Raw genomic sequence first — 72,089 nt, 5'->3', positions numbered from 1 at the left:
TAATTATATATATCAGAGACTGACTGACTATCATCTTAACATAACCCCTCGGCAGTATGTTAACAATGGATGGGATCATTCATCAATAGGTGTAAATCAAAGTCTTCTTTTCCAAGGTCTTTAAGGCTTTAAAGAAATTAACTTGTTTATGATATTGGATGTTTGCCTCTAATTCCAATCTTCTTTCTTCACTGAGATCTGTAGCCTTCACATTCATCTGCCTCGTTGGTGAAGTCAAATCACAACTTTATGTACAAGATAAGGGCCTTCAAAGTTAATTTCACGTCCTATTCTTTCAGGAGACTTGTTTTCTTGATAATCCTTCTGGCCTATTTGCTTTTTTCCCCCACATGCTTTGATTCCGTAACTTTTCATCAATCGCGCACTCAACAATGAGAGTATATCCACTTTGTAGAGAAAACAGACAATGCTGTGCTCTGTAGGGAGATGCAAAGGAAAGAGGACAGAGGCAGTCATACAATGAGGGCCTTTACTTTACTCAGAAACAACAAAAACATTTCCTTCCTTTATGTCATTTTCTTCTTTTTTACCAGGCCTATTCATCCTCATTTGTTTTAAGAAGCAAAAGGAAACCCCAGAGAACAGTTGTTTTTCTCTCTTTGACTGTGAGGAATTTTCAGACCTAAAACAATATTAAGCAACTTAGGATAAGACGTGAAGAAGATTGTCCCCTCTCTGTGTGAAGGAAAGTGAATGAATCTTGCTAGGTCTGAAGATAACTCACTGGAGAACATAAAAGCCTAAAAGTTCAGAGCAGAGTTATAGTTTAACTCTTTTACTGCCTTATTTTCAAAGCAAACGTTTAATTAAAGAAACTTCTTGAGAGGTAGTATGGTATAATGGAAAGAACAGTGACCTTGAAGAAAACTACAGGTTCAAATCCCAGCTGAGCTACCTACACTACCTGGGTGACTTTAAGCAAACCGCCTCCGTTTACTTCTTTGCAAAATGAAGGGGTTGAACTAGGTGAATTCCCATCTGTTTTTTGTAACTCTTCTACTAGGAAAGGCTGGTATCCTGGAAGATATACAGTACTAGGGTTCTCGCACCATTTCTGCCATTATCTGGTAGTATGACTTTAGCCAAATCACCTCATCTCGGTGGGCTTCAGTTTCTTCCTCTGTATAAGGAGTGGGTTTAAACTAGATGTCCTCTGATTTCCCTTCCAAGTTTGACATGCTGTGATTCCATTTTTACAGTCCCTTCCAGTTCTGGATCCTCATGAAATAGCCATTGTTGGACCCCTTGGAGAAAAGGCAAAGATATTGAATGTGGTACTAAAGGGGGTGACCTATGACAAGAGTAAAATCAGATCTGAAAACCTCTTTGCTTTCAGACCACACTTCTGTCAACAAGTTTAAACTAACACAGTTGAATATGACATGAATGCAACATAGAAGCAGTATTACATAATGGAAAGATCACATATTTAGAGCTGGAAGGGGCCTGGGAGGCCTCTAGTTCAACCATGTCATTTCACAGAGGAGGAAACTGAGTAAGAACCAGGAAGGTTAAGTGATCTACCCAAGGGCAAAGGTAGTAAGCATCAGAGGCAGGATTCAAACCCAGGTCCTTTGACTCCAAAGTCAGTGCTCTTTCTATCAAATAACAAAGTTGGACTTGGAGTCAGGAAGGAAAATAATTAGGTTCACACCCTGCCTCTGACACTTACTGGCTGTGTGACCCTGGGCAAAAGAATTAATCTCCTTATTCTAAGCAGAAGTATGTGGATCAAGATTAGACAAATAGTTCTCTAATCTATGCATACAACACACTTTTCCATTTGATCTGCCTTATTAACATTTTCACCATCACTTTCTTACGTCTAGATAATCAACAAAACAGTAGATCAAGCCCTGATTTGTAGAGCTTGATGATTTTTTTTAAGTATAAATTCCTACACCAGAAATTTAACAATCAGCTGTCTGAGCTTTCCTGCACACCCTTGAGTCTACAAGCAATTCCCTAGGACTTATCTAAGGCATAGATAGGATGTGAAAGGAGTTCACCAAACTGACAATATCACATATTCTTCCTATATTTGTATATGAAGATACAGAATGTTATTTGATCAACTGTTTCTTCCTTCCCATTAAAGACTTCTTTAAGAAAGCTAATGTACCTGGCATGTAAGAATTCTACAACTTTTGTTTTCACTTGCCATAAGAAAAACTATAATGTTAACTCCTCTACTTTTTCAACAAATAAAACCATAACTTAGCTCTCTGCCCTGAGCATTTTCTCCAAAGGTCATCCAGAACACAAAAGAAAGACAAGAAGGAATAGACAGGGTCTATTGATTTGACCAGCTGGTCATGTTCTCCTGGAGTCTTTATCATTCACTAAATGTTCCCCTTTCCCTCTCTCTGCCAGCCTGGTCAATCAGCTTCATAAGCCAAAGATAACTGGGTTTGTGGTTTGTTTGTTTTTTTACTCATAAGCAAGTAGTCTAGGATACGTGACTAAAAACCATGCAAGTCAGACTGAGTCAAAATAAATTGTGTTGAAAAACTATGTTACTTTTATCTGCCAAAAAGAAAACTATATGAACAGTGAGAAAATTCTGGTAAAAAGTCAAAAAAGGATGTTCATTATGATGTCTCAACCATGAGTTTTCCTCTGTGGTGTGGAAAATTTTAAGTTGGTTACTGTTGCTACATAACCTTGCTCTACCTCTGACACATCCCAAAGATAGCCTCATTAACACAAATTTTATTCCCTATTACTAGACTTTTATAAACTCCTTTTATGTGCTATGGCTAGACATATATGCTGACCCAACAGGATCTTCATTTCTCACCCTTTCTGTAGCATTCATTCCATTAATATGAGCTCTGGGACTTGAATACACTTCAAAAACCATATAAATGATCCAGGTTCAATAAAAGCCTGCTTTAATTCAAGTCCTGGGCTTTTTTTGAGTCCTTTATTATATTAGCAAGTTATTTAAGGACATTTCCATGCCAACATTTTCATATCAGGAACTAGCACTCTAATTCCCTCTGTGGTCTCAGAGCAGGCGGAAGATGGAAAATAGAATGCCACCTTGGCTCTAATATAATATCAGAGAAGGATGTGGGCTATATTGTTGTCATACATCTCCATTAACATATGCCTCTCTCTGTAGCCCCTCCCCTGCCAGTTTAAGCATATACTTTCACATCCAGCATTGTGAAATGCTGGAAATGTCAAATACAAACATTGCTTAGGCTATAATTTCCCTAATATTATATATTATCCAATAAGCTACTACTGGTGATAATGATAATAATGATTACAATAATTCATGGTGTGGCAAAAAGAGCCTTGGAATGTGGAGAAAAGAGATACGAGTTCAGATGACAGTTCTGATACATATTGACTGTGTGTGGCCATGGACAAGTCATTTCATCCTTCTAGGTCTTAGTTTCTTTATCTGAAAAATTAGAGGATTATATTCAAGTGGTTCTCTAATGACTCTTCCAGCTCTAAACACTGTGATCCTTAAACTTTTGCTTCTTTTTACTTCTTTGAACCTATGACCCCATCTGAAAAATGTAGGTAAAAATAGCTGCAATATTCACCACAAAGGATTTCAAGGAAGGTGTTATACATGTTTAGACATATGCCTAAAAGCTGGTAAACTGTACATGCCCTTTGATCCAGTAACACAGCTTCTAGGTTGATAACCCGAAGAGATAAAAGAAAAAGGAAAAGGACTCATATGTACAAAAATATTTGTGGTGGCAAAGAATTGAGAATTGAAGGATGTCCCCCTCCTTCAATTAGGGAGTGGTTGAACAAGTTATGGCATATCAGTACCAGTAAATACTAGTGTGCTATAAGAAATGATGAAGGCAATGATTTCAGAGAAACCTGGGAAGATCTGTACAAACTGATAAAAAGTGAGCAGAGTCAAGGGAATAATTCATACAATGACAATGATATTGTAAATACAAACAACTTTGAAAGACTTAGAAACTCTGATCAACACAAGGACTCATGATGAAACATGCTGCCCACTGTAATGATAATGGGAATTTAAAGATCTTCCCTGCCCTTTAATAAGCCTAAGGGAATTTGAAGATCTTCCCTGCTCCCTAACAGGCCAAATGTAACCACATGGAACCTGTGGTGGGAGGAGTTTGTTGAGGGATGGAGCAGAGCCCACAGGAAACTGGGAGTCAGAGCAGTTAGAGCTGGAGGAAGGAAAGAACGAATCAAAGGAGACAGCTAGGCTTATGAGTGTTTGTTTGCCCCTGCTGTTACCACTAGGTTTTTGAGTGTTTGTGGGAAGGCTAAATAATGGTGCAGCTCACTGCTGTGCTATGGTGTATTAATTTCTTTGTTACTAAGATGCATCTGGTTTCTTGGTGTTGAGATTTGCTTTCTGGTATCTGAATAAATGTTTTGCTTCTGTCTTCTATGTGAAGATTCGGTTATATTTTGCAATTGAGAACTGTGCTGACATATACATAGTCACCATCAGTGCTATGAATATTGTGTTGGCACTACACCCACCTCCAAGATAGAAAAGTGATAGGCTCAGAGTACAGACTGAGGCAACAGAAGAAGGTGGAAAGCACATGGCTAATGCAGGAATTTGTTTTGCTTAACTATACATATTTTTTAACAAGAGTTTTGTTTCTCTTGCTTTCTCTATAGGTAGGACAGGGAGAATTGGGTTAAAAATGAAATATAATTGAGGGTTTTTTTCAAACGCTATGTAAATTTGAATGATTATTCTGATGGATAGTATATAACCCAAATGTTAAGAGAGGCTCTAAAACCTAGATTCTACCTAAGAGATTCTCAATATTTCATCTATTTTGTTCATGTTCCTACTCAGAATCTCTCATCGGAAAAAACAGTCATCATAATCATCAAAATCTATCTCATTTTAACTTGACTCTTGGACTATGCAATGTCCTCCACTTCTATAAACTATTTAAGGTTTCCAGAGTTTTTAAGCATAGGATATTTATTTAAAACAATCATAGATATCTTTCCCTACCATTTTTTGGATCTCTTTGCTCTTCTCTTTTTCTCCCTCTCCTCTCTTTACCCTTCCCTTCCCTTTCCTCATTACTCCTCTCTTTTCTTTTCCTTTCTCTCCCCCTTTCCTTCTCTCTCTCCTTCAATTTCCTTCATTCTTTCTTTTTCTTTGCCTTCCTCCTCCCTTTCCTTCCCCCTTCTCCCTCTCTTTCCTTCTCTTCCCCCTATCTATCCTTTCCTCATCCTTCTTTCCCTAGCCTAGACAATGCCAGTGGTAGTGGTGGAGATAATAGGAGGCCACAGAACCCACTGAGGTGGACATCAAGGGGCTGTTCCAGGACACATCCACCAAAAAAAAAAAATACACTTACTGGATCAGTGAACTGACAGGCACCAGTGAGTGAACATTAAAAAATTCTGGAAAATATGAACAAACTGACCAGTTTGTAGTATCTCAAAGTGAAAGATGTTGCAGTAAACATTAGTAGAAATCTGAAAAATTTAAACCAGATGTATGCAGCACTTTAGCCTAATCTGGATCAGATCACTTTAACTGAGGATCACACAGCAGCTCTTGAGTAGGTAGCCTACAAGTTGGAAGCATATCAGAAAAAAAAAAAGAAGCAAAGTATAAGAAGCTAGGGAAGCAATGAAAGAATTAATTCTGTAGCACAAAAACTTTACCTACAAGAGTGTTTCATAAAAGCTAAAATGTGCCAGATGGAACATATTAAAATTCCATGCTTCAGTTCCATAAAAAGAAGCAATGCTACTGATCCGAGGAGAATCCCAACCCCTGAGATTTGGTTGGATATTATGATTTTGGCTGCCCTTTGTTGTTTTTCTCAAACTGTACCCCTCTGAACTTCATAAAAATTCCCTGATTTCCTCTTACTGTGCTTCAAGTCCTGCCTTGGACAAAGGCTCAGAATTCAGGTCTGATCCCCTCTGGAGTAGACACAGACAGAGGAATCTGGTCTTCCTGTCTCTTACAGTACTCGTAAACTCCTTTCTCCCCCACCCCTTCCTTATGAGTCAATCTTTGTCTCTTTTTAAAGTTTATTGTTCTTACTGCTGCTGATGTGTTGTTACCCTGTTCTTGAACTTAAAATACCATAAATAACCATTTTTAAAAGGTATCAATATCCAAAGCAAAGCCACTTTAAAGCATGTACAGTTCATAAAAGAGATTAGCATCCCTCCCCACTCCTCACCTAAATGAATGCAATAGGCATTAGTGACTAGTTACTAGCTCTAATAAGCACTATTTCTTAACATATTCCTGGCAAAATGGTTAGTACTCAGTCCCAGAAAACTCTCATCATCCATAGAGAAAGTCTACAACAGGGGTGGGAAAACTGTGGCCTTCTAGGTCCTCAAGTGCAGCTCTTTGACTAAATCCAAACTTCATAGAATAAATCAGCTTAATAAATGGATTTTTTCTGTAAAATTTGGACTCAGACAAAAAGCCACACCCAAGTACCTAGAAGGCCACATGTGGCCTTGAGGTCACAGGTTCCCCACCTGTCATCTAGAGGAACTACTAACAGCATAAGTATACTGTGATGGCTAGTCCTGCAGTGAGTCTAGGGTATTGCATCCTATCTGCCAACCACTCAATGAATTTCTTGTTTTGGCCTTCCCATAGAGGTCATCATTTCTCTCAATTGGTGTTTTTCTTGATGACCATAGCTACTGTCTGCTGCTGCTTTGATCACACAGTTCCATAGCACCAGTATTAGTGAGACTTCTTTGCTTCTAGGTTGGCAACATAACTCTGAAACTCTTCTTTCTCCCATCTCCATGGTTCTTTTTCTTATTCTTTCTCAAGCTTCTTTTCCCAAAAGTCTCTACTTTCCTGACAGCCTCTGCTTGATTATTTCTGCCATGAATCTTTCAAGCACAACATTCTTGGAAAGCAATTTTACTCAATCAATGTCATTTCTTCTCTAAAATACATATACTTCTTGATTCCTTCCATACTTGCCTTGCAACATAACTCAAACAGAATTTCAATAAAAATTTAAGAAAAAAAATTTTTTAAGAAAAATTTTTGTCAGGGTAGCTGGATAGCAAAGTGGATAGAGCACTGACTGTAGAGTCAGGAGAACCTGAGTTCAAATTCTCAGACACTTACTAGCTGTGTGACCCTGGGCAAGTCTCCTAACCCTGATTGCCTCCAACAAAAAAGAAAGAAAAAAGAAAAGTTCTTGTCCCTATTACAAAACAAACAAAAAAGAATAATTATTTGTAGTAGATAGGCAAGAGAATCGTCCCTTTCTTCGTTCTTATCACCCAGGTTTGTGGTCACAGAATCACAGAATTTTTGAGTTGGAAGTAACCTCAGAGGCCATCTACTTCGATTTATACTTTAAATGCCCTTCTACCATATACTCAGTAAGTGGTCATCTATCTAGCCTCTATCTCAGACCTCTAAAGAACCTACCACATTCTAAGGCAGTCCATCCTCAGAGTCATCCTATACTCTTTCCACTCCTTCATTCCCCAAATTGTATCAATTGCCAAATCTTATTGATCCTACACCCACAGGATTCTCCTGGCTATCCCTTTTTCTTCATTCCCATGGCCACTCCCTTACTAAAGGATTTCATCAACTCTTACCTAGATTATTTAATAGCTTCCTATTCCTATGGTCCCTCTTCTTCTATCATCTCTTATCTCTTCCACATAACAACATTTTAAAAGCACAATTCTAACCCTGTTTGTCCCATACTTTAAAACTGCTGGTGGTTCCCATGCAGTGATTTTACTACATACTGCTGTTTCCTTTAACTGAGATGTTTATAGTATACAATTGAAATTCCTCAGCCTGGCATTATAAATCTTTCTAAAATCTGGCTCCCACATATCTTTCCAGATTTATTTCATATTACTTGTCACATATTACCTCTCAACAATTCTTTATTTCAGCCACACTGACCTACTATTACCCAACTCAGTATGCTATCTCCCATATCATTGCCTTGCTTTGCAAAGACTATCCTTTATACCTGGAATGCACTAGCTCCTCACTTCTACCTGTTAGAATCTCGAGCTTTTTACAAAGCTTATCTTACATTATACCTTCTCCATGAAGCTTTTCCTGATTCCTCTAGTTGTTGGTGTTCTCTCTCTCCTAAAATTGCTTTGTATTTAGTTAGGTCTGTATTGTATGCCTCCTCCCTATCATGCCCACCCTCAGGACAATGAAAGCTCTTTTAAGTCAGGTTTTTTTAATCATTATGTATCTTCCAATTAGCCAGATGCCTTGAACACAGTAAGTGCTTAATGTTTGCTGAATAATAATAATATAATATGTATGTTCCGTGCAGGAGACTAGAATTCAGGTTTTTCCCTGTGCCTGCTTCTTGGTTCCAATATATTTATGGAAACTAGCATGACATGTAAAAATTCAATGACTTGTTTAAAAGTTAGAGCTCAATTCATGGCCAATAGAATCCAATCAAAGAAGTATTTATCAAATGAGCCAAGTAGGTATCAATCTATCAATTAACAATCAACAGGTATAATTAAATACCATGCATTGTACATAAGTATTAAGTGCTAAGTACTGCAGATATAAGTACAAAGAATGAAATAACTCCTGCGCTCAATGAACATTCATTTTAAAGAGAAAGACCTATGTTTGCAAGGCACTGTGCTGTTTCCTGGGGATACAAAGACAATCCCTGCTCTCAAAAAGCTTACATTATAGTGTGGGGATTAGTAAAGGCTTGAAGCATTGAATTGGACTGCATTTGGATTTTATTCATTGAAATCAGTTCTTGATATGTTTTTATATTTTGATAACTACATTTCAATATAATTGGTTTCCTTTGTAATCCTGTTTTATTTTATGCATTTAAAAATAATTATTCTGAGGCCAAGATGGTGGAATAAAAGCAGGAATTTGCCTGAGCTCTCCCCTAAACCTCTCCTAATAACTGTAAAAAAAAGTGACTCAACAAATTCTAGAGCAACAGAACTCACGAAATGACAGAGTGGAAAAAAAAAAAAAACTTAAGGCAGTAGAAACAGGACTTCTGCGGGGCTCCTGCTTCCACCTCCTCCAATTCATGTGAAAGGTGACTCTGAACAAACTTTGGAGCTACAGAACCCACAAAATGACACAGAGAAGCTACCCTTCCACTGAAGACAGCCCGGCAGGAAGCAGCCAGCACAGCATGTTGGGAGCCGAGCCCAGCCCCATGAGCCCGAGGTTTTAGCCTCAGGGTGGCCACAACCAGCTGCTGGCTGGAGGGACTTCACATCACCAACATCTGTGACAGTTTCCAGAATTATCAACCCACAGATGCTAAGGACAAAGTGAGAGGTGATTGAAGTGCAGACTTTGTGAACTAGGAGTTCGGGAGTGTGGTCAGGCCTTTACCCCCTAAAGGAAGAAGTGGCTGAGGCATGGCAACTGAGTTGCCGCCATATGGCTGCTTCAGAGCTCCTGGCCTGCAGATTGTAGGGGGACCAAGCAACAAGTCTGAGGGGTAATCATTCTTGTTTTAACCTGCTTGGATCTGGATTGCAGTCTAGGATAGAGGTGCTAGAGTGCTTGACCAATTTGCCAGAGTGCGGGGAGGCTTTAGAGAAGACACCCTACTAATAGTTCCAGCATCTGAGAAAACCCCAGCGATTGGGACAAAGATCCCCCCTCTGGTGGCAGAGTTTTACTGTGGCAAAAAGCTCAAAAGTCAAGTAATTGAGTGGCAACAAGAGCAAACAAGGAAAGCAAGGCAAGCACAGTGGTCCAACTCTGGATTACTTTTTAGGGGACAAAAGGGACCAAAGCACAGAAGAGGAGGAAGACAGCAAAGTCAGAACTCAAGCTGCTTACAAACCATAGAGGAGCTTAAGAAGGATTTTGAAAATCAAATAAGAGAAGTAGAGGAAAAATTGGGAAGAGAAATGAGAATGATAAAAGAAAATTATAAAATGAGAGTCAACAACCTGACTGAAGGAAATCATACCTTAAAAAATAGACTAACTCAAATGGCAAAAGAGGCTCAAAAAGCCAATGAGAAGAATGCCTTAAAAAACTGAATTTTCCAGATGGAAAAAGAATCTCAAAAGCTCACTGAAGAGACTCATTCCTTCAGAATTAGATTGGAGCAAATGAAAGCTAATGACTTTATAAGAAATCAAGATACTATTAAAGAGATACAAACAAATGAAAAAACAGAAGGCAATGAGAACTGTCTCATTGGGAAAACCCTGACCTAGAAAATAGATCCAGGAGAGATAATTTAAAAATTATTGGACTACCTGAAAGCCATGACCAAAAAAAGAACCTAGAAATCATCCTTCAAGAAATTCTCAAGGAAAATTGCCCTGATGTTTTAGAACCAGAGGGCAAAATAGAGGTTGAAAGAATCTACTGATTACCTCTTGAAAAAGATCCCCCCAAAAAACTCCTAGGAATATTATAGCCAGGTTCCAGAGTTCCCAGATCAAAGAGAAAGTATTACAAGCAGCCAGGAAGAAATAATGAATATTATGGAAACACAATCAGGATAACACAGGATCTGACAGCTTCTACACTGAGGGATTGAAGTGCATGGAATAGCTGGGATTAAAACCAAGAATCAACCACCCAGTAAAAGTGAGGATCGTGTTTCAGGGGATAATATGGTCAGTCAGTGGAATAGAGGACTTTCAAGCATACTTGATGAAAAAAACAGAGTTGAATAGAAAATTTGACATTCAGATACAAGAAGCAAGAGAAGCATGAGAAAGTAAACAGGGAAAAGAAATCATAAGGAACTTATCAAGTTGAACTACTTACATTCAAACATGGAAAAACGATAATTGTAACTTATGAAACTTTACTCAGTATGAGAATAGTTGAAGGGAATATAAATGTATATATATACATACATACATATGTCTATATAGGAGGTTATATGGGTATATGAATACATATGTAAGTATGTGTATATATGGATACAGGTATACATAGACAGAGGGCACAAGACCAGTTGAATAGGAAGGGATGATACTTAAAAGGTGAAATTAAGAGGTGAGAGAGAAATATAATGAGAGGAGATGGGGAGAGACAGAATGGGGTAAATTATCTCATATAGAAGAGGCAAGGGAAAATGGTTACAATGGAGGGGAAGAACAGGAAGGCAAAAGGGAATGGGTCAACCTTATTCTCAATGAATTTGGCTTAGGGAGGGAATGACATACACACTAAATAGGGTATCTCACCCTAAAACAGAGTAGGGGGGAAGAGGATGAGAGTGGGGATGATGGAAGGGAGGGCAGGCGGGGGGCGGGGGAGGGAAGTTGGAAGCACCTACTTTTGAAAAGGGATAGGATCAAAGTAGAGAATACAACAAGTGGGGGTTGGGATAGGAGGGAGGAAAATATAGTCAGTCTTTCACAATATATCCACTATGGAAATGTTTTGCATAGCTACACATGTACAACCTATATTGAATTGCTTATCTTCCCAGTAAGGGTGGGTGACAAGGGAGGTAGGGAAAGAATCTGGAATTCAAAGGTTAAAAATCAAATGTTTAAATATATGTATATTATTATTATTTTACATGTAATTGGGAAATAAGATATACAGGCACTGGGGCATAAAGATCCACCATGCCCTACTAGAATGTCGGAAGGGGGATGGGGGAAGATATGGAGAGAGAAGATTGGGGCAGGGAATATTCAGTGAGATCACTACTTTGGAGTGGTGGGTAGGGGAAAAATGGGTAGAAAATTTGTAACTCAAAATCTTGTGGAAATGAATGATGTAAAACTGAAAAAATAAAATAAACTTTAAAAATGACAGAGTGAAACAAATTTCCAGTCCAAGATAACTTGGAAGGTGACAGGAAAGGTCTCTTGTACCAATCTGAGAGAACAGTACAGTCCAGCATGGTCCACTCTGGCACAGACATGGCCAGAGCAAGCCTAAGGGGACTGAATCACTGGCAGCTGTGGCAAGTTTCCAGACTTCCCAACCCACAAACACCAAAGACAACTTAGAAAGTCAATAGGAAAGGTCTGTTGGACTTGAGTGAGAGAGGAACAAGGTCCAAACCCAGTCCTAAGACAGTGGCTGTGGAGGCAGCTGCTACTTCTAGAGCTCTTGGCCCACAGACAGTAGGGGGATCAAGTGGTCCAATCACAGGGGGATTGAAGGGATCATTTTGCTGGCACTGACACAGGATTTTCTTGCTTTGCCCATGCCTGGATCTGGGCTGCACCTCTGGATGGTGGTACTGGGGTAAGAAGGAGCATTAATGTGGCAGTTTGTGGACATATGGTAAAGAGGTAATCTTCCTCACAATTCCAAAGCATAAAAGAGTGCTTGTGGTCACTTACAGACCACAGCACAGGCCAGGACAGGAGTAAACACCTCTCCTTTGATCATACCACCTTGGAAGAGCTGAAAATTTATAGGTCCCTAGAAGCATTTCTTTTTTTTTTTTTACTTTTTTGTCCTTTTTTGGAGGGCAATTGGGGTTAAGTAACCTGCCCAAGGTTACACGGCTAGTTTTTTTGTGTGGGTGTTGTGTCTAAGGCCGGAACTGAACTCGGGTCCTCCCGACTCCAAGCCAGCACTTTTACTCACTGCACCACCTAGCCACCCACTAGAAGTATTTCTAAAAACAGCTGCACAAAACCCCTGAAGTTTGGGCAGTACACCCTCTATGCTGACAGCAGGGTCCTACCTTAACAAAGAGCTAAAAAAAAAGTGAAGTAATTAGATGGGAAAATGAGCAAACAGTGGGAAAAAAAAAATCAGACTACAGAATCTTACTTTGATGACAAGGAAGATCAAAACATACAACCAGAAGAAGAAAAAAAAGTCAAAGCTCCTACATAAAAAACTCTCCAAGAAAAATATGAATTGGTCACAGGCCATGGAAGAGCTCAAAAAAGATTTTGTAAGTCAAGTAAGAGAAGTAGAGGAAAAATTGGGAAGATAAATGAGAGTGATGCAAGAAAATCATGAAAAATGAGTCAACAGTTTGCTAACACAGACCCCCAAAAATGCTAAAGAAAATAATACCTTAAAAAATAGACTAACTCAAATGGCAAAAGAGGTCCTAAAAGCTAATAAGGAGAAGAATTCCTTAAAAAGCAGAATTTGTCAAATGGAAAAGGAGGTTCAAAAGTTCACTAAAGAGAATAATTCCTTCAAAATTAGAATGGAGCAAACAGAAGCTAATGACTTCATGAGAAATCAAGAAATTATAAAACAAAACCAAAAGAATGAAAAAATACAAGACAATGTGAAATACCTCATTAGAAAAACAACTTACCTGGAAAACAGATCCATGAGAAATAATTTTAAAATTATTGGACTACCTGAAAGCCATGATCAAAATTAGCCTAGACATCATCTTTCAAGAAATTATCAAGGAAAACTGCCCTGATATTCTAGAACCAGAGGGTAAAATAGAAATTGAAAGAACCCACCAAACACTTCCTGAAAGAGATCCCAAAATGAAAACTCCCAGGAATATTATAACCAAATACCAGAGTTCCCAGGTCAAGGAGAAAATATCTCAAGCAGTCAGAAATAATTCAAGTATTATAGAAACACAATCAGGATAACACAGTATTTAGCAGCTTCTACTTTAAGGAAGAGCTTGAAATATGATATCGATTAAAACCAATAATCACCTAGCAAAACTGAGTATAATACTTCAGTGGAATAAATGGATATTCAATGAAATAGAGGACTTTCAAGCATTTTTGATGAAAAGACAAGAGTTGAATAGAAAATTTGTCTTTCAAATACAAGAATCAAGAGAAGCATGAAAAGGTAAACAGGAAAGAGAAATCATAAGGGACTTATGAATATAAGACAATGAATATGAACTGTTTACATTCCTATATGGAAAGATGATAATTGTAACTCATGAGATCTTTCTCAGTATTAGGGTAGTTGGAGGGAATATATTTTTTTAAACTTATGGAATTGATCTAAAGTAGTCCTTATATTAAAATTTATATCTTTAAATATTATTTAATTTATTTAATATTATTGAAATATTATTAAATAAGTGCTTTCACCAACAAAAGAAGGAAGAAATCAGTAAAGTAATCTGGCAACTAAAAAACTAGAAAGGCAAGAAATCAAAAACTCCCAACTAAACACTGAAGTAATTTTTCTAAAAATTAAAGAAGAGACGAACAAAATTAAAAGCAAAAAAACAGCAACAACATTGAATTTATATATACAAATAGCATCTGGGTTTTTTTTTTAATAATAAAATGTATATGGGGCAGCTAAGTGGCACAATGAATAGAGCACTGGCTCCGAAGTCAGGAGGGCCTGAGTTCAAATTTGGTATCAGACACTTGACACTTAACTAATTGGTCAAGTCACTTAACCCCAATTGTCTTTCCTTCCCCCCTCCAAAATAATAATAATAATAAAATATATAAACAGTAGTTATTTAGTCTGATTTTTTAAATAGGACACCAAACTGTTTATATCGAAAAAAAAAAAGAATTCACAATAATTGAAGATGAAATAAAGGAAACTATTTTGCTCAATTTTATGCCAACAAGGCTGATAATTTATATATAATGCATTAATACTTACAAAAAATACAGAATACCCAGATTAACATAAGAAGAAATAGATTATTTAAGTAATCCAACCTCAGAAGAAAAAAACTGAACAAGATATAAATAAGTTCTCAAAATATAAAAACTACAGGATCAGATGGATTTTCAAGGGGATGCTATTAAACATTCAAGAACAATTAATAATAATATCTCAAAAAATCTTTGCAAAAATAAGAAAATAAGGGACCCTTCCAAATTCTTTCTATGATACAAATATAGTCTTGATACCTGAATCAGGGAGAAACAATGCAGAGAAAGAAAACTAACAACCACTATATTCAATGAACATTGATGCAAAAATATTAGCCAAGAAACGCCAACAACATATTTAAAAGATTATATACAATGACCAGATCTGTTTTCTACCTGAAAGGTAGGTTTGGTTCAATATTAGGAAAACTATAAACACAATAGGTTATATTAATAACAAAAATCATGAAAACCACATTATGATGTCAACAAATGATAAAAAAGGGCTTTTGATAAAATATAATACTTGGCTCTGTTAAAAAAAATAAAAAGGAAAAAGAACCAGAGAGTTGGGAAATAAATGAATTTTTCTTTATCTATAACCAAGTGCAAACATTATGTTTAATGGAGAAATATTAGAGGCCTTTCCAATAAGATCAAGGTTAAAGTAAGGATGTCCATTATCATTATTACTATATGATATAGTGCTAGAAATGCTAGCTCTAACAAAAAAAGACACAAAAAACTATCACTTTTGCAGACTATATAAATTTATCTAGAGAAATTTAAAGATTCAACTAAGATATTAATTGAAACTACATATTCAGCAAAGTTGTACAACATAAAATGAATCCAAATAAATCACCATAATTTCTGTATCTTATCTTGGCAAAAAGAGATGAAAAGAAAAACCCCACTGAAAATAACTATATAAAAATGTATAAATACTTGGAATTCTACCACACAACTCTACACACAAGGGAACAATATGAATCCAACTAAAAAAAACATTATTTACAAAAATAAAGAAGTAAATAATTGGAGAAAACAATTGATAGTGGATAGACAAAGCCAATATAACAAAAATAACATTACCTAAATTAGTTTACTTACTCAGTTCTATAAACAATTAAACAGTGAAAGATCACATGATAGCGCTAGAAAAATAACAGTAAAATTCATGTGAAAGAACAGAAATTTAAGAATCTCAAGAAAACAAATTTTAAGGGGGCCTGGTATTACTAAATCTCAAATTAAACTATAATACAGCTATCATAAAAAAGTGATTTGGTACTGGCTGAAAAATAGAGAGCTAAAATTGAAGAATATTTTTCCTCTTTCTTTTTTTCAGAACATGAGGAATTTTGTTTTACATGATTTCATATTTGTAATGAGTTTTGCATTTTTTGCCTTCTCAGTGGATGAGGGAAGGGTGAGAGGCAGGAGAAAATCTGAAACTTAAAATAAAATGAAATTTGATAGTGCTTTTTTTTGAAAGAAAGAAAAAATAGAAAGCTTGATCAATAGAACATATAAGTCACAAACAAACCTTGTAACCTAGTGAATGAACTCCCTATTTGACACAAACTGCTGGGAAAACTGGAAATCAGTCTTACAAAAAATTAGTGTACACCAACATTTCACACTATACATCAAAATAAGCTCTAAACATATACATGATTTAGATATAAAGGACGAATCATAACAAATTAGAGGGGCAAATGGGGATTAACACATAAGGGGAAAGTTCATAAACAAAGGATGGAGAGGATCACAGAATAAAATATGGAAAATTTTTATCACGTAAAATTTAAAGGGGGGTTTTTTGCACAAGCACAATTAATGTTATTAAATTAGATGAGAAACAAGTAAATTAAAATTTAAAAATTCCTTGAAGTAAATTTCTCTGATAATCTGAGTTTTGAGATATATAATAAACTAATAAAGTTTAAATAAATAAGAAACTAATAAAATTTATAAGCATGATATATATGCCAATATATGTGATCAAAGGATAAAAGCAGATAGGTTTAAAAGGAAGCAATCTTTTAACAAATGGGAGGGGTAGCTCTAAATTACTAATAATTACAAAAATGCAAAATGAAAAGCAACTCTAAGGTTCTACCTCACACCTATAAGATTGTCAAAGATGACATAAAAAGAAAATAACAATTGGTGGGGGAGGGGGGTGTAATGTTAATGAGAGTTAATAAGCCTCATATGGAGCCCAACAAGAGAAGCTTGATTAGGGGAGGCTTCTTTTCAGGAAGGCCCACACTTTTTGTTACTTTATAATTAGGCAGTGGGTCACAAGGGTTGTGATGCCCTCTAACCCTGAAGAAGTGTATATATACTCTGAGGTTAGCATTTTGCTTTGGGGCATACTCATGGGAAGAGTTTTCAAGTGATACAGCCAGATGAGACTCTGGGTAGCTGTTAAGGAGCCCACAACTTTGAAACCCTAGATTATGGTGCTTCTCTCTATGGTAACTATGTATGTATGTAATGGTTGGACAGTTGTATCTATCTGTTGATCTGTGATGTATGTATTATTTGGTCAGATGGTTAGAAGCCCAGTCTGTTGATCTTTATGCTATTATTTCTGCTTGTAATTCCTGTTTGTATTTTCTCTAAAGTTCAGGGTGCTAATTTTTTCCCCTTAACTAAGTAACTGAAATATATGTTTGATTAAAGTAAGATTGTTAACCCTTGGGGCAGAGTCAAGATGGTGGAGTAGAAGCAGGACCTCCAAGCAGCTCTGGCTTCCACCTTCCCCAATCAATGTAAAAAGGGGACTCTGAACAAACTTTGGAGCTGCAGAACCCACAAAATGACACAGAGAAGCTAACCTCCCACTGAGGACAGCCCGGCAGGCCTGCAGGAATTGGCCAGTGCAGCACTCTGCAAGCCAAGCCCAGGCATCCGTGAGCTGGAGGTTTTAGCCCCAGCATGGTTCTGACCAGCCTCCGGTTGGAGGGACTCCAGATCAGCAGCAGCTGTGGCCATTTCCAGAATTATCAACACATAGATGCGAAAGACAAAGTGAGAGGTCAGTGCAGTCTGGACTTTGGGACCCAGTAAGTGAGAGTGTGCTGGCTTTTGCTCCCAGGGTGAGAAGCCACTGAGTTGCCTGGCACAGCCAGCCAGTGCCATGTGGCAGCTTCAGCTCCTGTACTGCAGAGTGTAAGGGGACCAAGCGACCAGTCTGAGGGGTAATCGCTCTTGCTTTAACCTGCTTGAATCTGGATTGCAGTCTAGGGTGGAGGTCCTGGGGTATGTGTCCAGCTTGCCAGAGCATGTGGAGGCCACAGAAAGGGCACCCATCTAACACCTCCAGCAGCTGAGAAAACCTCAGCGCTTGGGACGAAAGCTCCCCTGTCTGGTGGGCAGAGTCCTACTGTGGCAAAAAGCCCAGGGGTTAAGTGACTGAGGGGCGACATGACCAGGCAAAAGAAATAAAGCAAACAGAAGATTCCAACATGAGACTCCTATTTTGGGGACAAAAAGGAGCAAAGCATGGAACATGAGGAAGACAGTGAAGTCAGAACTCCAGCACCAAAAGCTTCAAAGGAAAATACGAGTTGGTTACAGTCCATAGAGGACCTTAAGAAGCAGATAAGAGAAGTGGAGGAAAAATTGGGAAGAGAAATGAGAACAATACAAGGAAATTACAAAACAAGAGTCAACAGTCTGACTGAGGAAAATCACACCTTAAAAAACAGACTAACTCAAATGGCAAAAAAGGCTCAAAAAGGCAATGAGGAGAAGAATGCCTTAAAAAGCTGAATTTGCCAGTGTAGCAGCAAGCACCCCAACCATCCTCAAGGTTTGCTGCCAACACAGGTTCTTGGATCTGCTTTGATAAAGGAAAGCAACTCAAAATGGGTTAACAAACTTACTTTAATCAGTCAGATATGTATCATTTACCTAGTTCAGGGGAAAAAGATCAGCACCCCGAACTTCAGAATACAACCAACAGAATTATCAAGACAGAAACAGATCAAGTAGACAGCTTTCCAAACTGTCCAACCATTACATCCATACCAAATCAACATCTGGGTTTTTCAAAGCCGGGGGGCTCTGGACAAAGGCTTCCCCAAATCCAGATCAAATCACAGAACACTTCTCAAAGTGAGCCCCAAAACAAAGCTACACATCAGGGCTTATATAGCCTTCTCCTGGCTCAGAGAATGTAACAATCTTATTTACTCACTGGCCAATCAAGAAGTATCTACTGAAAAACAAACCTCCTACCCCAGGCTCCAGGTGCACTTTAGCCTAGGGGCAGGGAAGATCTTTAAATTTACATTCCCATTACAGGCAGATGGAAAAAGAATCTCAAAAGCTAAATGAGGACAATCATTGCTTCAGAATTAGATTGAAGCAAATGGAGGCTAATGACTTATGAGAAATCAAGATGCTGTTAAACAGATCCAAACAAATGAAAGAATAGAAGGCAATGTGAAATATCTCATGGGAAAAACCACTGACCTGGAAAATAGATCCAGGAGAGAGAATTTAAAAATTATTGGACTACCTGAAAGCCATAATCAAAGTAAGAACCTAGAAATCATCCTCCAGGAAGTTCTCAAAGAAAACTGCCCTGATGTTTTAGAACCAGAGGGCAAAATAGAGATTGAAAGAATCCACCGATCACCTCCTGAAAAAGATCCCAAAAAGAAAACTCCTAGTAATATTATAGCCAGGTTCCAGAATTCCCAGATTAAGGAGAGAATATTACAAGCAGCCAGGAAGAAACAATTTGAATATTGTGGAAACACAATCAGGATAACCCAGGATCTGGCAGCTTCTACACTGAGGGATCGAAGGGCGTGGAATATGATATTCCAGAGGTCAAAGGAGCTGGGATTAAAACCAAGAATCACATACCCAGCAAAACTAAGTATCATGTTTCAGGGGAAAATATGGTCAGTCAGTGGAATAGAGGACTTTCAAGCATTCTTGTTGAAAAAACCATAGTTGAATAGAAATTTGACATTCAGATACAAGAAACAAGAGAAGCATAAGAAGGTAAACAGAGAAAAGAAATCATAAGGAACTTATCAAAGTTGAACTATTTACATTCCTTCATGGAAAAACAATAGTTGTAACTGATGAAACTTTTCTCAGTATGAAAATAGTTGAAGGGAATAGAATTTCATATATACATATATATATATGAGGGTATATGGGCATATGAATACATATGTGAATGTGTGTATATATGATTACAGGCATACATAGAGGGCACAGTACCAGTTGAATAGGAAGGGATGATACTTAAAAGATGAAATTAAGAGGTGAGAGAGGAATATAATGAGAGGAGATGGGGAGAGACAGAATGGGGTTAACTATCTCATATAGAAGAGGCAAGGGAAAATGGTTACAATGGAGGGGAAGAATAGGAAGGCAAAAGGGAATGAATCAACCTTATTCTCATTTAATTTGGCTTGGGGAGGGAATGAAATACACACTAAATAGGGTATCTCACCATATAGGAGAGTAGGGGGGAAGGGAATGAGAGGGGAATGATGGAAGGGAGGGCAGGCTGGGGGGAGGGAAGTTGGAAGCACTCACTTTTGAAAAGGGACAGGATCAAAGTAGAGAATAGAACAAGTGGGAGGTGGGATAGGAAGGAGGGAAATATAGTCAGTCTTTTACAATATATCTACTATGTTATTGTTTTGCATTAGCTACACATGAACAACCTATACTGAACTGCTTTTCTTCCCAGTAAGGGTGCATGACAAGGGAGGAAGGGAATGAATCTGGAATTCAAAGTTTAAAAATCAAATGTTTAAATATATACATATACATACATTTATATATGCTATTATTAATACTATTTTACATGTAATTGGGAAATGAGATATACAGGCACTGGGGCATAGAGATCCACCATGCCCTACTGGAAAAGTTGAAAGGGATATGGGAGAGAGCAGATTGGAGGAGGGGATATTCTATGGGACTGCTATTTTGGGGTGTTGGGTAGGGGAAAAACGGGGAGAAAACTTGTAACTCAAAATCTGGCAGAAATGAATGATGTAAATCAGAAGCTAATAAAGCATTTGAAAAATGGGGAAAAAAAAAGATTGTTAACCCTTTCTGAGTTGCTTTTCTTTAGAGAAGCAGATCAAAGAATCTGTCCTAGCAGCCATCCTGGGTATGCTAGATTGCTTGTTGTTACAGGGGGCTACAAGATAATAGGTACATGTCCAGAATTTCTGGAAAGTAATTTGGAAGTATGCCCAAAAGTTCATAAGCTGTACATACCATCTGATCCACCTATAGCATAAATACAGCAGCTCTTTGCAATAATGGCAAAAAGGGGTATCCTGTCTATTGGTGAATGGCTAAATAATGGTATATAAGTGTAATAAAACATTATTGTGGGGCGGCTACGTGGCGCAGTGAATAAAGCACCGGCCCTGGAGTCAGGAGAACCTGAGTTCAAATCCAGCATCAGACACTTGACACAATTACTAGCTGTGTGACTTTGGGCAAGTCATTTAACCCCAATTGCCCTCTAAAAATAAATAAATAAAACATTATTGCAGCCTGTTACATGGATGGAGTGCCAGTCCTGAAGTCAAGAAGATGTGAGTTCAAATCTGACTATAGATACTTCCTAACTGTGTGACCCTGGGAAAATCACTTACCCTGTTTGCCTCAATTTCTCATATGTAAAATGGGGATAATAATAGGGCCTTCCTTCCAGGGTTCTTGTAAAGATCAAATGAGATAATAACTGTAAAGTGCTTAGCAGAATGTCTGGCACATAGAATTGCTACATGTTAATTATTATTATTATAAGAAATGACTAAATAGACAGTTACAGAGAAATCTGGGAAAACCTGTTTGAATTGATGCAGAGTGAAATAAGCAGAACCAAGAGAACAATATATATGATAAAACATTATTAAGACAAACAACTTTGAAAAACTCTGATCAATGAACTTAGATCATTGTACACAGTAACAGCTATTATACAATGAAGAATGATAAATGACTTAGCTATTCTCAGCAATACAATGATCCCAAACAATCCCAAAGGACTAATGATGAAGGATACTATCCTCCTCCAGAGAAAGAACTGGTACTGTCTGAATGCAGACTGAAGCAAGCTGTTTTTCACTTTCTTTTTTCATACCTTTTTTTTAAGTCTTCTTGTACAAAATGACTAATATGGAAATGTTTTACATGATTGCACATTTATAAATTATATCCAATTGCTTACCATTTCAGGGAGGGGTGATAGAAAGAATTTGGAACTAAAAACTTTTTTTAATGTTTATAAAATTGTTTTAACATGTAATTGGGGAAAAATAAAATATTATATAAAAAGAAGAAAACTTTATAGTTTGAAAAGTGATTTACATGTGACCACATCTGAGCTTTACAATAAAAGAAAGAGGTTCTTAACCTTGAGACCTGTGAACTTTTTCCCCAATATTTTAATAACTATATGTAAATATAATTGTTTTCCTTTGTAATTCTAAATCTTTTATTTTATATGCTTAAAAACATTATTCAGGTAGGTAGGTTTCACCAGATTGTTAAAAAGATTCATTATCTAAAATTTTGGTTATATAACAAGCGTCAGAGATAGGGTGTGAATAATGATTAACGATCGCTGACATTAATATAGCTTTTGTAAAGTTATTATCTCCTTACAACAATCCTGGGAGGTAGGTGCTAGTTGAGGAAACTGAGGCAGACCTTATATGACTTGCCCAGGGTCACAAAGGTAAGAAGTATCACAGCTTAGTTTGAACTCAGGTCTGTCCCAACCATGGGTTCAATTCTCTATCCACTGCCCTTGGTGAAACCATCCACTGCCAACATGAAAAATGCTGTTGGCATTGTTCAGTTGTATATAACTCTTTGTGACCCCATTTCGGTTTTTCTTGGCAAAGATACTGGAGCAGTTTGCCTTTTTCTTCTCTAGCTCATTTCGAAGATGAGGAAACTAAGACAAAAAAGGCAAAGTGACTTGTCCAGGGTCAAACAGCTAGGAAGTATCTGAGGCCAGGTTTGTACTCATGAAGATGAGTCTTCCTGACTTCAGGCCCAGCACTTGATCCACTGTCCCATCTAACTGCCAAGTTTCCTTTCTCTAGAGCAAGGCTTCTTAAACTTTTTCCACTTGCAACTCCTTTTCGCCAGAGAAATTTTTATGCAACCCCAAATATGTAGGTATATAAAATAGGTGTACAAATCAAATATTTACTGCTAACTAAATCATAAAGAAATTTATTTTAAAGCATATTTTAGTATAAATATTTATGTATGCATACATACATATACATACATACATAAAGCACATTTTAGTATATATATAATTTTACCATTTATTAAAGATGAAAGCAAATTTGCATACTAATGAGATGGATGGACTTGTTTATTTTTACATAAAGAATTAAATCTTGGTGGAATATTTGATACAGCATCTTCAACATTTTTCAGAGTTGACGGACATTCTGATTTTATAATTGTCTGTGCTGAGAATGCTGCTTCACATAAATACATAGTACAAAATGGCAGAAGTATGTTTAGGGCCATTTCAGAAATTGTTGGAAATTCAGTCCTAATCCTAAACCAAAATTCACTTAATGACTTTTTTTAGGAAACTCAAGTTTTGAACGTGTTGCTTGATAACTCATCAAATTTTTCTTGAACTTTCAAGGGCAGATGACTGAGCTTTTTAAAATTTCAATTGAGTATGGTTTATGAACCCAACTTAGTTTTTTATAATCAAAATTTGAAGGGCAGTATTTTTGAAACTGTGTCTCCAGGCACTTCAGATGATCAATTGTAACTCTTATAATTAAATCTTTGGAAAGGTTCTTTTCAATTATAAAATCATCTGTAGCTGCAAATATTTCTAAAGAACCACCTACTTCCCAACTGCCCTCCAAAAGGCCAAAAAAAAAAAAAAACAACCCACCTTCTACTCTATTCTTCCATGTGCTAGCTTTTTAAGTAAAACTTTCAATTTCATCTTTTAAAAAAAAGGTCACAATTTTTTTCCTTGAAACAACATGTTTAAATCATTGAGGTTTTTTTAAAATATCCAACAAATAACACAGTTTTGACAGTCATATGTGTCATTATGAAAAAAATTAACAAAAATTGGATTTCTGCTCAGTCAAAAATATAACAACTTCACTTTCAATTTTAATAACCTGTTTAAACTTCACCCTCTTGCAAGCCACCTTACTTCTCATGTAGTTATAAGTTTTTCTAATTGGAGTCTGTCTTTCCAAAGGTTTGAAAACAAATGATTGTTAAGGCATGGCTTTTAATGAAGTTAATGATTTTGATAGTATCACAAAGCACAACATTTAAATCTGGTGATATTTTTTTGGCTACAAGTGCCTCCCAATGAATCATGCAGTGAGTGAAAGTGATATGTTCACTGCCACCAGCTTTAACTTTTGCTATAAATGCAACATTCTCACCCATCATTGTTCCAGCACCATCTGTACAGACTCCAACACAATTTTTCTACTGTAAACTTTCATTTGTGAAAAAATCGACTTTAAAATATATAACTTCACCTCTTGTGTGCCCTTCCAAAGGGTGACAGAACAATAATTCTTCATGCATGCTTCCTTCATAAAAATATCTTACATAAAGTAACTAACCCATGTTAGAAATAGCAGTTGTTTCATCTAATTAAATTGCAAACTTTGGGCTACCCATAAGCTGCTGGAATTGGTCATTACTAATTTCAGAAATTCTTTTGGAAACAGTATCATTCAACAAAGGAATTTTATGAATTTCATCCCCATACTTTTCCCCACAAGTTCATGGGGAAAATAGTTATTTCTGACATTTTAATAGCAGCTAGTAACATGAGATCTTCTCCTATCACATAGCACTTTTTAGTTTTTGGAATTAAATAAGAAGCTTCATAAGATGCAAGTAAACACTTTTCATTGACAGTAACAAATTTCTCAAAACATCTTTTTTCTTTATTTGAAGATTTTAAAAGTCGTTCAAAATATTCCTTTGGTTTATTGCAGTATGCTGCATGCTTGGTATTAAGATGTCATTTTAGTTTGGCTGGTTTCGTGCTCTGCACAGCCAAAACGTCATCATAAATTAAACAAAGAGGTTTTTCCACACCATCGTCATTATTAGAAGTAAATTCATATTGCAAAATGATTCAATATATTTTCTTTTTCTTGCCGATTTAGATGTAATACAACTTGGTGGTGAAGACTGTCACTTTGTCATCAGTATTTTTACCTCTTCTGTCTAAATTTAGCCACTTATCTATAACCAAAAAATATTTTGTCCTAAAATATAAATAAATATTGCTAATAATTTGTGAAATAAATACTAACTTTAGTTTATGAAATTATATTTGTTTGGCTTAATTTAAAAATTGATTTCACACTTACATGTACATGAAGCAGGGACGGCGGAGAAATATTATTAAAGGGGTGTCTTTAATTCAATTAAACACTTATATTTCTGTAAAAGGAGATAACAGCAATTTTTAAAATCGAAAATTCTAACACAATACAATTCAAAGATAGACTAATTTGGTACTTATATGCTAAGGAATGACAGTAAGAAAATATTAAAAGTATTTTCCATAATTAAACTATTATGGTAAACAGCAGAAAACTTTATGTGTACAGTAAAAACACTGCAATTCATAACATACAAGAGTCTCAAGTCTGATCCAAAATGTTTCTGGCATTTGTTGGTGTTATTTGGCATGACAGCATACACGGTGCAAAGTGTGTAGGCTGTGTTCAGAACTAAGGCTGCAGTGAAGTCACACAATGCAACATGGGCAAGTGCTACCAGAAACACCTCAGATTCATTACATGTTTGATTTTTAATTAATTTTCTGTCCTTACACATTCAGAAACCTTTTACTGTTGCCAAATTTTTTGCAACCCCCACATTCAGTTACATGACCTCCATATGGCTGGGGTGAGGAAACTGAAGCTTTGAGGCCACACATGGCCTTCTTGGTCCTCAGGTGTGGCCCTTTGACTAAGTCCAAGTTTTATAGAACAAATCCTTTTATTAAGGGGATTTGCTCTGTGAAGTCTGTATTCAGTCAAAGGGATGCACCTGAGGACCTAGAAGGCTACATGCGGCCTCAAGGCTGCTGGTTCCCCACCCCTGCCACGTGGGTCGCAACTCACAGTTTAAGAAGCACTCCATCTAGGGGACCCCTGAAGCATATTGCAACTGTGAATCCTACAATCCTAATATCCCAGGTCCACAAATAAGAGAAAGGCTTTGGAGAAAATATCTTCACTTCTCTGGGCCTCAGCTGTCAAGATGTCATCTACCCTTCTGGGCAGAAGTTATGAACCACTTTTGTTTCATGGACCACAAATTTCCTTGAGAGCTGGGACTGCTTTCCGCTTTTCTTTGTATTCTCAGCACTCAGCACAGCGTCTGGTACAGAAGTGACACAAACAAGAGGCGGCCAGGTGGCTCAGCGAGTAAGAGCACCGGCTCCAGTGTTGGGACGACCTGGGGATCGAATCCCGGGCTCAGACACTCAGCACCACACCCAGAAATAATAACTGGCCGTGTAACCTTGAGCAAGTTACTTAACCCCGATTGCTTAAAAAAAAAAAAAATTGACACAAACAAAAATTGGTAATTTGGTGGAACCTATGACCCCTTCCTAAAAAGGGGGAGGGGGTAGAAAATCGTGCATGAGCTAGCATCAATGCATAGCTTTAAGGTTCTCAAAATGTTTTACAAGCATCAGTTCATTTTATCCTCATAACAACCCTGGGAGGTAGGTGCTACTATTATTGCTCCCCTTTCACAGATAAAGAAACTAAAGTCGAAAGGGGTTAAGCCAGTTGCCTAGGATTAGACAGTTATTACGTGCCTAAGGAAGGATATGAGTTCAGATCTTCCAGATTCCAGACCTAGAGCTCTATTCATTGTGTTATATCCAGCTGCCTATAAAATATATGAGATTACAAAGAAAGTCAATTCTATTTAAATACTTATCAAATATTTAAAAATTAATGTTGCCTAAAACATTATTTTAGAAAAATATATGGACCGGGAACAGATAGGTGGGCACAGTAGATAGAGCACAGGCCCTAGAGTCAGCAGGACCTAAATTCAAATCCAACCTCAGATCCTTACTAGTTAGCTGTGTGACCCTGGGCAAGTCACTTAAAAGCCTGATTGCCTTTAAAAAAGGGGGGGGGGGGCAGAGTAAAAATTCTTGCTAATCTAGAAATATATTTTTCATGCTTTCATATGTATAATGCATGTCATATTGCTTGCTTTCTCAATGGGTAAGGGAAGATTTCGGAACTCAAAACTTTATATGAATGTTAAAAAATATATTTTTTAAATATCCCCCTGCTCCTGGGTCTTTACAGCTGTAACTTTAAATGCTTCCAGGAATCTGTGCTTCTCCCCTTTGTAAATACATCCTTTAATAGGGCGGCTCCAACACTCCCAATACTAACTCCTGCTCTCTTGTCTCAGAGCCGACCCGCCCATTGCCTTCTGCAATTGACCAGCAGGGGGAGACGTCCTTTCTGCTTTCCTTAAGGGCAAAGAGCGCGCACGCGCAATACGCACAGGGAGAAAGTCACTGCAGCCTGCTTGTAACAGCTGCAGAGAAAGGGGGAGGGGTGAGTTCTAGGAGCAACGAGCTTAAACGCGATCTGCGTGTTTTGGGTGACCGCCGGGGCCACTGTCCTCTTAATGGGGAGCAGAAGCAATAGCTCCAGCAAAGCAGGGCTAACCGACGGCTCTCAGTGGTTTGCAGCTGGCTCTGTATAGAAGGGAGCGTGCATAAGAGCGAGCAGGTGGATGCCCGCCTTAAAGCGCCCTCTAGGCAGCGGAAGTGTGTCTTTCTTTACATCCGTCCTCTCGAATCGCAGAGTTAGGAGAGGAAGGGGGGAAGGGAGGAGGGAGGGGAGAGGAAAAGTCACTGCATAATGTAAATAAACACGCGCTCTCACCCCACCACCACCACCCCCCCTCGCCCCGTCAGCCCCATGCACCCCGGCCTTTGCAGCCCCAGCGAGACTCCAACCCCAGGCCATGAACGCCAGCGGCGGGGGCGAGGGCTTCCCCGGCTCAGTCCAGTGTAAGTTATGCCGCACGGCGCGCTCCGGGGTCCGGGCTGGAACACGCTGAGGGAGAAGTGGGCCGAGTCGGGAGCCCCGAAACCTGGGTAGCAACAACCTGCCGGCGCGAGCCCCAGCCCGGGAACCTGGCTGGGAGAGAGCGCGCGCCTGCCGAGCGGAGGAGGGCGTGGGAGCCTGGGACACTGCTCGCTTGCTTTTTTCCGGGCAGCGCTGCAGCTACGCTCGAGCTGGGGGAGGCGGGGTGGGCTGCGGCTGCATCCTTGGGCAGTTCCAGCATCAGCACCGCGAAGGGTTTTATCTCCCCCCTCCGATGTCTTTGCAGAATCCAAAGGGCCCTCCAAAGGAGTCAGGGACAGTAGCTTGGGAAAAAGTTTGAGTCTATCCCCTTGGTTCGTGGTCCCCTCCCCCATGGAGCTAGTGGCCAGGAGTTGAGGGACACTTATGTCAGGAGAGAGAGACTAGAAAGGGGAAGCAATAGGAAATCCCTGCGAAGATAAAGCTAGAAAAGTTCTGCCACACTCACACCAAATCCTGCATTGTTGGGGAATAGGATTTCTGCATTAATAATTGGGAAAAACGCATTTGCATGACCCCATTAATAGGAAATCAAGGTTAGCTGAGGATGCAAGAGGCTTTCTGCAAATTATACAGTTTACCCTTAAGTGGGTTGGGGTTTGGTGGGGAAAACTACTTTATTTTTAACATCATCCTTTTTTAACCCTTGTTGCCCCTTGGATTAAAAGTGCCTGGAAATGTTTATCTGCCTCTTACAAGCTTTAACCGTTTTAATTTGAAAGTGAGGCCTTGAACCATCAGTGAAGAAATATATACTCTTTCCAAGTCACTTCAATTCTCATTTCTTCCGTTAACCCAGCTGCCAAATGTGGATAGGAGGAATAACTACAAAGAAATTACATTTCTGAAGTCCTCAGAACCACGTAGAAAAAAAAAGATTATCTAAATTTAAGGTATTATTGATAATACTATAATAGCAATATCAGTAATAAAATAGAATAACTTTGGGCTTGCTACTTTACTAAAAAAGTAAATATACAGGGGACACCTGTTCTTTCGGAGACAGAGGGAAAAAGAAATTACTTAATTATTTGAGATAGCATATACGGAAGGCCTTACTCCTTTAAAAAATAATAACTTGCTTTGTAAATGTAAATTTAATTGGGCTTATTATTTTAAAATTCACAAGAAATTCATGAGTGTTTAAAAAGATCAGTGTTGTGCCTCCACCCAGATAGAAGTCTCTGTATAATTTAATAACTTTTCATAAATCTCTGTGGCCAGGCTTTTCCTGACATCTTTCAACACCTACCTAACCTGATCCTCAGGTGGTCTGTAGTCCAGCTGTTCTTGGAGTCTTTACATTTTGACAGGACCTCCCAGAGATTGCCCTCCACTGGCAGAACCTTGGAGAATCTGGGGTTACCTCCATTCCAGGTTAAACCATCAGGTAGACTTTTAGTGTAGTTGTAAGAATATACCTTTTTTTTAAAAAAAATTGCATTGGAAAGAGCATTTAATTTGGAGTTAAAAGACCTGGGTTCGCTGGTTCTGGCACTTATTACATTTTTGACCTTGGGCAGATCACTTCATATCTCTGAAGAGGTTGCACTAGATGAAAGCAGAGGTCACTTCTGACTCTAAACCTGTCACCTCTAACTTGAATCTTTATCATTAGTCCAAAAGTAAAAGCCCATTCAGTTTGCACTTTGAAAATGTTTTTAATTCACTTGTGAATTTTTTCTTTTCATTTTATGTAGTTCCTGGTGGCACTACTGTCTTAGTGGAGCTCACCCCAGATATTCACATCTGTGGCATTTGCAAGCAGCAGTTTAATAACCTGGATGCCTTTGTAGCCCATAAGCAAAGTGGTTGTCAGCTGACCAGTACCACCCCTGGTGCTCCCAGCACAGTTCAGTTTGTGTCAGAGGAAACAGTGCCAGCTACCCAGACTCAGACCACCACAAGAACCATCACTTCAGAGACCCAGACCATCACAGGTATGTATAGCTTTAATCACTTGGAAAATAAAAATGCAGCCATAAATGGCAGGATCCTTGGGACTAAATGCCAGCTCTTGGGGTATCCCAGGCTTATCACTGGCTTAAAAGGGGGCTGCTCACAAAATCCTAAAGTTGAGAGGGGCTTCAGTACCCTCTTCTATTTAAACTAGACTTCTTTTTTTTATAGATAAGGAAATTGAGATTCAAAGAAGGCAGATATCGTGCTCCAGAACAGGAAGTTAGTTAATGGCAGACCTGGGACCGGAACCCAGTTATCCTTATTCTTTTCCCTTAGTGCAATACCATTTTCTTTAAGGAGAAAACCCTTGGATTAAAGTCATCATTATCATTCTGTATACAATACAAGAAAGTTCTGGGTTCAGAATCTTGGGGCTTACACTTTAACACAAGGAAGAAAATTATTAGTTTCTGATGTGGTTATTAACTCTTCTCTCTTCCCATTCATTCAGTGAACATTTAATAAGTGGTTAACAAATACCTACTATATTAAGAACATGGAGCAAAATACTAGGAGAGGTGTCATTTAAATAGCAGACTCTGCCCTTATGGCATTTTCAGTCTGGTAAAGAACTAAAACCCATATACTGATAATTATCAGCATTATACAATTAACCATGACAAGTACATTAGAGAGATGCAAAACAACGTGTTTTATGAGATCCTAGGGTTCCTAACCAGTGGAAGTTTCCTGGAAAAGACAGCATTTGGGGAGGGCTTCAAAAGGATAGATAAGGGTTTGAGGAATGGGGTGGTGAAAGGTAGAGATATGGGGCATAAGAAGGGAACAGCATAAGCAAAGGCAAAGAGGTAACTCATTTGGGGAACAGAAATTATTTGTAATATGAGATAAGGCTGAAATGTTGGAAAGAATAGTATTATGCCAAACCATGGAGAACTTTGAATAACTAGGCAAAATTAGTCCATCAATAAGCATTTATTAAGTGTCTATAGTATACTTAACAATGTGCTAGGTGCTGAGGATACAAATGCAAAAAAATGAAATAATCGCTACTTTTAAAGAGGTTATGTTCTACCAGTGGAGATACATGTACATATGTAAGTATGTACAGAGTAAATATAAAAAGAATAAATACAATATATACATATATAATATAGTTAGATGAAATATTGTTAAGGAAGGAGGGGATTTGGGGGGCAGGGAGGATCAGGAAAGACTTCCTGTAAAAATGGTACTTGAACTGTGTCTTCAAAGATGTGAGAGATCTTATGAGGTGGAAGTAAGAAGGGAATATAGTCCAGGTTTTGGGGATGGCCATGAAATGAGAGGTGGAGTGCTGTTTGTGAAGAATAGAGAAAAAGGCCAGTTTGGTTAAATTATAGAGTAGAGAAGAGGGAGTAACATATAATGAATGATGCAGGAAGGACAGGTTGGGGCCAAATTATGAAGGGCTTTAAAAGCTAAACAGAGGAGTTTACCGTTTATCTTGGAGACAATAGGGAACGCTGGGGTATAGTGAATAGGGCCAGCGATATACTTAAAGACAATCACACTGGCTGTTGTGTGAAGAAGGATGGATTGGAGTGGGAAGTTTTGGGCCATTGTTGGAATAGCCCAAGTGATCAGTGTGAACAAAGAGAAGGGATCAGATTCTGAAACTGTAGTGAAGGTAGAAAACAGAAAAAAATCTGGCACCTTATTCGATATATCCTCTATAGAAAGTCAGGTTTCTTTGAGCATAAGAAGATGGAAGGAACAAAGAAAGAGTTCTAGTATGAAGAAGACTTTGTTAACAAGAAGCCATAGGTTCTAGAGGGAAGGGAAGCAGAAGAAGAGGACCAGGAGAGGAACGGCAGGACTGACATGCATGGAGACAAGAGGGATGGGAAGTTCAAGGTTACACATCTGAACAGCTGAAAGGATGATGGTGCCTTCAGCATCAGTAGGGAAGGTCAGTAGATGGGAGGGTTTTCAGGGAAAGATGAATTCCTTTTTTCACATGTTGAGGCTGAGATATGTCTGGGACATCCTGTTTGAAATGGCTAACGAGGGAGAAGCATTTTAACTCCTACTTTAGATCTTTCTTTTTTCTTCTTATTCTTTCACCCTCCAGTACTAGATATTTCTTCTCCCATGCCATGCTAAGCTAGACAAAAAAGCAGACATATTCTTCACTCATCACTACCATCTCCAGACCCACTGACTGCTACTGACCCTCAGGTATCTTTTCTCCTTTGAGGTTTACTCTGTCCAGATGTGTGTGTGTGTGTGTGTGTGTGTGTGTGTGTGAGTGTGAGAGAGAGAGAGATACTACCCCCAGCTCACTCCCCCTGTTTTCTCAAGGATTTCAGTACCTTCCTCTCTGCTCCTTTAGTATACACCTAATACACCTACCATAGTCTAATTCATTAAATTTCTTACCTTGGATTCCTGTATCTTCACTACACCTCTGTCAGGCACAGGACTAGTCATATTTTAGATCTCACTAGCCCCAGTAACTGCTGCCTCTATGATACTGAATTCTGAAATTCCCTTCTCTGATCATAACCTCTTCTTTTCCCTCTGCTTCTGCCTCAGTGTCATTCCTCTAAACCTAGGTTTTATTCTCTTGACAACATATAGTCCTTCCACCCCAGTCTGAAACCTCACTTTCATTCTTCATTGATTCAACACTATAATTGAACAGTTCAACTACATCCTGTTCTCTGTCTTGCGTCCCTTGCCCCCTTTTTCTAAACCTCTGCTAGCAAGTTTCCAAACTGCTGAGGCAGTCAGATGGTGAAGTAGTTAGAGCTCTTGGCCTGGAGTCAGGAAGACCTGAATTCAAATCCAGTCTCAGACACTTCCTAGCTCTGTGACCCTGGGCAGATCACTTACTCTTATCTGCCTCAGTTTCCTCATCTGTAAAATGAGCTGGAAAAGGAAATGGCAAAGCACTCTAGTATCTTTGCCAGGAAAACCCCAAATAGAGTCACAAAGTCAAACACAACCGAACAACATAGGGTTGTTGTGAGGATCAAATTACATAATATTTGTAAAGCTCTAAGCACATTTCCAGGCACACAATGAGTGCTTAATAAATGTTTATTTCCTTCCCCACCATCCGCCTTTACTATTCTACTCCCATGCTGCTTAATACTCCCAAATGCTACTGGAAGAAGCCATGCAGCTGTATTGGCTGGTTATTGTTCTTTAATATTTTAATATTGTCATTTTAATGTTCAGAGTTATGTAATTTAATCTCAGCTGGGTCCCCAGTGCTTTTGATTGATTCTCTACCATACTCCCCATAGAAGCTAGTCCAAACTTCCTCAAGTCCTCTATGCCAGCAATAGCAAAAGCTGCAGGCCATGTGGCCAGCAACTCTTCCCCATGCAACCCAAAATCAGATTAAAATACAATTGGAAAATATTTCACAAATAAATACATTAAAACATAGATAATATTACATTTTAAAACTAAGTCAATATGCAGCCCACAGGTTTCCTTATGTGCAGTGTAGTGGCCCCAATTTCTCTTTGAGTTTGATACCACTGATCTAAGAGCACCTCCTCCCTTACAGCCCCTGACTTTGTCTGCTACTTAACTGAGAAGATCAAGAACATCCACTGAGTTCTCTCTTCCTCCCTACTCCATACCTCAAAACCCCTCTTTTACCCTCGTGATCTTCTCCTTTGCTCCAGTGCCTGAGGAAGAAGTAGCCCTTCTCCTTACCAAAGTCAATCCTTGTAATTATTCTCTTGATCGTATTCCCTCCTGCCTCCTCCAGGAGCTTGTCCCTTCAATAAATCATGCTCTCTTTGACTCTTATTTCAGTCTTTTCCTAATCTCCTCATTTCTGTCTTACCACCTACAAACATGGCCAGGTCTCCCTCTATCCTTAAGGAAAAAACAAACTTGCCATCTCTTCAAAATCTTATACTGTATCTCAACTTTATTTCACAGCCAAAATCCCAGAAAACACCACCTATTTTCATTGTCTTCATTTTATTATCTCCCACTCACTTTTCAAACTCTAGAAACCATGCTTTGTCCCTGAGTGGGCACATGCTTTCTTCTCCTCTCCTCCTTTCTTTCCCCATACTTTTTAGCTGACACCCTGAGACAACTCCAATTCTAGGTGAACCCTCCCCATCCCATTGTCCAAACTTCATTCTCCATCTCCCACTGACTGCTCCCTTATTCCCATTCCCATCAACCCAATCCCCCCACACACATACATACACACATATACATACCACGCGTGCACAGACACACATGCACACACCTTTCCCCACCCTAAAGGCAACCATCCTTTCCATTGTGTTCTCTGGAATATCTGCTCCATAGGTAACAAATTAACTTTCATCTTAAATCTTTTCCTTTCCTGTTCCCTTCATCTTGTAATCCTTGAGACCTGGCTACCCTCTCCATCACTGTTTGTACTCTCATTGGTCATGGTGGGGGAGTTGGAACATTCCTTGCACCCCATTGCTACTTCCAGACTTTCCAGTATCACCATCACTAAGCAGCCTCCCCTTCTTTGATGTTCATTTATTTCATATTTATTACCCAATAGAGATTTCAATGACTGTTGTCTACAGACCTTCAGGATTCTCTCCTTCCTCCATCAATGAGTTCAATGTCTGGCTCACAGTATTTTTCTCCTCATCAGCTCTTGCCCTCCTATTAGGGAACTTCAGCATACACATACACACACATCCTAGGATGTGTGTGTATACTCCCACAAACCCTAACCGAATTCCTCAATTCATTCATTTTCTAAAAGAGCTGCTCCTCTACCCACCTCAGCTACACACAGAGATGGTAATAACCTTGATTTTGCTTTCACCCCCAAGTGTCCCACCTCTATGTTTATGAAGTCTGAAATTCCTTGATTTTATAATCTGTTATCGTTCCACCTCTTCCTGTGCCTTGCATCTCAAATTCTGTTTTTCATCCTTACAATGACCTCTCATTACTCTACCATCAGTTATTTCCTAAGCCAAACCTCTGCCCTGCAGTCTCCTCTTTTCTGTATCTTGATCATTTGGTGAACCAGTTCACCTATATTCTGTCTTCATAAGGCCCTTATCCCCTTATCCTGTTGCTGTTCTTGCCCTGTCAAGCATCAGCCTTCGATTACTTCACTATCTGTTGCTTTCAGTCCTATAGTCACATGCAGCTGAATAAAGGTGGAGAAAATCATGACACCACACTGACTTGATCCACTACATATTTATATTATATAATCTCAACTTAGTCCTCACTGTGAAAAGGCAATTCTTTTATGCCTCCCTATTCAGTTCACTACCCACTCTCCACAACGGCTCTTCCAAGCCTTTACATCCATCCTCAAACCTCCCACAGATCCCCTTCTCCCTCCCCCTCAGCTGAAAACCTCATCTTTCACTGAAAAAATTGAGGCCATTCACCAGGAGCTCCCACTTCCTCCTAATCTCACATCACTCAGTACCTTCTGCCACTATCTCCTCTCTCACCCTGTCTTACATGATGATGTAGCCAAGGTTAATCCCTCTACATTCACAGGTGATCCCATTCCATCCCATCTTCTGCAGCACTTTGTCCCTTCTATCATTCCCATTCTCTCAGCAATCCTCAATCTCTCTCTGATGGCTCTTTCTCTACTGCCTATATATATAGATATATGTGTATATCTATATATATTCACATATGTATGTATATGTGTGTATATATATACCTATGTCTCCCCATTCTCAAAAAACACTCAATTGGTCTGTTCATCCCTACTAATTACTGTCTTATATCTCTCCTCCTTTTCATGAATAAATTTCTTAAGAAAGCCATCTAAAATCAGTGCCTTGACTCCATTTCCTCTCTTCTAAATCCTCTGCAATCTGGCTTCGAATCTCATTTAACTTTTCTCTCCAGAGTTACCAGTGTTCTTTTCCTTGCCCAATCTAATGGCCTTTTCTCAGCTTCCTCCTTCTTGACCTCTCTGCAGCCTTTCATGCTGTCAGTCACCCTCTTCTCCTTGATACTGTCTTCTCACTAGGTTTTGTGACTGCTCTTCCTGGTTCTCTTCCTACCGTCTGACCATTCCTTCTCATTCTTCTTTGCTAGATCTTCATTGAGATCTTGCATGTTCTCCACAGGTTTCCCCAAGGCTATATGCTGGTCCCTCATCTTCTTCCTCTATACTATTTTGCTTGGCAATCCCATAGATTCTATTATCATCTTTAAGCAGATGATTCTTAGATATATTTATCTCGTCCTAACCTCTTTGCTGTCTTCTACTCTTGTCATCTCAAACTGGATATCCCATAGATATCATAAGCTCAACATCAAAAACTCAGAACTGAACTCATTCTCTTTCCCCTAAAACTCTCCCCCTTCTAAACTTCAAACTTCACTATTCTCCCAGTCTACTAGGCTTAAAACCTATATGTCACCCTTGCCTTCTCACTCTCTCTCACCCTCCATATCCAATCAGTTTCTAAAACCTATCAATTCTACCTTAATAACATTTCTCATATACTCCCCTTTCTTTCCTCTGATACTGCTACCACCCTGGTGCAGATCCTTTCACTTCACACCTAGACTATTATAGTAGCCTTCTGGTTGGTCTCCCTGACACAAGTTTTATTTTTGTTTGGTTTTTCCCCAGCCCAGTCCATCCTTCATTCAAAGGTCAGATTGATCTTTCTAAAGCACAGATATGACCATGTTACCCTCCTATTCAATAAACTCTAATGCCTCCCCACTAGTCCTTGTTTAGTCATTTTTTCAGTCATGTCTGACTCTCCATGATCCCATTTGAGATTTTTTTGACAGAGATACTGTGGTTTGCCATTTCCTTCTCCAGCTCATTTTACAGATGAGGAAACTGAGGAAAACAGGGTTAAGTGACTTGCCCAGGGTCAGACAGCTTAGTGTCTGAGGCTAGATTTGAACTCGGAAAAATGAGTCGTCGACTCCTGGCCCAGTGCTGTATCCACTGCACCACCTAGTTAACCTGTTAGCACTAGGATTAAGTATAAAATCCGGTTTGGCTTTTAAAACCCTTCATAACCTGACTTCGTCTTACCTTGTCACCTTTCTTATATCTTGCTATGTTCCATGTACTCTACGCCAGTGACAATGACCTTGCCATTCCTTGCACAAGGTACTCTCTCTCAACTCTAGGCACTCTCTCTGGTTATCCCCCATGGCTCGAACTCTCCCCCTCCTCATCTCTACCTTCTGACTTCCCTAAATCTCAGCTAAAAAAATCATTTTCTTCAAAAAGCTTTTCCCAGTCCTCCTTAATCTTAATGCTTTCGCCCCATTGATCCTGTGTATATCTTGTTTGTACATAGTTTGCATATTGTCTCCCCCATTAGACTGTGAGTTCCTTGAGGCCAGGAACTGTCTTTTAGCTTTCCTTGTATCCTCAGGGCTTAGCACAGTGCCTGGCATATAGCAGGGACTTAATAATTGCTTGTTGACTTGACTTCTGCCAACACTTTACTAAAATTATTGGCCATCTCTTGCCTGAGGCTAAATCTAGAGGCCTTCGCTCAGTCTTCATCCGACCTCTCTACTCCCCTCTTGCATATTCTCGACTCCTTTGGCTACGGCAACACCCTTCTCCTGGTTCTCCTCATACCTGCTTGAAGATTCCTCGGTTTACTCTGATGAACAACCATCCCAAATTGGTATGCTGGAGCACTGGCCCTGGAGACAGGAAGACCTGAATTCAAACCTCTGACTCCAAATCAGTTCTCCTTCCACTATTACTTCTAGAAGGATAGGCATCATAGAAGTGGCATTTGAACTGGGCAGACCTGTTTGACTCAATTTCAACTGGAAAATAAGGATAATAAATGTACCTGCCTCCGAAAGAAGTGAACCATTTGTAAAACATTTAGCACAGTGCACATAGCAACATTTAATAAATGCTTATTCCCTTCTCCCCCCACCCCCGCTTCTCTCTGTACTCTTTCCTGGTGATTCCATCTCTCTCCATAGCTATAGTTTTCTAAAATCTTTGTCTTTAGCCCAAATCTTCATTGAATTTTCATTCCAAATCACCAACTCCAGCCTGGGTGTCTCATCTATATCCCATATTCATCATATCTTCCTCCCTAAACTTATCCCTCCTCCATGCTTCCCTGTGTCTTTAAACATTCTGTCACCCAAGCTCACAACTCCACAATCACATTGTATTCTTCCATCTCCATCCATATCAAATCAGTTGCCAAGCTTTGGGGCTTCCACTTTCTTAGCAGGTCAAAGATCTATCCTTTTCTCTCTCCTATCACTATCTTAGGTTGGAGCCTCCCTCACCACCTCTAACTGGGCCTATTCTAATATCCTCCTACTGTGTCTTCTCCCTTCATAGAATGCTAATATTAGAAAGGATCTCAGAAACCATTTAGTCTAATTCAGCTCCAAAAAAAGAATCTCTTACTACACATACCTGACAGGTAGTCCTCTAGCCTTTGCTCCAATGAAGAGAATTCCAGTATATCATTCCCAAGACAGTTCATTCTACTTTTGGACAGATTGAATTGTTAGGAAGGGGCAGCTAGGTGGCACAATGGATAAAGTGCTGGACCTGGAGTCAGACTCATCTTTCTGAGTTCAAATCTGTCCTCAGACACTGGCTATATGACCCTGGGCAAGTCACTTAACCCTGTTTGCCTCAGTTTCCTCATCTGTAAAAAAAAAATGAGCTGAAGAAGGAAAAATGGAAAACCACTTCAGTATGTTTGCCAAGAAAACCCCCCTCCAAAAAAATAGGGTGAAAAAGAATAAGACATGATGGAAAAACGACAGAACAATTGTTAGGAAATTTTTCCTGACATCAAATGAAAATGTGCCTCTTTCTGATTTCTGTTTATTACTCCTAGTTCTGCTGTCTTGCACCAAATAAAACTGAGTCCAATCCCTTTCTGTAAAACAGTTCTACAAAATATATTAGGTCATTGATGAAGAGCTGGAAGGAACTTAAGCGGCCCTCTAATCCTCAACCCCCTCTTTTATTTTTTTTTTATTTTTATTTTTTGCTTTTTGGAAGGCAGTTGGGGTTAAGTGACTTGCCCAAGGTCACACGGCTGGTTTTTGTGTTAAATGTCTGACACTGGATTTGAACTCAGGTCCTCCAGACTCCAGGGCTGGTGCTCTATTCACTGTACCTAGGCGCCCCCCAACCCCCTCTTTTAAAAGATAAGGAAACCAAGTCCCAGAAAAGTTAAGTGACTTGTCCAGGATCACATAGCTAGAAAGTGGCAAAGCTATAATGTCTTCATCGGTCTCTTCTTCAGACTAAATGTCGCCAGTTCTTTCAACCATCTTCAGATGGAATGCATGTGAGGCCCTTTGCAATTTTGATTGCCCTCCTGTGGACATTCTAGTTTATCAAAGTCTTTCTTGAAATGTAGAGCTCAGAACTGAACAGTAGCACTCCAGATATGGTCTGATTGGGGCAACATAAACTGAGATTATCAACTTCCTGGAAGCTGTGCTTCTCTTAATGCAGTCCAAGATCATATTAACTTCTTTGATGGCCGTATCACAGTGACTCATTGTCCTTTTTAATCCATTAAAACCTTGAGATCCTATTCCCACAGATTTCTGCCTAATTGAGTTTCTGCCACATGATACTATACTTGTAAAGCTAATTTCTCAAATCAAAGTGTAACTTTAACATTTATCCCTATTAGGTTTCATCTTTTTAGATTCAGCCTTATTCTTCAGCCTCTCAGAATATTTTTAGATACTGATTCTGTCATTCAGGATGTTCTCTCTCCCTCCTAGCTATGTGTCATCTAAAAATTTGGTAAGGACACCATCAATATCTTTTTCCAAGTCATTGATAAAAAATCTTAAACAGTACAGGGCCAAGCGAAGATCACTGGAGACCTTTGAGGTAAACATCAAACCATTTATTAACTATTCTTTGGGCCTGTCCATTCAACCAGTTCCAAATCCACCTAACTATATTATGGTCTAGCCCGGCGCTTCATAAAATATGGGTCCCTTTAATATACATATGCAGATAGATAGATACACACACACACAATACATATGTATACATGTGTATGTATATACACTACAATTTATATATTTTTATTACATATGATATATAAATATATAATATATATTCTATTAATACATGGATTTGTTCTGTGAAGTTTGGATTCAGTCAGAGGGCTACACTTGAGGACCTAGAAGGCCACAGGTTCCCCACCCCTGACTAACTCCTCACCTCTGATTGCTAGAATTCCTAGGTTCTGTCTAGGCTTAGCTTCAGTACCTGTGAACTCCAGCTCCCATGTGAAGCCTTTCCTGATTTTTTCTCCCCTTAGTTGTTAATGCTCCCTTCCTTAAATTATCTAGGCCTCAGTTTCATTGCCTGTAAAATGAGCTTTCCATATACCTTAGATGGCCTTCCATACTCTACTCCTCCCACATTCTCCTTTTGAGGCCCAGCTCAAATGCCATTTCTTCTGTGATGCCTTCCAAGCCAGAAGTAATAGTGAAAGAAGCATTGGATTTAGAGTCCAAAAACTTGGATTCACATTCCACCTCTGCCATTTATGATGTGTGTAACCTCAGACAAGTCATCCAGACTCTCTGGGCCTCAAATTTCCATATCAGTAAAATGAGAGTGAAATTATATGATTTTTATGGTCCATTCTTCATCTTATGTTAGCATTTTGCATTCCTCTTATGCAATTAACATATATTAATTTATATTTATATGTGTCTCTGTCATCCCCTCCCCTTTTTAGATTTTAAACTCCTTGAGGACAACAACTATATCTTTATATTAGTTTCTTCCTCATTGTTTAATAAATGTTTATTAGGTGAATGAATGAAAAAATGATTGCATGCTCTCCTAATGATGCCAGGGTCATGAGCTCTGTCTCCTAGCAGCTACTTAGGTATAGCCACTGACACCATTGGCTGGAAGAACAGAGTAATAGCTATACCTATGGTTCATACATCCCAACCTAGTGTTTCATTTCTGTGTGCCTTTGCTGACAATAGGCCCAAGCCCAGAGAGTGTGTATTCCTCACTGGAAATTCATCATTACAACTGGCAAAATAATTCTAAGGACATGGCATTTATCTAAGCTTGCAAAGAATGATACTTATGCTAAACTCTAGACGGGAGAATATGATGCAATAGCCGCTAACATTGAGGAATTTATGCAATGAAAAAGTATGTAATTATTTGTTAACTTTTTTATTGCAGGTTAGATCCCATCAATGTAAATTAGCTACAAAGAAAAACTATTTCTAAGATACTGACAGTGATGCTTTAATTCCCAGTGTTCAATATGACATAATTCTGACACATCCAAAGAATTTTTTTGGAGAAGTGTTATGTTTTATAACATGGGAATAAATATTCACGTGTTTTTATTAGACTAATTGGATTGTAAATTGTTTTTCACACTTTTAATAGTTCAGCTTACTCTATGATTACATTAAGAATTACAAAAATGCTCATATGATGGTAACCCTGTTCATATCTTTAGTTTCAGCTCCAGAATTTGTTTTTGAACATGGTTACCAAACCTACCTGCCCTCAGACAGCAGCGATACCCAGACTGCCACAGTCATCTCAGTCCCTCCTAAGTCCCGGTCTCGAAAGCCTGCAGCCTCACCTGCACAGAAGAAACTTAACTGTTACTATACAGGTAAACATTATTGTATCTTATTTCTTGGACAACACAGTCTGGGTTAATACCGTTCTGTTATTCGATCTATACCAGCTTCGCCAACACACTCCTCATTCTGTTGTCAACCATTGCTGGATGCTTACTACTTAGTTCAGAAGAGTCCTATAGTGTTTTTTGTTTGTTTGTTTTGCTTTTTGGAGGGGGGGAAGTCAGGGCAGTTGGGGTTAAGTGACTTGCCCAAGGTCACAGGGCTAGTAAGTGTTAAGTGTCTGAGGCCAAATTTGAACTCAGGTCCTCCTGACTCAAGGGCTGTGCCACCTAGGTGTATTTTATCTTTATCCTATAGTGTTTTTAAGCCTGGTACGTGACTTGCCAGGGCAATGGACCTCTGTCAACTTGCTTCTGAAGTCGCTATAGTCCAGTGTACCATTCTCTCTCCATCCTTGTTACTGTTATTTACTGACTTTAAAATCACTCATCTCCCAAGCTTCCCAGATGACTTCAGTAGGCTGTGGTCTTCCCCTCCACACCACCCCCTGCCATTATCCTTAGGAACTGCATTTGATTCATGCTGATTAGCAAGTCCTCATCCCCAGCTGACCAAACAAGTCCTTAACTCCAATTGAGACTAGCTCAGTTCAGCCACACTGACATAGCCACAACCTCGATTTTACCATCTTTGAGAATTGCACCAAGATCTGAAACGTGAAGTTCTTGTCCTCCAGTCACAACCTTCTAGCACTTCACTGCTCCTGCTCTGTCACTCACACACAAATTACCCTTTATCCATAAGGTGGCCCTTAGACTCCTAGTACATCCCCGTTCTTCAGGAACACCCCTCCCACTCTGGCATCTCTTGCCTCCATATCCAGCCTTGACCCTGCAGCCAAAAACTTCGGTGCTTCATTAATCACTACGCTAGAGCCTCTGCCCTTTTTCATGGTTTTAAAAGTTTTATTGATATGTTTGATATTTATATTACAAACACAGATTGTCACCAAGAGGTCTCTTGTAACAAAATAAAACAAGTAAGCAAAGCCGAGACTACAGTGACCTCATCTGAAAGTGCAGCCAACATTTCACATGGGGAGCAACTCCCCCTCTATGTTGTTAAATTGGTTTTTTTAATTAACAGAAATTTATTTTATCTCTCTCCGACCCTCCCCCACCCCATTAAAAAAGAGAAAAAACATTCCTTGTAATAAATATGTAGAGTCAAGCAAAACATTATTTGGATAGTAGATACATATACACATATGTGTATCAATATATATATTAGTGTATGTGCACATACATACACATATATTCATATATACATGTCTCATTCTGTCACCACATCCACAATCTTACTTCTTTTTTGGTTTTCCTGGATTTCAGAGCATCACTGGAGAAAGTTACAAAACTGAAATGATCTCTCCCACTATCTATTAGTATTCATTTATTAACATATAGAATGTGCCAGATACAGATCTGAGAGTTGTATATACAAAGAATGAAATAATCCCTGCCCTCAAGGAGCTTATATTCTAGCTGGAGGGGTAAGTACCTTTATAAGTATATGTGGAATAAATTACAAAGAAAATAAATACAAGGTAGTTAAATACAAATTAATTAGGGAAGGAGAGCATTTGCAGTTGGGGGAAATCTACTGGACACATTTGGTGCCTGATGTTAGCTGAGTCCTCACTACTACTCACCAGGTCACTTACTCTGCTCTTATCAGATTCTTCTCATTCTCGATAGTGACTAGTGTTTAGTCAGTCAATAAACTTTTAGTTAACCAGTCAATAAACATTTATTAAGGCCCTACTATGTGCCAAGCACTGTGTTAATCACTGGGGGTACAAAGAAATTTAAAAGAGAGTTCCTTCCCTCCAGGAGTTCACACTCTAATAACGGAAATAGCATGCAAATAACTATGTACAAACAAGTTGTATACAAGGTAAATGGGAAATAATTAGCAGAGGAAAGGCACTAGAATTAAGAGAGATCAGGAAAGGCTTCCTGTAGATAATGGGATTTTGGCTGGGACTTAAAGGAAGCCAGCAAAACCAAGTTACAAAGAGGAGAGAGCATTCCATCAATGGGGGGCAGACAGTGAAAATGCCTGGAGTTAGGAGATGGAGTATCTTGTTCAGGGAAGAATTAGTAAAGAGGTATAAGAGATAAGAAGACTAGAAAGATGGAGGGCTTTCAGGGAGAGGTTATAAAGGACTTTGAAAGCCAAGCAGGATTTTATATTTGATCCTGGAGGTAATAAGGAGCGACTAAAGTTTATTGAATAAGAGGGTGACATTATCAATCTTGTGCCTAAAAAAGATCATTTTAACAGCTAAATGGAGGAAGGACTGGGGCAGGGTGAGATTTGTGGCCGGCAGACCCATCAGCAGGCGTGAGGTAATGAGGACCCGCACCAGGGTGGTGGCAGTGGCAGAGCAGAGAAGGGGGATTATGTGAGAATATTACAAAGGTAAAATCAATAGGCATTGGCAGCAGATTAGTTAGGAGGGACAAGAGAGAGTGGGGAGTCAAGAATAACACCCCCACTGTGATCCTAGGGAACTGAGGGGACAGTGGTGCCCTCAGTAGTAAAAGGAAAATTTGAAAGAGGGGAGTGTCTGGAGAAAAGATAGTTCAGTCTGAGCCATTTTGAGTTTCAGATGTCTACAGAATGAACATCCAGTTTGAGATGTCTGATAGACAGATGAGAGACTGGAGGTCTTTGTTTATCTCCTTTGGCTCCTCATCCTTTTACCATGCCTTTGTCCCACTTCTCTTTTATACTCTCTGCTTTAGTAAATGCATTCACTTCCTTTGCCTTAACTAGCACTTCAAAACAGATGACCCCCAGATCTGCATCCCAGGTCTGATCTCTCTTCTGACATTTCCAGCTGCCTGGATGCCCAGAACCACTTGGATCTATGAGTACTTCAGTCAAACTTGATGTATCCAAACCCAAATTGTCTTAAATCTGTTCCTCCTTCTGACTTGGCCATTCTGTATTCCACATGTATCCTTCACTGGTGTGTTTGAAATTTTAGATTATGTTTGCCTCTTCCTTTATGCCTCTTATCAATTACTGAGTCCTATTTATTTTACCTTTGTAATATCTCTTGAATTTGTCCCAACCAATCTCTTACCCTGAATAGGGAATAGGTACTTTGCTGTCCCTCTGTCTTTGCTCAGGCTCTTTCCCCATCCCTTCTTGCTTCATCTGTTGTAATCCTTCCCCTCCTTTTTAGTCCAACTCACATATAGCCACCTCCATAAAGCCTTCTCTGATTCCCACCTTCACCAGTAAGGCTCTCTCCCCTCAGACCTCACTTTGCACTTTGTTTTGGCCCTTTCTAAAGTTCTTAGCATTGATGTTTCCCAAGGTTTTGTCCCAAGCCTTCTCTTCTTTCTCTGCTCTCTCAGGTACTTCCTTACCTCCCATAGATTTAGTCATCATATCTCTGCAGATGGCTTCCACATCTCAGTACCTCATCACCAATTGCCTATTGGACATTTCAAACTGGATAGCCTAAAAACATCTCAGAGTCCACGTGAACTTATTATCTTCCCCAAAAAATCTACTCTTCTTCCAGACTTCACCATTTCTGCCAAAGGTGTTACCATCCTTCCAGTATCCCAGGTTTGTAACTGTGACTTTATCCTTGACTCACCTCTTATATCCACTTGCCAATTCTTGCCATTTCTCTATCCACAACATCTCTCAAATCTAAAGTCTTCTCTATTTTCACACAGCTACTACCTTAATTCAAGCCCTCATCATGTGCCTGTTCTGAGTAGTTCTAACACTTAAAAGTTACTGGTTTTTTTAGGTTGCCAGTTCAAGACAGCATATGGCATGAAAGATATGGAACGTCATTTAAGAACCCACACAGGTAAATGTCCATGATCTCTTTTTATTTCATGTATTCCCAGAGTGTGTTTTAATGTTTAACTGTGTGACACTTTTTGTAGCTGTTTATAGATTATATTATAAGATTGATCAGATCTTCAAAAGTTATAAAATTCTAAAATTGGTCACTCTTTTCAAGAACTCATGTATGCTTCTAGAATTAGATTATAAATTCCTCTATGGCAAAGACTGTCTAATATATCTTGGTATCTGCCTCAGCTTTACATGTAGCCATCATTTTACAAATGTTTGCAGAAGGAAGGAAGGAATGCATGCAAATAGTAGATCAGCTTTCCACTGTGTTATAAATTATTAGCTGAAATAGAGTAGATAAACTTCATAAACTAGATTTCTAGAAGCAAATTTGCTATGAAGTTTGGTAAACTGTGTTATCTCATTGGTCTAAGACTTGCCATTGTATGTTTGAAGTCATGCATGTCTAGGAGACAACAAATGCCTTATGTTATATCTCTCTACAAAGTAGTCTGGGCAGATTCCCAGCATGCCTAGCTGCTACATGGGAACCCGCAGTTTGCATGGGCTCATTCTTCACCCCAGAAGTGGCACAAAACAAGTTAAATGTGTCATCAACCTTTAAAATAGCTTTTCCTGACCTGACTCCCTGCCCATGACCTTTTTCCTCTTTTCCAATCATGACCACCCAGTGATGTCTGTTTTGTTTGAAGGAGACAAGCCCCACAAGTGTGAGGTCTGTAGCAAGTGCTTCAGCCGGAAAGATAAACTGAAGATGCACATGCGCTCACACACGGGCGTGAAGCCATACAAGTGTAAGAACTGTGACTATGCTGCCGCTGACAGCAGCAGCCTGAACAAGCACCAGCGAATACACTCTAACGAGCGTCCTTTCAAATGCCAGATCTGTCCATATGCCAGCAGGAACTCCAGCCAGCTGACTGTGCACCTCCGGTCCCACACGGGTAAGGATGGGCCTAGCCAGAAGGCCTCCTCCCAGCTTGTCTCTCAAGATACAACATGTCTTCCTTGTATTTTAGAAATGAGGTCTGGTGTAGCTGGTACAGAAAGGATTAATATCTTTCTGGGACTTGCCTTACCTCTGTTAGAAAAGCAGAAATCACTGGTATAGAAAGATACATGGGGTATGTATAGGTGAAAAGGTAGCACAAAATAGTGCAGACATAACCAGATGAGGTAGTACAATGGATAGAGCCTTGGACCTGGAGAGGGAAAGACTCGAGTTCAAATCCAGCCTCAGATGCTTACTAGCTGTGACTTTGAGCAAGTCACTTTACCTCTTTCTGCCTTAGTCTCCTTATTTGTATAATAACACCTGCTTCCCAGGGTTGTTGTGAGGATAAAATGAGATTATATTTGTAAAATGCTTTGCAAACCTTAAAGCACTATATAAATGCTGGCTACAATGATGACTTGAATTCAGATCCAGCCTCAAATACTTTCTATCTGAGTGACCCTAAGCAAGTCACTTAAACCTTTTTCTACTTCAATTTCCTCATCTGTAAAATGAGAATAACAGCAGCATCTACTTTTCAGGGTTGTTGTGAAGATAAAATAACTATAAAGTACTTTACAAATCTTGAAGTGCTAAATCCTAGTTATTATTAATTTTCATGAAATTAATAATAATAACCAGTAGCCCAAGTTTTTCATCCTTTTTCTGACTGTAGTTATGTGACTTGTTCATAGCTAGTAATAATAATAATCAGATTTTCTGTGGTGCTTTAAGGTTTACAAAACATTTATCACACATTACCTCATTTGATTATCAAAGAGCCCCATTAATTAGGCATAATTGGCATTATTCCCATTTTACACTTGAAGAAACTGAGGCTCATAAAGAGACTTGTTTAAACTCACACAGATATTAAATGTCAGAGGTGAGATTAGAACCTAGGTTTCTTCTAGCCTGAAGTATCTCATTCTTTCCATGTCTGCTGTCTCAGTTTCCTGAATCTATAAAAATATGAACAATGATTATACTTGCTACCTCCTAGCGTTTCTGTAAGGAAAGTACTTTACAAACATAAAACTGCTTTAGAAATGTGAGTTATCATTGTATTTTTCTGTATTATCAGATAGAATTTGTCATATGTAACAGAAATATTTTTAAATTAGCCTAGGAAATGGAAATGATGTTATTTTCTAGCTATCCCTCTTGAGCTTCTGACTTATGAAATTATTTAGTTTTTTTTTCCTTTTCCATCTTAAGTGTGAATTTCAAGGGAAGTCTTAATGAGGGCTTCCTGTTAGTTTGAAACCTGAAATTGAGAATTCCCTCTAAGTTCCCTTTATATTGGTTTGCCAGTGCTCTAAAGGATTTATTTCTTACTGATTAAAAAATAAATCCCTGGCAAAAGAAGAGATTTATTTAAACTTTAATTCTTCCCTTATTCAAAAAGAGTTTAAGTTCTACAGATTAGCTATGAGAGTTTTAAACTTCCTGGGATTTAGCCTTCTGAGGGTTTACATAGAAGCAGATCCTTCAAGTTCAACAATACAAAGGCAACACCCTGGCACAAGAATTTCCTCCACAACCATGGTGTCAAACTCAAATAGAATGGGGACCACTGTGCCACTTGCAAGAATCAGAATCCTTGCAGGCTATATAATGACTTAGAAAACCACACAGCAACATCATCTATTCTTTTTTTTTTGGAGGGCTGTTGGGGTTAAGTGACTTGCCCAAGGTTACATAGCTAGTTTTTGTGTTAAGTGTCTGAGGCCGGATTTGAACTCAGGTCCTCCTGACTCCAGGGCTGGTGCTCTATTCACTGCACCACCTAGCTGTCCCAACATCATCTATTCTTAATTGTATTTTTATTTATTTTGTAAAATGTTTACCCACCAGGGAGTGTTGTGGGCTGGACACACACAATGCTTGGGTATTAAAGAAAGCAACTGAAAGATCAAATAAAATCATAGGATTAAGACATGTAAGAGGGGAACCTCAGAGATTATAATTCAGGGCTCCGATGTGTGTTCTCAGGTATAACTTTTTCTTCGGGTGATTATTCACACTTAAAGTTTATTTCTCCATGTTCTTGTTTAAAAACAATACACCTATAACACTTACCTTACTGTGCTAGGCAGTAAAGGCAGCTTGATGGTACAATGGATAGCAAAACAGACTTGAAGTCAAGAAGACCTGAGTTGTTTCAGACACTTGCTATGTGACTCTGGGCACATCACTTAACTTCTTGGCCTCAGTTTCCCCAAATGTAAAATGAGGATAATAATAACATCTACTTCCCTTTTGTTCTAATTTGTTGTGAGGAACAAATGAGATAGTAGAGCATATCTAGCAGAGCAATTTTGTTGTTCAGTGGTTTCGTTTGTGTCCAACTCATGACCTCATTTAGGGTTTTCTTAGCAAAGATACTGGAGTAGTTTGCCATTTCCTTCTACAGCCCATTTTCCAGATAAGGAAACTGAGGCAAATGGGTAAGTGACTTGCCTGAGGTCACCTAGCTAGTAAGTGTCTGGGATCAAATTTTAACTTAGATCTTCCTGACTCCAGGCCCAGCACTCTATCTACTAGACCACCTAGCTGCCCTTTATCACAAGGCAAAATGCTATGCAAACCTTAAAGCCCTATATTTTGGCTCATAGTAGTTGTAGTGGATCTAGACAGCTGATTGTGAAGCCAGAAAGACCAGAATTCAAGAACTACCTCTGACCCATACTGGCTCTATGACCCTGGAAAAGTCAGCTAACTTCTCTGTGCTTTTAAGCAACTAAGACTAAGTTGCAGAGAAGGTGCAGATCTGCATTAACCGAGGGAGGTTCCTCATCTGGGAGTTTCCCATGTCAATGATATCACAGGCCCCTCCTTTATCCTTATTCCCTCTTTTATTTTTAGTATTATACAAAATATATATGAAATACAATCTCTGCCCTCCAATATCTTGCAGCCCAAGAAAAGTAGCATTATATTTGATGTGTATGTTCTGGGTTTTTAGAAAAGATTAGGAAGATCCTTTCCCAGTTTTCTGTAGCTTTTTTTTTTTTTTAAACTCAGCCACCTGAAAGAATTTAGCCAGGCTACAAGCAAATGAGTTTGGAATTTGGAATCAGTGTTTGCTGGGCCATTTTCCTCTGTCAAGACAACATCTTTCAGTAAAATAGATTTTTTTTTTTAAGAAACCCAACAGCTGGGTTTTATATAACTCCACTAGCAGAGCATGCAGCTGGGATCATATGATAAATAAATCAGAGCAGTAAACAATGCATCTTTATTAATAAAAAAAATCTGCATAAAATACAAGCTAGGCATTTCAAACGTTCTTAAAATATACTCTGATTAGCCCAGCATGATACAAAAACATGTAGCAAAATCAGTATAATATGTAACTCAATCAACAAATTGTACAAAATTATACAACTACGAAACATTAACTGGTAAAGTGGGCAAATTAACCATATGCACGGTAGCTTGCTTATTAAAGAGGAAGAATGCACTAAGCACATTCACAAATTATATTTTGATTTGGGAAAACTAGAGACCCCTTTTAATCTCCCATTTCCCTTTTGTGTTGCAATGCCAAGATAAATGATGATAGCTTAGGTTTGGGGAAGAAAAAGCAGATCCACTTATTCCCGGGGCTGCACTGCAGCGCGACTTAGGCGCCTCAGGAAGTGATTTTCTAGGCTGGCCTCGCCTGTCTACACCTCTCCTAACCGCCACGCCCCTTCCCTTGCCAGGGGATGCCCCCTTCCGGTGCCAGATGTGTAGCGCCAAGTTCAAGATCAACTCGGACCTGAAAAGACACCTGCGCGTGCACTCGGGGGAGAAGCCTTACAAGTGCGAGTTCTGCGAGGTGCGCTGCGCCATGAAAGGAAACCTCAAGTCGCACATTCGAATCAAGCACAACACGGAGAACACCTTCAAGTGCGCCGAGTGTGACTTCCAGTGCGGGAACAAGACCAGCCTGCGCCACCACACCCGCACCCACCAGCCCGAGCAGCCTGTCAAGTGCCCCGAGTGCAGCTACTCCTGCGCGCACAAAGCCGCGCTCAAGGTGCACGAGCGGATCCACTGCGAGGAGCGGCCCTTCAAGTGCGACTTCTGCAGCTTCGACACCAAGCAGCGCAGCAACCTGACCACGCACGTGAAGAAGGTCCACGGCGACAAGGTCAAGGGCAAGAAGCAGACTCTGGAGAAAAAGGGTGGGGCGGGGGGAGGCGGACTGGGGGGAGGTGGGGGCGAGCGGCCCAAAGCCGGCAGCTCCCGCCAGGTGGCCAGACTCGATGCCAAGAAGGCTTTTCAGTGTGAGGCTTGTGAAGCGTCCTTCGTGCGGGAAGATTCTCTCCGGAGCCACCGGAAACAACACAATGAATACAGTGGCAATAAAAATGCAGAACTGGCGGTTTTGCAGCTTCAGATGGAGCCTGGCCGCCAGGTGGGCACACCTCTCACCGTCAGCCCCCTCCAGGTGCCCCTCCAGCCAAGCCAGATCCCCCAGTTCAGCGAAGGAAGGGTCAAGATCATCGTGGGCCACCAGATGCCGCAGACAAATGCCATCGTCCAGGCAACTTCGGTGAACATCGTGCCTCCGGCTCTGGTTGGCCAAGGTCAGGAAGATCTCCCGGCCAATAACCGGCTACAGATTCTGCGCCAGGTCAGTCTGATTGCCCCATCTCAGCCATCTGTGTGCCAGAACGAGGCCGGGCCCATCGGCCAGTCGGCAGTTCTGCTGACCGCTCACGATCAGACGGAAGGGGCTGCTTTGCACCAGACTCTAATCCCTACCCCTTCGGGCAGTAATCACGAAGGCCCAACCAACCAGACTTTCATCACCAGCTCGGGTATTAGCTGCTCCGACCTAGAAGGCCTCAATGCTTTGATTCAGGAGGGGGCAGCAGAAGTGACTGTGGTCAGTGATGGAGGCCAAAATATCACTGTATCGACCACTGCCCCTCCTATCTTTTCCTCTTCTTCCCACCAAGAACTGCCCAAACAGACTTATTCCATCATTCAGGGTGGGGCCCACTCAGCTTTGCTCTGCCCAGCAGATTCCATACCGGATTAATTTTTTTTTTAATGTCTTCCCTTCAAAATAATCTCTTTCACCTGTTTAAAACACATCAGTAGAATTCTGTGAAATTTTCTCATGATGATTGAAGTACTTCCAGGTTGGCTCCTTGAAAAATAAATGATAATTTTATACTGTCATATATGATAATTTTTTCACATTGTAAAAATCTTGAGAGCAGATCATTTCTGAAATGCCATATCAGAACCACTATATATGAAATGTTTCCAAGATGCTACTGATTAGGTGAAGAAAAATAATTAAAGTGTTCTAAGCAACAGTAAATGCAAGTATTTTTTTTTTTTTGGTTTCTTTTCTTATATTTCCTTACCCTGATATGGGTACCTTATGACTTCCTTAACTGGATGACAGACTTGTTCCCAGCACCATCCTGGAATTCACAGGAATTGTTCAGCACTTCAATAAAGTTCCAGGCACAGGGAAGACACTATTTTCCCTCACATCTCATGTGGCTTTTTAACACAAAATTCATAGTTAAAAGCAACGAACTATCATTTGTTTATTTTTCTTATGGAGCTCATTTTCTAAAATCTAGCCAGTCTATGACCTACTAATCCTGGTTTATATACATTTATGATTTACATATGACCCTGACATATGAAAGGTCTTATATACATTAATTCAACTAATGGTCTTCTTACCCTAACAACACCCTTTGGGACTTTCTTTGCATTTTACCTCCCCTAGCTCTTCCTTGGGACATTACCCCCCTCTCCACTTTTTAACCCAACTTTAGACCTTCAGGTATAAATGACTCAGCCTTAGGCCTTTGTGTAATTTTGTCTCACCCTAGAGTGGTATCTACAGAAGGAAGGGATAAGATGGGGAAAATGGACTTTTGGCCTATCCCATCACCCCAAAGCCACATCTCAGCTGCCTTTTCCATTCAGATGCTTCATCCCATTCTACCCTGACTGTCAACTCCTATAAGGAAAAATACTTGAGTGTTTGTGTACAAAGACTCAACATCAGACTTATGAGCTGCTGTCCTTCCCTACAGAGTCTAAATGAAAATTGAGACAAGGGAAAGGGTTAGAGTTAAGAAAAGGAAGTAGACTTTTTGGTACTTTGGGATTTTTAAAAATTTTATTCAAATATAAATGTTAAATTGATTCAAAAGACTTTGTATGTAGTTAATTTAAGTTGGTGGTGCCAAGTTTAATATACTTCACTTCCTTGAAAACAAGTTTTAAATGTAAGTAAACATTAGAACTGAATAAGGTATTAGACTATGCCCTTTTTAAAAAACAAACCTTTTTATTGTGAACTTAATCATCAACAAACATGAATGTTTCAAGATACAAAGAACAGAAAGGATTGTATTCAAACCTGGATTTGTAATATACAACTTTTTTTTTTAAGTCTATTAAATTTAACCGGAACAAAGGTGTCCTGCTTGTCTGTGTCCCCTTCTGAACTTCCTTCTGCTCTCGGTATATTTTTTAAATATTTCATTGATATTCTTTTCTTGTTCTTGTTTTTAACCTCACTATCACTATCTACTAACTCAGTGTCAGCCTATGAAAGGGAACATTTCCATATCTGTTGTACCCCTCCTCATCCTCCGGTAGAATGTAAACTTGAGAAAAAGGTGGTTTGGTTTTGTTGTCTTTAGAGTCTCAGAATATGGCACAGGGCCGTACACATGGCAAGCACTTAATAAAAGTTGGTGGAATATTTGGGGCTAGACCTGCTCTTTGTTGTCCTAATTTGGAATACTATGTTCAGTTCTGAGCCCCTTTTAGGAAGGGTATTGACAAGCTGAACCATAACTAGAAGTCAGACGAGAAGGGAAGGGGACTAGAGTCTATGCCATAAATGGACCCATTAAATGAACTAGTGCTGGGTAACCTAGAGACTGGGCTTCTAGATTGGACCTGGAGTAAGGAAGACTCATCTTTGTGAGTTCAAATCTGGCTTCAGACACTAGGATGTGACCCTGGCAAGTCACTTAACCCTGTTTACCTCAGTTTCCTCACCTGTAAAATGCGCTGGAGAAGGAAATGGAAAACTCCAATATCTTTGCCAAGAAAACTTCAAATGGGGTCACAAAGAATCTGACACGACTCCTGGAGAGGAAGGAGAGTTAGATTGAGAGACAGGTGGCTTGGGTTTAAATTTGGGTTCTGTCACTCACCTGTGTGACCTTATCAGATAGCTAGACCTTATTAGCACAGCCCCTGGCACATAGGCACTCTTAATAATATAGGCTGACTGACTGACCTTGAACAAATCTCTTAATCTCTCTATAATATGAGGAAGGTAGACTTGGTAAGGTCCCAGCTCTAAGTCTGCAATATCCTACGAATTCCATCTCTTCCCCCAGCAGAAACCCTCCCTTCTAACTAATAAGTCTAGTTAAGCAAAACGAGTCAGCACACTGGCCTGTCTTGTAACCTTTAGTCCATCTTCCTGCACCTCTAGGCCACCATCTCCCTGCCCAAGAGGTGGGAAGCAAGGCTCATTGGTCTTCTGAAGTCATGATTATTCACTGCATGGACCAGACCTCTGAAGTCTTTCAAGATCATTTCCCTTTGTGTTATTGTGGTCCTCATGGAAATTGTTTTCTTGGTTCTATTCACTGTGTAAAGTCTCTGGTTTCTCAAAATAAGTTATATTCCTCGTTTCTTAGGATGCAATTCTATTACATTTGAATACCACCATTTGTTAAGTGAAGAAAACAGGCTTTCCCCCTATTCATTTCCTGCTAGTTAACTAATCAGGGGAGGGGATAGAGTAGCACTAGAGAGGAGGAGGATGGACTTTAGAAAACCTGGAAAGGACTGTATGCAAGATCATAGAGAGATACCCTGGTCAGAAGCAATGTGATGAAAAAAGGGAAGCAAGCGAGAAAAACATGGGGAGTGAAAAGGAGTTTTCTAGATTGAAAAGTGGTAATCCCAGGAGCTCCACAACAGTAGGAGGCTGCCCTCACCCCGAGCCCCTAACTCCCCAAACCCCTAACAGCTGCCCCACCCAGACTCGATCCTATAATGAAGAGTCTGGTTGTGGTGTCTCATGATACAAGCTAACAGGAAGAGGCAGATGTTTTACATGCAGTGATATAAATATTATGAGAACTCTTTACTTCCTGTTAATTCTGCATTGAAATTCTTGCATCAGCCACAAAGATTACAACTCTTATTTCTGTTTTGAAAGCTTAGGCTCACGGCATAATTTTTTTTTTTCCTGCTGACAAATGCTTTTGGAAGCCCTAAATAATGGTATCCCCGTGTTTCATGGGATAAAATAAGTTTCCATTTTAAAAAACTTGTGAACCCCATTTACTTCTAAGTCTGTGGTTGTTGGTATTTTATTTGGGGGTTTTGAATTAGAGAAACTAGGATTCTTCAAAGCATAATGTGAGTGGGAAAAAAACCTCACGATATTGGTGGGTTCGTTAATAGAAGCTTTTATAGAATCTCTGGGTTAGAAGGAGGCTCAGAGGAGATTTAATCCACTGCTTACCTGACCAAGAATCCTCCCTACCTACTTTCTCACACAAGCAGTCATCCAATCTCTGCTAAAAAAAAAAAAAAATCTCCAATGCTAAAGAACCTCTTCCACTGAATACTTTGGGACAAATTATTATGGGAGTTTTTCACAGCATCAAACATAAACCTGTCCCTCTACAGCTTACACTCTTTTCTTTGGAGTCAAGGGGAGCAAGGCCTACTCCTTGTGCACATCTTTCTGGAAAGTCTCCGCAGACACGTTTGACTTTCCATACCCAGTCATAAAAAAAAAGTTTTTGAGAAGTTATACAACTAGAATATTTCAGGGGCCTTAGCAGCAATGTAACCTTAGATAGCTCATTTCATCTCTATGAGTCTCAGTTTCTTCATCTGTAAAATGACAAGATTGGACTGGACAACTTCCAGGACACTTTCTGGCTCTTAAATTCTATTTACCCATCACTCCGAAACCAGATTTCTTTTTTGCCCCTTTCTAGGTTGCAGTTAAAAGGCATAGCCTGTAGGTGGTGCCAGAGATCAAGATAAAAGCTTCAACTGCCTAAGAGTTGTAGCTGTTGAAGGCACATTTTTACATTCTACCTAATTTTTTTTCCAACCTGATTTCTCCCCTCTTAAGTACTAAGTTATAAATACATTAAAGTACTTGTGGAACCTCAAAATTTCTAAGAAAAAACAAATGTTAAAAATTGTTTTCAATGTAATTGGGGAAAAATAAAATACTCTTTTTTTTTTTCGTTTGCCCTTACCAAGCCAAATGTTGATGCTTTTACATGGGAAGAAATTATCTATTTTGTTTGGTAGGATGGAGTGAATAATTGAAAACTGGGAGATGGGAAAGTTGATGGCTTGAAAATATGCCTATATAATCACTCCTGTTTCAATAGCCCTTTAAAGCTGACAACCATCCAATGATGGTTAGTAGGCAATACATGGAGTAGTATTCCATTTTACATATGAGAACACTGAGGCTCGGAGAGAGCAAGCAAATTGCTGGGGACCGTACAACTGCATATAGCAAAATTAGAATTATTTTGTAGATCTCTCTGGATTGCAAGGGGAGAAGGGATCCTTCTTATTTCATCAGTCAGCCTTTCACAGGAACAAGATGGGACCAATCATTTTAATTGCGTAATTTAACAGGTATGAAATGGCAAAGTAGTAACTGAGGAAATAAAGTCATGTTTATAAGTAAACACAGCTCTCCTGATGACTCGGAGCTATTTCCCTAATTTTCCAAGTGGAAGTGCTGCTAACAGGTTATTAGAAAAAGATTGTCTTGAGAGATGAATAACAAAATAACTATAAACACAAAGAAAATCTTTTCAGATACTAGACTACAACTTTTGGAAATTATTTTCGACTCCCTTCACAGAATATGTTTTCTACATTTAGCTTCCAGAAGCAAAAAATCTATTGACATTTTAAAGTAAGGAATATATTTTTGTCATAAATACATGTGTGAACAATTCTTGTTAGTCCGGTATATAATTCTCAAGACAAATAAATAAGATATTAACCTGACTAGAATAGAGGGCAGTAGAAAGTGTCAGATTTGGGGCAGCTAGGTGGCACAGTGAATAGAGCTCCTCCAGCACCCTGGAGTCAGGAAGACCTGAGTTCAAATCCGACCTCAGATCTTAACACAAAACTAGCCATGTGACCTTGGGCAAGTCACTTAACCCCAATTGCCCTACCATCCCCCCTCAAAAAAAAAAAAGTATCAGATTTAAACCCAGAGGACTGGGGTTGAAATCCTACTTCTGTCACCTGTGTGATGTCAGACAAGTCACTGCCTCTTGTGGCCTCAGTTCGCTCATTTGTAAAATGAAAAGCTAGGACCAGATAACCTCAAAAGTCCCTTTTATATGACCCTGTGAATCAGTTGTTTAGGGAATTTTTTAAAGTCACAGTCTTGTATTAAAATCTTTGGAACTACATAGGTTTTATGATTACAGCACAACATGATTCAAATCTGACTTCAGACACTTACTAATTGTGTGACCCCTGGGCAAATCACTTAACCCCATTTTGCTTCAGTTTCCTCATCTATGAAATGAGCTAGAGAAGAAAATTAAAAGCAAACCATTCCAGTATCTTTGCTGAGAAGACACTGAAACAAGTGAACAACAAAAGAACATCATTCATTTGGACTAATCTGAGGAAAGGTATTAAGTCATGGTATAGTTATTTCATTAATGTCCTATTCCCCTAACACACTAGAAGTTCCTTGAAGACAAAAGCTAAGTCTTACTTAACTGTGCATCTTCTCCAAGGGCCCAGAACGGTGCCCATGTGGGACTCATAGAGTTTGGAATGTATCTTCGAGGTTTTCTAACCTAGTCTCCTCATTTGACTGATGAGGAAACTGAGGCCCAGAGAGAGGAAATGACTTGTCTACGGTTACAAATCTTGTGAGTGGCAGATAGTGCTAAATTTAATTTCTCTGGGTCTCAGTTTCCCCATCTATAAAATGAAGGGATTGGACTTGATGACCTCTCTGGCTCTTTCTAGCTCTAAATCAATGCTCCTCTAATCCTAAATGAATACTGAAATTGAAATGAATTTAAAATGAAGGTCAAAAGTCCATTTGAAATGGTGAAAAATATGAGCTAGTTAATATCTTTAAAGATACTTCAAAATCTTTCAAGCAGTGTATAATTAGGCTAACTAGGACATAGCTAGTTGATAAACATCTGTGGTTTATTATAGGCCAGAGGGCAGTATAAAGCCCATTTCCTAACACGAGGAGCATTCCCAACCCAGTGTTAAAGCACAGAATTACAAGTCAAAAAAACTGTTCTTCCTCCAGCTCTTTTCCACCTTTGGTGCAATATTTTCACTTCTGTATAAATAAGAAGAGTAGACTGAGGTCTAGAGGTTCTTAGTCTGGGGTCTTAGAACGTTAAAAAAAAAACAATTAAAAATGTTTTCCTAGCTATATTTCCATATAATTGGTTTCCTTTGTAGCTCTATGCATTTAAGGCCAGATTTAAACTCAGGTCCTGTCTAAACTCCTGTCTCCAGGACCGGCAATCTGTACTACCTCCCTGCCCCAGTTCTATGCATTTAAAAACATTGTTCTGAAAAGGAATTCCCCCAAACAGTCAAAGAGGCTCTTGACCCAATAAAGGTTAAGGACCCCTCCTATAAGGTCTCTGTTAAGTCTAATCGAGGCAGAGTGGCATTTGTTAGACTTGGAGCCAAGGAGACTTGGATTCACATCCCAACTCAGACGTTATCTGTGTGATTTTGGACAAGTCAAACAATTCTCATAGCCTCAGCTTCCCACCTGTCTCACAGGGCTTTTTTGTGACCCATTCAAATGAAATAATGTATATAAAATGCTTGCCATCAGCTATTGGTATTATGAAATTTTATTCAATAAGCCTTCATTGAGCACTTGCTATATACCAGGTACTCTGCTAGGCACTAGGGATACAATGAAAAAAATAAGACAATACTGTGTTGCTCTGCCCCTGGAGCTGGGTCAGTGATTCAGCATGGATTGAGGCTGGGGCTGATCCAGGGGTTTTAGGAATTTTGCATGGATGGGGTCTAAGACTGTAACCTGCACAAGAATCAGTAACAGAAGCTAGTGACAGCTGTACGGCTCTGACTAAGAATCAGGGTCACAGATTCAGTTCACAGACCTATGATGGGGCCTACAATTAAAAAATCCAGTTTGAAGAGCTCAGCCCAAGGATGAACATGAAATTCTTTTGCAGATGAACCTGTTTCTCTGAATCTTCAGTCTTCTAGCTAGATGACAAGGGCTGTGATTTCACAACTCTCAACTGGACAAGTCTGCAGTTGTGTCACCCAGAACCTAACTGGGGTTGCAAAGCCCAGACCTAGAGAGCAACAGTCAAATTTCACTATAGATCAGATCAGACCACTTACAGCATATGCTGAAAGTTTGTGGGTCTGTAGCCTGAGCCATCCCTGAGATTCTTGACAAACATAAACCTGAAAGAAAGAAGCTGCAGAACTCCAAAGAACACTGAACATAGCTTAATGTGCCTGTAACATTCCTTTCAGAAGTGCACAGAGCCTGTCCCTACAGGGCTAGAAAAAGAGGTAAATTTAAGACACTCATGATAAAGATCTGTTATGGATCCAAGGACACCCAAAACACAAACCCAATAGCAGTGAATAACTTCCTTCAAGTCTTAGCTAAAGTCCCACCTACAGCAAAAAGTCTTTACCAGTCCTCCTTAATCTTAGTGCCTTCCCTCTGAGACTAAGTAACATTTGTGCATAGTTGATTGCATGTTGTTTCCTCAAATGCTGTGAGTTCCTTGAGAGCAGGAATTAGTTTTGTGTTGTTGTTGTTTTTTGCAGGAGGGGAAGGGTTGCCTTTCTTTGTGCCTGGCACATAGTAGATGATAAATGCTAGTTGATTAACTGAATAACTCCATGATATCTTCAAGCAAAGCCTCAAAGAAAAACTCAATGTGGCCACAAAGTCAACTAGAATTTCTTGAAGAAATGTAGCAACAGCTAAAAAATCACATGCAATAAATGATATGTGATCTCTTGAGGAAAGAATTTGAAAAGAATTAAGTGATATAGGAAAACCTTAGAGAAAGAATAAACAGGTTAATACAAGAGATATAAAACTTTACCCAAGTAACAGTTCTTTTGAAATTTATAATGAGCTGAACAGAAATTAATGACTCTATAAAATTACAAGAAGTATTGAAACAATGTCAAAAAAGTTGAAAAAGTAGAAGAAAATCTAAAGTACCTCATATCAAAAACAACTGACCCAGAAAACAGGTCATAGAAAAAATATCAATGCCCATTGGGCTACCTAAAGTTCATGATCCAAAAAAGAGCCTGAATATCATATTTCAAGAAATTCTGAATGAAAACTACCCAGATTGGAATAGAGATAAATTTAATTCAGCAGGAAAACAGTTTAGGAACTAAAAGAGGTAATGAAGGCAAGAGAGAGGGCACATTCAGGGAGAAATTACTCATAAACAAGAAAAATCCCAAGCTTAGAGGACAGATCATGAGAGGTGATGGGGAAGTTTAAAGGAAAGAAAGAACAGGCTACAACCTGCAATTATTGTCTGAGAATAGGGATAAAAAGTGGAGTAACAAGTAGACTACAGCAACCATAGATACCTAGAGTTGTGTACGTTTCTCACTACCTTTTTCTTCTTTGCAAAAGAAAGGGGAGCAAAGAGAGGCAAAAATATAGAGAAAATAGAACAGAAGGAAATATACAATTAATGGTCATAACTCTGAATGAGTGGGATGAAATACACATAAAAACAGCAGAATAGATTAGAAAACAGAATCCAAAATTTGAAAGATAAAGAGTCACAAAGTAAAAATAAATGATTGGAACAAAGTTTATTATGCTTCAGCCAAACAAAAAAAGGAGGGAGGGGAAGATATCATGATCTCAGACAAGACAAAGTAAATAAACATAATTATGCTTAAAGATGCTATAGACAATGAATTAATATAAATAACATATGGACATTAAAATAATCTAAATAATTAAAATAAAAACAAGTTGCAAGGATCAATATAGAGTAAAACTATAATAGTGGGTGACACCCCCATTCACACTGAGACAAATCTAAACCAAAATGTAATTTTATAAAAGCTAAATAATCACAGATATTTGGACTATTAAACATATCTGAACTGTGAGACACATCTTTTAATGACTACAATGAAATAAAATACTCAGTAAAGAGCTGTTGAAGAGAGGACTAAGAGAAATTGACCAGGTCCTATGAGCAATAAGATGGCTGATGAGATGTTTTCTCAGATCATCGTGACTACTCAAACCTCTCTAAAACAGAAATTGTGTGCTGGAGATAAAGCAACTTCCGCTGTCTTCATGAGCTAGGAAACTCGGAATTCAAAATAAGGTTAAAAAGAAAAAGAAATCTGTGAACTGATGCTCACTCCCCACCCCTTCCCCACCTCCCACACTATTGGCAGGGAGCCCACACTAGCAGTCCCAAGGGCCTGCTACAGCATATAATCCATCCCAGCATCCTGCTACTCCTTCTTTCCAGTTGTGTGGAGTCTGGCTCCAGGCTGCAGCCATTTACCTAGGCCATGACAGACAGATGCAGCCCTTCAGAAGCCACAACCCCACAGCACCAGCATTGCAAAGCTCCAAATTGGGGGCCAGAACAGATACCTCCAAAGCACCAGTGGGGCAGATCTCTGAACTGCTGGTTCCAGACCAGATAACTAAGAAACAGAGGAAGGACAACTGGACACTGTCAGTGGTGGGGACTCTGGGGAGTGGGGGGGAGGGAGCAGAGCAGGTACACAACACTCCACCAAACCGGAGGGAAAGAGCATGCTTCTAAGCAGTCAGTTCTGAACACCCAAAAGTCACTTGGGGGCAGAAACCTAGGCAGGTGAACCACAAATTGCACAGGGTGGGAGGAGTTTGAAGTGCTTTGAGATTAGCCCCAAGGAAATCACTGTCTGAGGGAACAGAATCAGAAAGTGAATAGAAGAAAATCAGAAGGGGGAAAGACTGAAATGACCAAAGATCTCAGGAAGAAAAACTTGAATATAAGGAGATAAATCAATAGGGGAAATACTAACAACAGAAAGAAATATGGTCTCCACATACAGTAAATGAGTTCAGGTACCTATGAATAAATACTATAAAGCAAAGGAAAATGATCCAACACTTAATGACAAAAAGGGCCTTCTGGAATGTGAGGAGAATGTGGAACCACAACAAACCATTCCCGAGTCTCAAAAGAACCATGAGAATTATGAAAACAACTGATGACCCACACAGCAAAAATAATGGGTGGGATAGAAAAAAACTGGATTCTGAAATGAAAAGTCTCACCAAAGAAATAAAAGTGAGAAAATTAGGTTGGGAATGCAAATATATAAAAGTAAAGGACAATCTAGAAGAGAAAACCAAAGAAAAAAATGATAGCATTAAAAGAAAATATGATTATTATACAAGCAAAACATTGATCTCAGAGTCAGGCTGCATAGAGACAATCTGAGGATCATAGGTCTCCCAGAAGAACACAGCAGGATCCCCCCCCCCAAAAAAAAAAAAACACCTTAACACCACAATGCAGAAAATAATAGAAAGGAACTGCCCAGAACTTTTGCACATAGAAGAATTCACAGATCACCTCCAGAGGTGGGGAAAATGAAGGCTGCCAACTCTGAAACATATGGTAGTTAAATTTAACAATTTAAAAACAAGTTATTTGGGCAATCCAGGAAGAGACCCTTTAGATACAAAGGAAAGAAATTTTGGATAACACAAGACTATTCTGCACCCACTAGAAAACATAGGAGGGAATGGAATGTGTCCTGAAGAACAATGGAGCTCAAGACACAACCAAGAGTGATCTACCCTACAAATCTGAGCTTGACTATACATGGAAAAAAAAAAGACAGATGTTCGATAATAAAGAGGTGTTTGAAGCACTTTTAGAATGAAAACCAGAACCAAAGAGATTGTTTGCTTTTCAAATACTCCAAACAACAGAAATGCAAGATGATTGAATAAATGCAACAGCTGAGGACAGCAACAGCAAAAATGACAACAGAGAGATCAATAAGAAACTTTCTAAAGGTTTACAAGGAGAAAGGAGTGAAGGTGAAGACTGGTGCAAGTAACAGTAAAGGAGGCATGGAGCATTATGGGCAGAACCTGACAACACCCTCCCTACAGGTTTTTTATTTTGTTTTTTGTTTGTATGATGTACCAGATCAAATCAAGGGCTAGTTAGCAATGAAGGGAAGGTGACACTGTAGTCTCAGACAGTGGAGTGGATTAAGAAAAGAGGGAAAGATGAAAAAGGGAAAAAAGGAAGAAGACCTTGCTTTGGTGGTGGGAGAGGGTTCCACTGATGAATGCTCCTATGAGTGAAGAGAGATAGTCTATAAAAGGAGACTGGAACCTTGTGCTAGATGTTTCCTGGAGGATTTGGGGCTTGGAAAGTCCACTCATCCTGCCTTGGGATGTCATAGTTGAAACTCCTTGAGACAAGTGGCACCTGATAGAGTGAAAGAGCATGGACCCAGAGAGGAGATTTTGAGATAAATGGGGAAGAACAGTAACTGAGGAGAGTATAGATCAGTGGTAGGCTGCATAACCAGAGACATAGTAGAGGAGGGGCTCTACCATGGGACAGAAACTTGCAATAATTTGCATTTTCTGGGAGTGAGGAACAATGGAAATGGAGAATCCACCCAAAAGTACTGCCAGGTACAGGGCCTGTCCCTGGCACAAAGCCCTAGTTTAAGAACCAAAGCCAGAGATGACTAAATCAAATAAAACAGTATAAAATATTATTGTAGATCTAAAATTCTCCAAAAAGAAGCAGCAAGTATATAATAACAACTGCCGGAGAGACTCAAAGGACAAAAAAAAATGGATTTTCCTTAAGTACTACATGAATACTGTGCCTAGAAGAAACAAAGCAAAAGACTTTTTAAAATAAAATGAAAGCTCTGAAATAAAGAATTTAAAAGGAGAATAAACAGGTGAGAATTGAAAACAGGTGAAAATTGAGAAAAAAAAAAAGGTAAACCTTACCCAGAGAACAGACTCCCTGAAAATTAGAATAGACCAAACAGAAATCATTGACTCTGAGACAAAATAGAAGAAAATGTAAGATATCTGACATTGAAAACAACAGGCTTGGAAAACTGGTCAAAGAGAATTAATGTAAGAATTATTAAATTGCTTGAAAGCCAAGAACTCAAAAGAAGCCTGGACACTATATTTGCAGAAATCATATACTATGCCCAAATCTATTAGACCCATTGGACAAAGTAAAGCTAGAAAGGACCCACTGGACACCTCTTGAAAAGAAACCCCTGAAGGAAAAGTTCCAGGAAGGCTATAGACAAAATCCTGAGATCCTATTTCAAAGAAAAATACTGTACACACACACACACACACACACACCTATTTAAAAGGGAAAAAATGTACAGTACACATCCAGAAAGAAACAGTTCAATTATAAGAGAATCACACTTGGAATTGTTCAAGACCTGGCAGGTATATACAAAACACACTTATAATAAAGACAAATTGCACAAGATATGCTTCTACTAAAAACAAGAAAAGATTATGGCATAAGATCTAAAAAAATCCAAAAAAGCAAAAGAAGCAGGCATACAAATAACAATAACTTATCTAGAAAATCTGAGAATAGAACAACAGGGCGGGAAATGGAATTTTAATGAACTAGAGAACTTTTCAGCAGTTCTGATTAAAAAAAAAAAAAGACCAGAGTTTAGTAGGACCTTAGAGTTTAGTAGGAACATAGACACAAGAATCCACAGAAAGGTAAAGTTATTTGAACAATTGGAAGGAACTGTCTAATGATGTAGTGCTAACATGTATTCTATCAGAAATTCACCCTTTTCAGAAGGTATTGAGGGAATCAAGTAAGAAAAGGGTGGGGAGGGAGGAGTAGATTTGCTATATTCTGAGGTTTAAGAAGAGGAAAGAGAAGGAAGAGGGAAAGAAGGGATACACTAGAGAAGAAAGGAAGTAGGTATTGGGACTTTTTATTTCTCATAATTGGGATATGGGAGAAGAAGAGCACACAAACGAGCTGCAGAGAATAAAGGCAGAACTTCAGGAAAGACTCACTTTTATCTGAAATGGGAAATGAAGGACCGAGAATATATAGCATTTGATGAGGAAATACATCAGATTCAAAAGGAAAACAAGAAGGGATGGCTGGGGGCAGTTTAAAAGGTAATATAATACCAAAGAGGGAATAGCTATAAGCAAAACAAACTTCTTGATGCCCAAAAGGGAGATTAAAAGGGAAAAAAGAAAAGAACTAAAATCTAAGGAGGTTCACATCAGTTGAGGAATAGCTAAAGAAATAGATGTAGTGGAAAATTATTGTGCTGGAAGAAATGATAAAAGACACAATTTCAGAGAATTCTATGAGGTATTAATGGTTCTAGACTGAAATAAACAGAACTGGAAGAATAATTTATACAAGGACAACATTGTAAAGAAAAAAACTTTGAAATACTTTGAAACGCTGCTTCAGTGCATTGACTAGCAATGTCTCCAAAGCACATGTGTTAAAGCATGTTTACCTACCTTTGGACAAAGAGGTAATGGATTTATGGTGTAAAAAGAGATACATATTTTTGGGCATGGCCTACATGTGAATTTGTTTTATTTAATTATGTTTATTTGTTATTTGTTTCTTCCTTAAGTTTTTAATGAGAGAGCACTAAAACATTTTTAAATATAAAGAATATTTTTAAAAATACAAATATTTATATATTTTAAAACAAGTGATATGAAACAGAGATTCAGTTTAATATACAATTCCTTTCTTGTTCTTCTGTTTATATGGAAATACTCATTTCTGATTTTTAAGTTCAAAATAAAAATAGAATATTAAAATATTTCTAGTAGCTCTTTTTTCAGTGGCAAAGAATTGGAAACCAAGAAAGTGTCCATCAATCAGGGAATGGCTGTCTATACAAAATATAGTATATGAATATAAAGGAATATTATTGTGTCATGAAAAATAATGAAAAGAGTGATTTCAATTAAACCTGAAAAGGCTTGTACAAACTTGAGCAGAATCAAGAGAAAAATTTATACAATAATAACATTGTAGGGGCAGCTAGGTGGCGCAGTGAGTAAAGCGCGAGCCCTGGAGTCGGGAGGACCCAAGTTCAGTTCCAGCCTCAGACACATAACACCCACACAAAAATACTAGCTGTGTAACCTGGGGCAAGTTACTTAACCCCAATTGACCTCCAAAAGGCAAATAAATAAATAAATAACATTGTAAAGACAAATAACTTTGAAAGACTTAAAAACTCTGATCAATGAATGACTAAATAGGATTCTATGAGACAGAGGATGAAACATGCTACCCACCTCTGACAAAAGGATGAGGGACTCAAGATACAGAAGGAACCATCTGTTGTTTTTGCTGTTAAGACATTTAAGGCATGTCCTATTCTTCATGACTCCATTTGGAGTTTTCTTGGCAAAGATCCTAGAGTGGTATGCCATTTCCTTCTCCAGCTCATTTTATAGATAAGGAAACTGAGGCAAATAAGGTTAAGTGACTTGCCCAGGGTCACACAGCTAGTAAGTATCTGAGACCAAATTTGAACTCAGGTCTTCCTGACTCTAGGCAGTGCTCTCTCCACTGTGCCACCTAGCTGCCTAGAATGAGCTATACATTATGGCCAATGTGGGAATTTGTTTTGTTTGTGCATATTTTTTACAAGGATTTTTCTTTTTTTCATTTTGGCATTGGAGGAGGTGGAAAAAAGGAGAAAGAATAAATGCTCATTAATTGAAAAATTTTTTAAATTAAAACCAATAAATGCAGCTCAGGAGTTTGAATTAATGAGATTTGGGGAAAGGGGAATAGAGAACTGTGAGGCATTCATAAGGAGGGAAATTAAACTTGACGTTTCAGGATGTTGGGCTTTGGGGAGAACTCTGTGACCAATAAAACACTGGGGAATAAGTTTCTCAGATGTTTGATCTGTTTGTCTTTCTGTTGTTGCAAGACACATAAGGAGAGCTCTGAGCAAAGTCAAGGTAGGGAGGGACTCAAGGGAGGAAGAAAGGGAATAGGGTTAGTAAACTGTGGTGGTAATTACTTATATCCTTAATGGATAATTTAAAAAAAACATTAAAAATATTAAACACATACATAGAGAAGGCACAGAAAAAGAATGATCTGGCATGGTGAAAGGAATGCCCATACTACCACGCTAAAAAAGGTTACTGTAAAAGATGTGAAATTTAAAGTGAAAGGCTGGAATCTTTTGCATTCTCTTGTTTCAGATTTATAGCTATTTTTTTTTCATGAAGTTAAGTCCTTGAAAAACTTAAGTTCTATGTGTATTTTTTTAATTACCTATTTTATAATACTGTGGGAAGCAGCTTTGGTTAGTTGTATTCATTATTGGAATGCCTTAATTTTGAATTCTGGCTTGGCCAATGTTAAGCTATGTGACAACAAGCAAGTCACTTAAACTCTCTAAAACAGTTACCTAATCTGTAAAATGGAGATAATCATTATCTGTCTCACAGAATAGTGGTTAGAACTGAGATATGACATATGCAAAATTCTTTATAATTTATATATACATTTGTATATATACATATATCAATAGATGGATAGGTAGGAAGAGAGATGGATAGATAGACAGACAGACAGACAGACAGACAGACAGACAGACAGACAGACAGACAGACAGACAGACAGACAGACAGACAGACAGATAGATAGATAGATAGATAGATAGATAGATAGATAGATAGATAGATAGATAGATAGCAAAGGCTATCCAAGACATGTCTTATGGGGGTGTTGTGGGGCTCCAAGGGAGGCAGAATAGACATTTCTAGCCTCTTCTCCCCTAACTTTCTCCAAAGAAGACTTGAATTCCTGCCAGGAGAGGAAACAAGAAGTTGGGGCAAGAAACTTGGCCACTCTGTTCTCCTCAGGGAGAGGCGATACCAGGCTAGTATATCTGCCCCCTTCAATTTTATTCATCTATTCACAGATGGGCTAAACCAGGTTGAGGGTAACCTACAGGCCTCGTACCTGTTGATGAGTTAGAGAAATGTCTATCCCAAGTGAATTCTCTCTAGTGAATTGACAGATAAGAACAATTTGTTCAAATGGCCATGAAGGTAACTGAAGCAGGCACTGTGGAATGCTTAGAGCTTGGTTAGACATGAAGACGTCAAGGTCATTCACTTCATCCCAGGCCATTGCCAGTTTTTTTTTTTTTTACTTTTGTCTTCTGACTGGACTTCAATGACTCTGAAAGAGAAAGTGAGGCTGACAACTTTGCCCAATTCTTCCTCACTTAAGTCCAATTTACCCACAAGTCATCACCTGTGATGTCACTGGTCTTTTTCAAAAACAAAGGACAAACAACAAAAATGTACATATATATATGCCAGATTGTACTATCATTATTATCCCTTTATGAATAAAGAAATGCTCAAAAGGGAACTGTGTGTCAGTTCTCCATGATGCACAGACATGCAACTTGGCTTACGCAGCTATGTCAAAAAAAAAAGTGAACAATGATACTTCAGAGTCTCGTATATGGTATCAGACCTGGATCTGGGAGACCTGCCCCTCGCCTTTTTTCTCCAGAGCCTTCCCAGGGAGCCCTATGTCAGTCCTGATCTAGTCTACCTGCCTCAGGGATCTTGGTCTTCTCCCTAAGCCCTTCTCCAGTGCTCAGAAGGTTGATTGTAGGTCATACCCAACTCAAACCCCACTCAAACAGTTCCTGCCTCTCATACCATACCTTCATCTGTTCCTGCCTGCTATGAAGCAGGCCTTTCATCTTAGACATTTTCCTTTCTCATTCCTTCCGTTTCATCACATTTACTGACACCTGATTCTATCCTGTTGACACTGAATCCCTGGCCATCCTTTATAGCACTGATTACACTTTCACTTGTAAGAGTAAAGTAAATGAGTAAATCAATCAAATCACCCAATGTCAATTAATGTAAGTGATAAAATGCCTAGATATCTTAACAATGTGAGAACAAATATTAATCAATCTCAATCTTGGGCTTTAGTTTCAATTAATCGATCAATCATAGGTTTTAGAATAAAAGCAAAAAAAATCTTTCAAATTGGAGTGATGTTATACAGGAATCACAGTCAGATTGACTAAAGAACCTTGACCATGGGGCTAGGTGGTGCAGTGAATAGAGCACCAGCCCTGGAGTCAGGAGGATCTGAGTTCAAATCCGGCCTCAGACACTTAACACAAAAACTAGCCGTTTGACCCTGGGAAAGTCACTTAACCCCAATTGCCCTCCAAAAAAAGAAAGCAAAAAAAAAGAACTTTGACCATGCCCTAAAGGTTATCTAAAAAATATCAAGCTACTTTGGAACTGCTATTATTACAGAAACTAGAGCAAATACATGCAACCTTGAGGAGTAACCACTTGAGGGAAAGGCCAGGCCTCAGCGCAGGTCTCCCCTACAACCTTTTGGCTGAAGGAGGATTCTGTGAGCTTCAGAGGATCTGAAGAATTTGTTACTTCTCAACTTACCATCTATGCCCTGTGTCCTGACCACACAGCCAAGTCAGCTGAAGGCAGTATATGTATTGGGAGCCAAGGACAAACCACATAGAGATTTATGGTTTCTCACAGTACCCAGCAAAGAAATTACACCATGCCTAAGATGAGCTTCTTGAGCACCCCTTAAAGGAAAGGAGAGGATTGAAAGCAAACAGGATCCGTGAGTTAACCCTTTGCCACATATGTTCTCTCAGTCACATATGTTTTCTCAGCTTGAGCCCACTTTCCTCTGCACTCTATACTGGTGGGAGAATGTGTCACAGACTTTTGGTAGGAAGTTTAATACTGACTCAACTACCTTTTAAAATAGCTCTTTCAAAAAGATACTTAAGTATCTGTCTGGTTACAAATTATTTTCAACTGAGCATCTTAGAAAAAAAGGATTAACAATGGGAATTGAATTCCATTCAATTCAACTTTATCTCACAGTTCAGATACTGGTAACTGTTATCAACCAACCTCAAGGACAATCTCCCTTACTCAGTGATTTCAGTGCCTGGCTCCTAGTCTTCTCTCAACCCCAATTCCTGCTCTCATACTACAGGACTTCAAAATACACACTGATATTCCTACAAGCACTTCTTCACATTCCTTCTTCAATCTACTTGATTCCCATGATTTCATTACACATAGAAATGGTCATGCCCTTGGTCTTCTCATTACCCACAAGTGTTCTTCCATGTTCATAAACTCTTTTATCTGACCATTATAGTTTATCACTCAGTCTTTCTCTCTGGCTTATGGCCACTAACCTTTTATCCTCGTCATAACTTCTATCTAGTCCCTCTATCCTTCATGTTCCTAGGTCATCATCGATGAATTGTCTGTACTCTCTTACCTTCCCTATCTCTACTTCATAGTGAAGTAGTTTAACTCTTGATTATCCTTTATACTCAAGTCTCTTGTCCCCTTATCCTATCACTAATCATGCCCTGCCAACCAAACCTAGGATTACTCACATAATTCAACTCCTTCTCTCCTATTCAGGTGCTACTGAACAGATCTGGAGAAAAATCACAAAGCTATGCTCACTAGTTACTATAAATATGCTACATGCTCTCTAGTGGGCCCTCACTGCATCAAGGCAATCCTTTTACACATTGCTAATCAATTCATATTCCTACTCACCGCATCAGCTATTCCAAATCTTTTCATCCCTTTTCAAGCCTCCCATATAATTCTCTGCCCCTGCCCTCTTAGGTGAAGACATTGTCTCCTACCCCGACACTCACCAAAAGCTCCCTCTTCTTTCCTCCTCCTCACCTCACCTGACTCAGATACCTTCTGCCACTCTCTCACATGAAAAAGTGGCCCTTCTCCTTGCAGAGGCAAACCTCTCTATATGTGCTCTTGATTCCATCCCATCCTGTCTTCAACGGATATTACCTTCTACCAACCCCACTCCCCACTAATCTTCTTACTCTTCTCATTTGTTGGTCTTCTCACTCTTCTTATCTACTGGCTCTTTATAAACAAGCTCATATCTCTCCCATCCTGAAGCAATTTTCAATTGATCCAACTATTCCCTCTAGCTATTGATATATTTGATATGATACATCATATAAACATGTCCTCCCCTTCATGGCTAAACCACTTAATAAAGCCTATACTTGATGCCTCCACTCCCTCTCTTCTCATTTTAACCCCTCGGCAATCTGGCTTCTATTCTCATCATTCAAGTGAAACTACTATCTTCAAAGTTACCTAACATCTCTTAATGGCCTTTTCTCAATTTTCACTCTTTTTTATTTCTCTGGAACCTTTAGTGCTGTTAATCACTCTTCTTGTTCTTCTCATACCTGTCTAACTGCTCCTCCTCAGTCTCCTTTGCTGAATCTTTATCCAGGTCATACCTACTAAATGCTGGAACATTGTTCTCATCTGCCCATTCCACCAGGGGAAGTCTTCACATGTTTGGGTTCAACATCCCCCTTACTCTGCTGAAGCAGGCACTGTGGAGGCACTTAGAGTTTGGTCAGACATCAAAGATGGCCAAGGTCATTCACTGCATCCTGGCCCACTGTCAGTCTTCTTGACTTTTGTCTTGACACTGGACTTCAATAACTCTGGAAGAGAAAGTGAGGCTGATGACTTTGAGCAATTCTGCCTCACTTAAATCCAACTGACGTCATTGGTCCTCTTCAAGAACAAAGGACAAAAAACAACTAACTGCGGATATCCTGGTTCTGGCCTTGATCCTTTTCTGTTTTCCTCTATAACATCTCACTCGGTGATCTCATTATCTCTATGAGATAATTCAATTATCTCATAGTTCAATTATCATCTCTAGGAGGATGATTCTCAGATCTTTACATCCAGGCCTAACTGTTCCCCTGAATTCCAGCTAGGAAGAGCAGTAGATAGAGCACTGGGCTTAGAATCGGGAAGACCCATATTCGTGAGCTCAAATCCAGCCTCAGACACTGACTAGCTGTGTGACCCTGGGCAAGTCACTTAATCCTGTTTGCTTTATTTCCTCATTTGTAAAATAAGCTAGAGAAGGAAATGGCAAACCGGACCTGTATTTTTGCCAAGAAAACCCCAAATGGCTTCACAAGGTGTCAGACACAACTGAATAACAAATCACCAACTGCCTCTTGGTTATCTCAAACTTTTTTTCTTAGCGTCCCCAGCTTATAGTTGATGTTCAATAGATGCTTGATGACTGATTGATTATTTAAATCATTCATTAAATTCTTATAATACAACTCTAGAACCAAAACCTCCCCCGATCTCTTCTGCCTATACTATCTCCCTCACAATCCCACACAGTACAGTGTTCCACATCTTTCGGGTGCGCTGATCATGTAATCTCTTATGTTTCTCTTACTTGTGTTTGCATCTTTTTCCCATTATGAGGCTGTGAGCTCGAAGAGGACAGATACCTGATCTTACCTGAATTTTATATCTTCTCCAGGGCCTCACAAAAGCACAATAAATATCAGTTGGATTGAATTAGTAGGAATCTTTTCTGTGAAAAGTACAGTGAGGGATAAGAATAAAGATAATATCCTCACATTAATGAACTTAAAATTTTAATATAGGAAAGGTTTGCTAAGTATTTTACATGTTATTTCATTTGAGCCTCACAATTGCCCAGTGAAGTAGATAATACGATTATCCCTATTTTATATTAGGAAACTGAGGCTCAGAGAGATTAATTAAATTATGAAGGGGTCACAGTACTAGTGAGGATCTCTAGTAGGATTTGAACCTAAATTTTTTTTTGCCTTTTGGGAGAGGAGAGGGC

General features: G+C 39.0%; 1 protein-coding gene across 1 annotated transcript; it reads left to right on the top strand.

Annotated features, from left to right (window-relative positions):
- The first annotated feature begins 26,709 nt into the window (after positions 1–26,709).
- ZFP64 (ZFP64 zinc finger protein) lies at positions 26,710–52,649 on the top strand. Its single transcript, XM_069072427.1, has 6 exons — positions 26,710–27,670; positions 29,447–29,686; positions 41,162–41,323; positions 45,130–45,192; positions 45,896–46,147; positions 49,908–52,649. Exons 1-6 carry the CDS (start codon positions 27,625–27,627, stop codon positions 51,233–51,235), a joined length of 2,091 nt encoding a protein of 696 aa, XP_068928528.1. The 5' UTR covers positions 26,710–27,624; the 3' UTR covers positions 51,236–52,649.
- The last annotated feature ends 19,440 nt before the right edge of the window (positions 52,650–72,089 follow it).

This window comes from Petaurus breviceps, unplaced genomic scaffold, assembly GCF_028583685.1.
Source record: "Petaurus breviceps papuanus isolate PSGF00001 unplaced genomic scaffold, PetGlider_PUasm1.0 90847, whole genome shotgun sequence".
Taxonomy (NCBI): Eukaryota; Metazoa; Chordata; class Mammalia; order Diprotodontia; family Petauridae; genus Petaurus; species Petaurus breviceps.
Note: the sequence above shows the minus strand (reverse complement) of the source record. Positions and strands in the feature narration are given on the sequence as shown.

Bases quoted from the DNA above. Each gene is read 5' to 3' on its own strand.
- ZFP64 (XM_069072427.1), top strand. From the start codon at position 27,625: ATGAACGCCAGCGGCGGGGGCGAGGGCTTCCCCGGCTCAGTCCAGT. The intron at 29,687-41,161 runs GTATGTATAGCT...TCATATCTTTAG, and splicing joins AGAGACCCAGACCATCACAG to TTTCAGCTCCAGAATTTGTT. The intron at 46,148-49,907 runs GTAAGGATGGGC...TTCCCTTGCCAG, and splicing joins GCACCTCCGGTCCCACACGG to GGGATGCCCCCTTCCGGTGC.